We start from the raw sequence: 71,509 nt of genomic DNA on the forward strand, positions 1-71,509 counted from the left end.
TTGACCAATGCGCCAGCATTCTTCATGAACTTGATGAACAGTGTATTCATGGATTACCTTGATAATTTTGTGGTGGTATTCATTGATGACATTCTGGTTTATTCTCAAAGCGAAGAAGAGCACGCAAATCATTTGAGGATGGTATCGCAGAGATTGCGAGAGCACCAGTTGTATGCAAAGTTGAGCAAATGTGAATTTTGGATCAATGAAGTCCTATTCTTGGGTCACATAATCAACAAAGAAGGATTGGCTGTGGATCCGAAGAAAGTGGCAGACATTTTGAACTGGAAAGCGCCAACAGATGCTAGAGGAATCAAGAGCTTCATTGGAATGGCCAGATACTATCGGCGATTCATTGAAGGGTTTTCGAAGATTGCAAAACCAATGACAGCGTTGCTAGGCAACAAAGTTGAGTTCAAGTGGACCCAGAAATGCCAAGAGGCCTTTGAAGCGCTGAAAGAGAAGTTGACTACAGCGCCTGTCCTAGTCTTGCCTGATGTGCACAAGCCCTTCTCGGTGTATTGTGATGCTTGTTACACAGGTTTGGGATGCGTATTGATGCAAGAGGGAAGAGTTGTGGCTTACTCGTCCCGACAGTTGAAGGTTCATGAGAAAAATTACCCAATCCATGATCTAGAGTTGGCAGCAGTGGTTCACGCACTGAAGTCATGGAGGCACTATCTGTATGGACAGAAATGCGATGTTTACACAGACCACAAGAGTCTGAAGTACATATTCACTCAGTCAGAGTTGAACATGAGGCAACGAAGATGGTTAGAGTTGATCAAAGACTACGAGTTGGAGATTCATTACCATCCAGGCAAAGCAAACGTAGTGGCAGATGCTTTGAGCAGAAAGAGTCAAGTCAATCTGATGGTCGCTCGACCGATGCCTTATGAGTTGGCCAAGGAGTTTGACAAGTTGAGTCTCGGATTTCTGAACAATTCGCGAGGAGTCATAGTTGAGTTGGAACCTACCTTGGAGCGCGAAATCAAAGAAGCGCAGAAGAATGATGAGAAAATCAGTGAGATCCGGCGACTGATTCTAGAAGGCAAAGGCAAAGATTTTCGAAAGGATGCAGAAGGCGTGATATGGTTCAAAGACCGCTTGTGTGTTCCCAATGTCCAGTCCATTCGGGAGTTGATTCTCAAAGAAGCTCATGAGACAGCCTATTCGATTCACCCTGGTAGTGAGAAGATGTATCAGGATCTGAAGAAGAAATTCTGGTGGTACGGAATGAAGAAGGAAATCACAGAGCATGTGGCTATGTGCGATAGTTGCCGAAGAATTAAGGCAGAGCACCAGAGACCTGCTGGATTGTTGCAACCGTTGCAGATCCCTCAGTGGAAATGGGATGAAATTGGTATGGATTTCATAGTCGGATTGCCTCGCACTCGAGCCGGCTACGATTCCATCTGGGTAGTAGTGAACCGTTTGACCAAGTCAGCCCACTTCATACCTGTCAAGACCAACTATAGCAGTGCCGTATTGGCAGAGTTGTATATGTCTCGGATCGTTTGTCTTCATGGTGTGCCAAAGAAGATAGTGTCAGACAGAGGAACGCAGTTCACCTCTCATTTCTGGCAGCAGTTGCATGAAGCTTTGGACACGCATCTGAATTTCAGTTCAGCTTATCACCCGCAGACGGATGGCCAGACCGAAAGGACCAATCAAATTCTTGAAGATATGTTGAGAGCCTGTGCGTTGCAAGAACAGTCCGGATGGGATAAGAGATTACCTTATGCAGAGTTTTCCTATAACAACAGTTACCAGGCCAGTTTAAAGATGTCACCATTTCAGGCGCTTTATGGAAGGAGTTGCAGAACTCCGTTGCAATGGGATCAGCCTGGACAAAAGCAAGTGTTTGGGCCAGACATTTTGCTTGAAGCCGAAGAGAACATCAAGATGGTCCAAGAGAATCTGAAGATAGCGCAATCGAGGCAGCGAAGCTATGCAGACACAAGAAGAAGAGAGCTGAGTTTCGAAGTCGGAGACTTTGTCTATCTGAAAGTGTCACCGATCAGAGGAGTCAGAAGATTCGGAGTGAAAGGCAAGCTAGCACCCCGCTACATTGGTCCGTATCAGATTCTTGCAAGACGTGGAGAAGTGGCCTATCAGCTCAGTTTGCCCGAGAATTTGTCTGCTGTGCATGATGTCTTTCATGTGTCTCAGTTGAAGAAGTGCTTGCGTGTGCCAGAAGAGCAGTTGCCAGTGGAAGGTCTTGAAGTCCAAGAGGACTTGACCTACGTCGAGAAGCCAGTGCAGATCCTTGAGGTTGCAGACAGAGTCACCCGAAGGAAGACCATCAGAATGTGCAAAGTCAGATGGAATCACCACTCTGAGGAAGAAGCAACCTGGGAGCGTGAAGATGATCTGATGGCTAAATACCCTGAGCTCTTTGCTAGCCAACCCTGAATCTCGAGGGCGAGATTCTTTTAAGGGGGATAGGTTTGTAACGCCCTGAATTTGGGGGTAGAATTTTTTTTCTTCTTTTCTCTCACCAAATTCAAGCGTTACTCTTTTCTTTTCTCGTTCGCTCGCTAAACCTTGACCTTTTTCAAAGTTCTAGCGGGACTTGGTTTGGATTTCCCGTGTAAAGAAAAACCCTAAATTACTTTATGTTGTTTGATGCACCATGCCGAACCATGCATTCTTTGATTGCTTAGAAATGTAAGTGCATTCATCTAGGAAGATCGGATTTCGAAAAGGAGAAAAACCCTTTCCTTTCTTTTCTCTTTCTTTCTCTCTCCCCTCCCTTTTTCTCTCTCCCGCGCCGTGGGCCGCCCCTGGCCGGCCCAGCCGCCCCCCTCCCCCCGCGCGCCCCTTTGGGCCCATTGGCCCAGCCGCCCCCTCCTTTTCCCCCAATTTCCCCAAAATCCCTCTCCCTCTCCCTCATTCTCTCTTCCCCACCCCAACTGCCGCCCCCTGCCCTAGCGCCGCCCCCTGCCCTAGCGCCACCCCCGCCGCTCGGCCGCCCGTCCCCGTCCCCGGTGAGGTCCCCCTCCCCCTCTCCTCCCTCCCCCATCTCCCCTCCCCCTTTCCCCTCGCCGCTCGGCCGCCCGCCGCCCAGCTCGGCTGCCATGGCCGGCTCGGCCGCCCCCGCGCGCCCTGCCCCGTGCCCGCCCGGCTCGGCCGCCCCTGTGGTCGCCCGGCCTCGGCCGCCCCGGCCCCGGCTCAACCGCCCGCCGCCCCTGCGCGCCCTGCCCTGCCCCCGGCCGGCTCGGCCGCCCCTGCGCGCCAGCTCGGCCGCCCCCTGGCCGGCTCGGCCGCCCCCTGCCCCGCGCCCCCCGCCGGTTTGGCCGCCCTTGCCCAGCCGCCCCTGCGCGCCGCCGGCTCGGCCGCCCCCCGCCCCTGCCCCAGGCCGGTTCAACCGCCCCCCCCTTTTTTTTCTTTTTTTTTATTTTATTTTCTTTCATTACTGTTACTTATTTTATTTTAGGTAGGTTAATCATTGTTCATATTATTGAAATAGGAAACTTAATTTAGAATTTCGTTATGCTAGTTATTCATACAATTAATTGTTTATCCAGTCCAATGTTGATCAACTAAAAACGACTAGGTTTCCATTAGTGCATATAACTGAATTCTTTTGTTAGAACCAATTGTAACTAATCATTAGTGCATAAGCTTTAACCCCCCCCCCCCCCCCGCGAGACCTTTTCCCGTTTCTTTCTAACCATAATGAGTGCGATATCGAATGTCATACCTGATGCATATTCACCTTATTTGTTCCCTTGTATGATGTACTGTTTGTTTCCCAATTTGAATGGATGAATGTATGTATGCTTGCAATCGCATAGAGAACGATCCGGTCGAATAGCCCGAGGAGCTCGCAGGAGAAGCCCCTGAGCAGCAGTCGGTTGGTGGAGGCAAGTGTCCTTTGACCTATCTATGTCATATTCATTATTTAATTCACCTCCCGCTTTACACATTTATGCCTAAGGATTGACTAGCTTTTGTTATCCATGTCCTTGTTTACCTATCTGGGTTGGATTATTACTGTTTAGCTTTATGCTATTGCTTAAACTCTAATCAATGAACATGATGAGATTATCTATGATACGCTGTTTTCCCTTCTCTTATTATGATGTGGTACTTGTGGTCATCAAGGGGGCTCGAGCGGTTTCTCGAGTGCCTCTCCGTAAGGACCTGTTCTATGGATGACCGCCCGGGAAAACAGTGCAACCATGAGGGTAGAATGGGGTGCCCTTAGTTGAATAATTAGAGGATCCGGGGTGTAGTTCACTTAGCCGTCGTGCCGTCAATGGGGCTCGGTGTATGCGGCTCGCTCTGCCAAGTTTGGGTTCGCCCCTTGGGGAGGAGTGCGGTGCATTTAGGAAACCTAACGGGTGGCTACAGCCCCGGGGAATCTTTGTAAAGGCTACGTAGTGATGCCCTGCTGGGTCACCTTGGTAGTGATCAATGGAGAGTCATGATCTCCGGGCAGAATGGGAATCACGGCTTGTGGGTAAAGTGCACAACCTCTGCAGAGTGTTTGAAAACTGATATATCAGCCGTGCTCACGGTTATGAGCGGCCAAGGGAGCTCCAATGATTAGTGGTACTTGATCAGAGATACTTTGGTACAGGTGGTTATGAGATCGATGATTCTGGTTATGACTATGATGCTGGTAAGTGGTGCTCTTTCCGTTTGGAAAGGAGTACGTTTGGGTTAATAACTTGGGTTAATGCTAAAACTTGGCTTTCTACTAGTAAGTAATAATCTGACCAACTAAAAGCAACTGCTTGACTTATCCCCACATAAAGCTAGTCCACTACAGCCAAACAGGATACTTGCTGAGTATGTTGATGTGTACTCACCCTTGCTCTACACACCAAACCCCCCCATCCCCAGGTTGTCAGCATTGCAACCACTGCTCAGTCGAAGATGAAGCTGTGGAAGGAGACTTCCAGGAGTTCCAAGATTACGACGAGTTCTAGGTGTGGGTTAGCGGCAACCCCCAGTCGGCTGCCTGTGAAGGCCGCGGTTATCTACGTTTCTTTTCCGCACTTTGATTTATTGTAAGAACTATATGGACGTCTCAGACGTATGATGTAATCGACTATTTCCCTTCTTAATACTATTTTGAGCACTGTGTGATGATGTCCATGTTATGTAACTGCTGTGTACGTGAATAACTGATCCTGGCACGTACATGGTTCGCATTCGGTTTGCCTTCTAAAACCGGGTGTGACAGCACGCGAACAGGAGACACAACTTTTTTTTCCTAGACACAAGCACCGTACCATGGTAAGTGCCTAAGAGCATCTCCAACAATGCCTCAAACTAGTGCCTCAAATTGAAATATGGGGCTCTACACAGGAAAAACTACTCCAACAGTGCCCTATTTCATAAATTTTTATCAAAAAACTATAGGGCACCCTCTCAAGTGACTCAAATATACTACACTGTAGTGGGCTGCCCTATAATCTAGATTTGAGGCTTTACTGTTGGAGCGGAGTGTTTTGTTGATGCCCTAAATTCTATAAAATATACTTATTTTCAAATTATAGGGCATTTTTATAGGTCACGTTGTTGGAGATGCTCTAAGTGGTGACCATCAATGAGAGATTCTCGACAGGAAAAAGTCTACTTACGTCATCAATTAGGGATGATGGTCTATTTCACGTCCTCATTTATAATTTCAGTTATTTTACCAAAAGTTTGAAAACCATCTAAATTATCCTCTAAGACGACTTTTAAGGTGGTCTACTACAATAGACATGTTCTTTGCCGAATGATTCAAGCTTTGCTACTAGAGACATGTTCTTTGCTGGATTACAAGACCCTCTTAACTCTAAAATATTATATTATAGCCTGTAAAACATTTAATAATGTTCAAATGTACTTCTAAATAGTATGTTGAACCGGTAGGACACTATATCCCACCACACAAGCATAAGGCCCCGTTTGGTTTAGAGTCACTAAACTTTAATCATTTTTAGACCCTAAAAAACATGTGACCTCCAACTAAAGTTTAGTCCTCCAGTCACCAAAAATGGATATTTGCATTCCTTATCCTCTCTCTCTTTAATGCATGGTGGCATGGCGTGAGCACTTGGGACTGCATTAATTAAGGTTGCTACGGTCAATATGCACAATAATTAATGCTCTTTAATCAGGTTTAGTCATTGAAACCAAACAATATATTTTAGTAACTAAACTAAAGTTTAGTCAGATAACTAAAGGAACCAAACGAGACCTAAGCACATGTGTGTTGAACCACAAATTGAGCCGGCGGACGGTCCGGCCCTGAGGCCGGACGGTCCGCGGTCCGGACAGTCCGCGCCTGTGGGCCGGACGGTCCGCGCATGCGCAGAGCAGTTTAGGGTTCCGAGTTTTGTGCTATGTTTGTTGGCTAAATTTGCGGGATTAGCTCGGAATCCAGTCGTGTAAAGGGTCCAGCCCCCCTCCTCTATAAAAAGAGAGGTCTACGGCCGATTTGTAATCAACAATCGAATCAATACAACTTCTATTCGCATTTATTTCCAGTACAATTAGGAGTAGTTCTAGTCTAGTTCTAGTTTAGCCTCTCGATCCCCAAATTCTCCGCCTCTCCTCGACTCTACGTCGATTAGAGGAGTCTAGGTCGGCCGGCCCGAGCCTAGACAACCCCTAGGATCTCTCCTCCCCGACGGGGTCCCTCCCGGGAGCGAGATCCAGGCGCCGCCGACGATCTTCCGCCGCCCCTGCACACGCGCGGACCGTCCGGCCCCAGGGCGCGGATCGTCCGGACGTCAGGCAGGAAAACCTAGCCCCTGCGCCAGGTCGCGGACCGTCCGGCCCCAGGCCGCGGACCGTCCGCGCCTGACCAGAGAGCACCGCCGCCGGTTCTTCTTGAGTATTTGGCGCTCCGAAAAGGCGTCAACATACTTTTTGGCGACTCCGCTGGGGACAACATATCTAAGCTTATCAAATCGGCCCTCAATGGCCGGTTCAAGGGATAGCTCCGATATTTCTCCAAGCAACATCATAGAGCCGACTTGGGAAACCTTGCCGGTTGACGAGCAGCTCCAGTTTGAGGAGCACAAGGAGCGGATGATCCAGGAGGCGAAAGCAAAGTTCTTGGCCAACTTCAAAGTGGACAGGAACAACAAGGTCGTCTGACATCGGGCGACGGATCCGGCTTCGCTCCAACCCACGCCAGATATCCCCAATGTAAGTAATACCAACGATCTGCAATCTCTTAGAAATTATGTAGAAGATCAGCGTGAACAAATGCAGAACATCATAGGGGGTATGCAAAGCGATCTTAAGAGACTAGTACGTGCATTTGATAAATCTAGTACCGTAAATTTTCCTTCGCACGAGGTTGAGTTAGGAGATAACGCGTGTAACACATCGGCTACAGGTTGTCACGACCAGTCACAACCCCTTTATGGGATGCCGATGGACACATACCCTAATCAACCGCAAATCGGCAGCAAACCAGCCGATCTGCACATGCCCGGACCGTCCGCACGTGAGCGCGGACCATCCGGGCCAGCAACAGTCGGGCCTATTTTTAATGAGTTACCTAGATATGCGCCCGAGCCACCACATATGACACAGAACCCAAACTACCCAGTCGGACGGACCGCATACAATGACGGACGGTCCGCATATAACCACGGACGGTCCGGGTACATATCCGGACAACCCGCGCATGAGTCTTTTGAGGAGGATTATTACCTGAATCCTCGCCCGTCCCAGCAACACTTCCCATCGCACTATACAATGCATCAACCCATTAATTCAAGATCCAGAGCCCAGGAAAGCTTTCCGGCCCCACCCAGGAGGCCGGAAAGAAACGATCAAACCTATGACCCATATAGGGCAAATGAAAATGCACCACGTAACTCAAACCAATGGGGGGAAAGACAGCATGCTAATATCCAGCCAACCCCACCTATGTTTGACCAGAGAGCCGGTGGTCTCGCACCGGCTGCCATTGATATAGTAAGGGAAGAAATAGCCGGGGCGTTCCGAGATAAGCTCGGAGTAAGCATGGTCCCTGGGGGGCAATCATATCGGAAACCTTATGACAGCCGATTTGATCACCACCCATACCCACAGGAAACCAGGATACCCGAATTCGCAAAGTTTTCGGGTGATCAAGGAAAAAACACACGCGAACATATAGGCCAGTTCTTAGCACAATTGGAAGAATTGGCCGACACAGAGGCATTTCGCGTACGTTTATTTTCATTATCGCTAACAGGAACCGCGTTCGCATGGTATGCCACTTTACCTCCTAATTCCATTTCATCATGGGGGGATTTAGAACAAAAATTTCATGATCATTTTTTCTCCGGTGACTATGAGTTGGATTTGGTAGATTTAGTGTCGTTGCGACAAACAAAAGATGAATCGGTTAATGATTACATCCGGAGATTCCGAGATACAAGAAACCGATGCTTTCAAATTCATTTAGCAGAGAAACAGCTAGTAGGATTAGCCTTTAATGGTCTGCGATATTATTTAAAAGAAAGATTAGAAGGCATCCAATTCTTTACACTAGCACAATTACACCAGAGAGCTTTGGCTTGTGAAAGCCGAAGCAAAGAAACTGCTAAAACAATTCGTCACAACGTACATGTAGTAGAATGCGACCAAAGTAGCTCAGAAGACGAATCAGCAGAGGTGTATGCTGCTGAAATGGTTTGGCCAAAGCAGGCCAAATCTTCGGCTTGTGCCTCCTTACAGCCGGTTCAAAAGAAACGGCAAGAGGAGGTTAAGTTTACATTTAATGTTGGTAAGTGTGATAGAATATTTGATGAATTACTTAAAAATGGCAACATTAAAATAAATCACACTGTTCCATCCGCCGACGAGCTAAAACGTCGTGCATATTGCAAGTGGCATAACTCATTTTCTCATGCCACTAATGATTGTAATGTATTCCGTCGACAGATTCAATCGGCCATTAACGAAGGACGATTGAAATTTCAGGAAATGCAGGTGGATACAGAGCCCTTTCCGATGAACATGATTGACTTCGAGGGCAAGAAAGTCCTAGTTCGGCCAAACACAGCCGATAAAGACAAAGGCAAAGAGATAATCATCGGCAATGCTAAAGAGGCCGATGGGGATCGTAAAGTTTCTTGCAGAAAAGTGGTGGCCGAGAAGACTCCCGATGGAGGGGAGACCCTAAAGGTGACCATCACAGCCTCCAGTACTGGGGGGCAAGCGCAGACAGGGAGACAGATGCAGGAGCCCGTACTGCGTATCCCGGACGGTCCGACACGTAGGCGCGGACGGTCCGGGACCCCACCGGACGGTCCGGAGAGCTCCGGCGGACGGTCCGGCCGTACTCAGGATTCACAACGTCCACGTACTTTCAAACCACGACGACCAGAGATAGGTACGTGGAAAACAAATACATTCAAAGCAGCTGGTCAGTTGGTTAAAGCCGGCCCAACTTTTGATCAATTATTGTCTAAATACGTAAAAAAGAAGGCCGGCCCCAGTGACCGGCCAGCAAAGCGACCCCGCTCACCCATTCATGAGCAGCGTCAGGTCAGGCCGATTGGACCACCCCACCAATCGGAAGAAATGAAAGGTCATACTGTACAAGCGAGACCTAACGTACCTGCATGGACACCTCCACCTCCATATCCACCTATGCCATATCCATACACATATTTACCTCCGCCATATGACCCAAATCAAATGTGGAGCATGCCACCATATCCATTTGGGATGCCACAGTACCCCGCCTGGGGGGCACCCCAAACATCTGTTTTTGACAGGTTGACGCCACCAGTACAAGACCGATTGAGCACTGCTCAATCCGGTCACCAGGCACAAACCCAACAGGATTGCCGGACTACTCGGCCTTCCAGGCCGACCAATCCGGCAGGGGGGCATATGCCTGCAGCAACTCAAAAAACAACAAAAAAGGACATCATCAAAATAGGCACTGCAGATGTTGTCATACAAGAAGATAATAAAGGGCCGATGATTTTCGGCGAATCGGCCAACACAACCGAAAAGGATACGGCTACCATCAAAACAGCCGATCCAAAATACTCCAAGCCTCGATGGTGTCCAGCGGGATTGACACGATCCCAAAAGAGAAAATTACAGCGCCTAAGAGCAAAGGAGAGCCAGAAAAAGGAGGCGGAAAAGACATTTAATGACACACATCCACTATACCCGCCACCGCAAAAGAAATGGAGACCAAAGGCCGTCGAGAAAAAACAAACGGCCACGGAAATAGAAAGTCAACCCGCACCAGGCGCGGACCGTCCGGCCTCTGCGCGCGGACCGTCCGTCCCTCACCAGGAAGCGTCTGGACAATCTGCACCAGGCGCGGACCGTCCGGCCCCTGCGCACGGACCGTCCGGCTTTCACCAGGAAGCGTCTGGACAACCTGCACCAGGCGCGGACCGTCCGGCCTCCGTGCGCGGACCGTCCGCCGTTCACCAGGAGGCCTCCAACGACACGACAACATCAATGGAGGAGGACGACCTGCTGGGAGAAGACCTGGTCGACTACGAGGCTTCTCCAGAACGCCCAGGTATGGATGTAAATATTATTACATTTTCTGCCGATTGTACTATTATCGGCGACAATGAACCTTTTGTTGCCCAGTTTGATTTTGGTCCTAAAGAAGCCGCCTTTACTAAACCAAAAGAATCGGTAAATCATTTAAAGCCGCTCTTCGTGCGCGGCCACATTGATGGGATACCGATTGCTAAGATGTTGGTAGATGGAGGGGCGGCTGTAAATCTAATGCCTTATTCATTATACAGAAAATTAGGTAAACAAGATGATGAACTTGTCAAGACCAACATGACCCTCAGCGGTGTTGGAACTGATAGTTCGATCAAAGCCAGGGGAGTCACGTTCGTTGAATTAACCATCGGGACTAAGACCCTTGCTGCTGCATTCTTCGTCGCTGATGTAGAAGGAAATTACAGTTTAATCCTAGGCAGGGATTGGATTCACGCCAATCAATGTATACCTTCTACATTACATCAAATGCTGATACAATGGGTAGGCGATGACATAGAACAAGTACATGCTGATGTATCGGCCTGCATCGCTGTGGCCGATGCCCCTGTACTCTGGACTTATGAGACTGCTACATGTCTCACAGGAGTAGACTTTTCTGATTATCAATTCATAAGTATAGATAAGAAAGGTTTCATTCCTGTAATGCTAGAGCCGATGGAGAATCGGCTAAATCCTAAATAAAGCTAAATGATGAATACACACAAAGTTCATGAGTCTTTGGTCACGGACAGTTCGGCCGCCAAGGCCGGATGGTCTGGTCTTCCACAAAAGGGTTCGGATTTTGAGACCGAACATATATCACAGCAAAAGGACAGTATTACGGACAATCCGGTCCCCGAGACCGGAAATTCCGCCATCACACAAAGATCTTCTAATTCTTTTGTGGGGAACATGATAGAGGAATTTAGAGATCTTGATAAACTAGGACAGGGGTTTACATCGGTCGATCCTTTGGAGGAGATTGACATAGGGGATGGTAAAACTCCAAGGCCGACTTTTGTAAACAAGACCCTGGAGACCGATCCTAGAGATGAGATGATCGGTCTATTGAAGGAATATTCAGATTGCTTTGCTTGGAATTACACTGAGATGCCTGGATTGAGCCGAGAGATCGTAGAGCATCGGCTGCCTATTAAATCTGGTTTCAGACCTTTCAAGCAAAGAGCTAGAACATTTCGTCCAGATCTTCTCCCACGCATCAAGGACGAAATCCACCGGCTGCTAGAAGCTGATTTTATCAGACCTTGCAGATACGCAGAATGGGTCTCCAATATTGTGCCGGTGGAGAAGAAGGAGTCAGGTAAACTTAGAGTATGCATTGATTTTCGCAATTTAAATAGAGCAACTCCTAAAGACGAATATCCCATGCCCATAGCCGATACATTAATCAATAATGCATCAGGAAATAGAATTATTAGCTTCCTTGATGGTAATGCCGGATATAAATCAGATTTTCATGGCCAAAGAAGATGCGTCTAAAACGGCCTTTATATGTCCAGGCTTCATTGGTTTATTTGAGTGGGTTGTCATGACATTTGGTCTGAAAAATGCTGGTGCTACTTATCAGGGAGCTATGAATTTGATCTTCCATGAATTGTTAGGAAACACTGTGGAAGTTTACATTGATGATATTGTAGTCAAATCGGCTGAGTTTAGTTCTCATATAGCTGATTTGCGCAAAGCCTTTGATAAAATGCGTCAGTATGGTTTGAAAATGAACCCACGTAAATGTGCTTTTGGAGTGTCGGCTGGTAAGTTTTTAGGATTTGTCATACATGAACATGGTATAGAGATAGACCCTGACCGAATCAAGTCTATTCGGAATGTAGGACCTCCGACCTGCAAGGTCGAGGTACAGAGGTTTCTCGGCAAGGTGAATTATTTGCGAAGGTTTATTTCTAACCTAGCCGGGAAGATTGACGCGTTCACCCCTATTCTTCGGCTTAAGAATGATGCCGAATTCGCTTGGGGGGCAGAGCAGCAGGAAGCATTTGATCTCATCAAAAAATACTTATCTTCGGCTCCCGTATTAAAAGCACCACGAGCAGGAGTACCATTCCGATTATACATTGCAGCTGAGGATAAGGTCATTGGGGCTGTTCTGACACAAGAAACTGAAGGAAAGGAGCATGTGGTGACATATCTAAGCCGAAGGTTGGTGGATGCTGAGACAAGGTACACTTTTATTGAAAAGTTATGCTTATGCTTGTTTTTTGCATGCACCAAATGTAGATGTTATTTACTGTCTAGTCATTGCACTGTTTCTGGTCAAGCCGATGTGATCAAATACATGTTGCATAACCCAATTATGAGTGGTAGAATTGGTAAGTGGGCTTATGCACTCATAGAATATGACTTGGCCTATGAACCATTGAAATCTATGAAAGGCCAAGTCATAGCGGATTTCATTGTAGAACATCGGGTTAATGATATTCATGAACTAGACATGTCATACCTCACTATTACTCCTTGGACTTTATATTTTGATGGATCGGCTTGCAATGAAGGGCAAGGAATTGGCATTGTGCTTGTTTCACCAAGTAATGTCTCCTTTGACTTCTCTAGCCGATTGAAAACGTATTGCACTAATAATCAAGCTGAATATGAGGCCCTCCTATTCGGTTTAGAACTGTTAAATGGTATGGGAGTAAAACATGTGAAGGTATTTGGTGATTCTCAGCTGGTTGTCCAACAAGTGTTAGAAGAATATCAATGTCTTGATGGTACTCTAAATAGTTATCTTGAGAAATGTTGGAGCATAATCCATTCTTTTGATGAATTCAGTATTCAGCATATCTCTAGAGTTGAGAATCATAGAGCTAACAACTTGGCACAAGATGCATCGGGTTATCGGATAAAGAGAGGGAAATTTCACAAAACTGAAAATCTGATAACCAGTGCAGAGCCAAATTCCCAGGTCGCGGACCGTCCGCGTGTTGACGCCGGACCGTCCGAGGTTACCAGAAGGGTTCTCTTAATCGATTCGGCTGACAATGAAGCCGATACAAGTGATTGGAGGACACCTATACTTAATTATTTGCAAAATCCCAATATCAGGACAGATAAGAACATTCGGCGAACAGCTTTCAAGTATGTGTTGATGAGTGATGAACTTTACCGCCGAACGGTTAATGATATCCTGCTTAAGTGCTTGGGCCCAGATGATGCTATATTAGCCATGGCCGAAGTACATGAAGGAATTTGTGGTACCCATCAATCAGCTCCAAAGATGAAGTGGTTGTTGCGAAGGTCTGGTTTTTATTGGCCTAGTATGACAGCTGATTGTTTCAAGTACTACAAGGGGTGCCAAGTGTGTCAAAAATTTTGCGACCTACAGTTGGTCCCTGCAGCCGAATTACATCCTATCATCAAGCCTTGGCCATTCAGAGGATGGGGATTAGACTTTATTGGAGAAATTCATCCTTCATCATCAAAGGGGCATCGGTTTGTGTTAGTTGCCACTGACTATTTCACCAAATGGACTGAAGCCGTTGCTCTAAAGAACATGACGCACAAGGAGGTAATTGAGTTCATAACTGAGCATATTATTCATAGATTCGGCATTCCCCAGACCTTGACTACAGATCAAGGTACTTCTTTTATGTCAAAGGAGGTACGTGAATTTGCTGAATTATACAGAATTAAGCTGCTTAATTCGTCTCCATATTATGCTCAGGCCAATGGACAGGCCGAGTCTAGTAATAGGACATTGATTAATTTGATAAAAAAGAAGATATCTGATAATCCTAAACATTGGCATAAGATTTTGTCTGAAGCTTTATGGGCTCATAGGATATCTAAACATAGGGCTACTAAAGTGTCTCCTTTTGAGCTTGTCTATGGGCATGAAGCAGTGTTGTCTGTGGAAATAAGTTTGAATGCTGTCAGGTTCGCCAGACAAAATGATCTAACTGCTACTGATTATTATGATTCAATGATTGATAATATTGATGAGGTGACCGACAAGAGGATGATAGCTTTGGGAGCAATAGAAAAGGACAAGATCATGGTAGCCAGAGCCTACAACAAGAAGGTCAAAGCAAAATCATTTCAAGTAGGGGACCTGGTGTGGAAGACCATTTTGCCTCTAAGGAATAAAGACCGGAAGTTCGGGAAATGGTCACCAAGCTGGGAAGGTCCTTATAAAGTAAAACAGGTGATGTCTGGCAACACCTATTTACTACAAACATTACAAGGCAAGGACTTGCCTAAGGCTTTGAATGGGCGTTTCCTCAAACAGTACCATCCTAGTATGTGGCAAGATGCCTAAGAGAACCGATGTAATCACATCGAGTTAGTTGCTTTTGGTTTGCTCAGCTCCACCAAAAGGCAGGGGGGCATATGTTGAACCACAAATTGAGCCGGCGGACGGTCCGGCCCTGAGGCCGGACGGTCCGCGGTCCGGACAGTCCGCGCCTGTGGGCCGGACGGTCCGCGCATGCGCAGAGCAGTTTAGGGTTCCGAGTTTTGTGCTATGTTTGTTGGCTAAATTTGCGGGATTAGCTCGGAATCCAGTCGTGTAAAGGGTCCAACCCCCCTCCTCTATAAAAAGAGAGGTCTACGGCCGATTTGTAATCAACAATCGAATCAATACAACTTCTATTCGCATTTATTTCCAGTACAATTAGGAGTAGTTCTAGTCTAGTTCTAGTTTAGCCTCTCGATCCCCAAATTCTCCGCCTCTCCTCGACTCTACGTCGATTAGAGGAGTCTAGGTCGGCCGGCCCGAGCCTAGACAATCCCTAGGATCTCTCCTCCCCGACGGGGTCCCTCACGGGAGCGAGATCCAGGCGCCGCCGGCGATCTTCCGCCGCCCCTGCACACGCGCGGACCGTCCGGCCCCAGGGCGCGGATCGTCCGGACGTCAGGCAGGAAAACCTAGCCCCTGCGCCAGGTCGCGGACCGTCCGGCCCCAGGCCGCGGACCGTCCGCGCCTGACCAGAGAGCACCGCCGCCGGTTCTTCTTGAGTATTTGGCGCTCCGAAAAGGCGTCAACAATGTGCTTACACACAATCCTATCGACTACCCTTTTATCCCTACTATTTCTAGACTCGTGTTATCCTAACATGACTATCCATGATGTTATTCAAACATTATTAAATGTTTTAAGGGTTACAAAATATCATATTTTACATTATCCGAGTCTCTCCAATTGTCATAATTGTGACTAGTGATCATTAGCGTTTAGTGCCTTTGAAAGTCTAGAGAAAGTGTGATCCAGTGTTTTATTTGTTGCTTGGTTTTCTCTAGCAATAGCAACACTGAATTTGTTCCACATATCATGACAGCAATATTCCTATGGCCTTTGTAATTATTAATTAATGAATAATTATGTAGGCATTGCATTGCATCAATGTGATGAGTTTTTTTTAACAGAGGATGTGACTATAGTTCCATCTGACAACCACCATGGTATAGATGATGTTCTCTCTCGGAAAATCCCTTGCATTTTCATCTCAGCTACGCAATGATCGGTCGTTGCAGTTTGCATTGCCTGTTTGCGGGTTGCAGCAGCCGATTCCGATCAGTCCAGTATCGCTTTATCCAAACAATCTGGCAATCCAATGCAGTTAGCGCCATGATCACATTGCAGTCGAGCATTCAATTAAATTTGTTTTTTCCCGCTGAATCGCAACGAACACGAAAGATACACTCTGTTCACAATCCCACACGGTTTGTTACACTACACGGCGACTGCACTGCATCCAGCAGTTTTCGGTTTCAGAGAGCAAGCATGGCGTGGGCGACGCATCCTGCAACCGAGGCGACGAGGCCTGCCACGGCGAGTCCAGCACCAGCGCCGTTCCTGTCGGTGCCGGCGGCGGGAGGCGCGCCCTTGGCCGTGGAGTTCTTGGCGGCGGGGGCCTTAGGCGAGGACGGCGGCACCGGGGCGCCGCCACCCTTGGAGGGTACCGGCGCGGACGTCGACGGGGAGGAGGAAGAGCCGGAGCCCTGCCGGTCCGGGGCCGGCGCCGGCGCGCCCGCGCCGGCGACCATGACGATGAGCTTCTCGTTGGCGCGGCAGTTGGCCTCGACGCCGCTGATGAAGAAGAAGGCGCCGGCGCGGTCCAGCGCCACGGACGTGCTGCCGTCGTCGAACTGCTTGTCGTAGGAGGAGGTGTTGCAGGCGTTGTAGTCGGCCGGCTCCACCAGCAGCACCGAGTCCTTGTCCTTGGGGTACACGAACACTGCACGAAAAGGGTCAGGAGGAGGACGGAGCTGAGAGTGAGTGAGACCGGCCTGAGGAGAGGACGCGCGCGCAGCATGTAAATGCCCAGACGCGAATGCGGGTGAGTGAGTGAGTGAGTGACCCACAGAGGCTGTCGCCGATCTGGAAGCTGGTCTTCTCCGCCCAGGTGTTGAACGACTCGGCGGTGGCGTCCGGCACGGCCCAGCCATTGTCGCCGCCGACCTTGTACTGCGTGGCGCCGGCTGCCGCCGCCAGGAGCACGAAGCAGGCCAGACCCAGCAGTGCACAAGATGAGCTCGCCATGCCTGCACGAAGGCTGCTGCCACAACGGATATGTGATGTGATGTCTTGGGGCTGGAGCTTAAATATTTGTAGGCAAACGGCGCGTGTAGTCCTCTCTGCGACTGCACTGCACCTGCCTGTGCAGCTGTGCTGCCCCAAGATCGGGGTACCTTGCTTTGGGTGGTCGGTCAGGTGACAGGTCGCCACCTCGAACGATGCTCTGTACCACGTGCTGCAGCTTCAGCTTTCGCTGCGTGCGTGCGTGTGTCATCGTGTGCTAACCCCATGGAGTATTGCCGTTGGCGTTGCCATTGGAATTGATGCTTCCCCAAACGGCCAAACGGACAAAAAGGCGATGGCTTGTTTCGTCTGCGTGTGTATGTGATAGTGTTTAAATTTTTTAAACTATATTTAGAAACAATACTAAAGAAGGTGGTGAAGGAGGGAACTAGAAGACCGCAAAGGAGAACGACGGTGATTCAAGTAAGCCTTATGCAATCTTGCAAATAAGTCTTCTGTACTTGATCTAACAGTAAATGTAACCGTAATTTGTCAGTTTTTTTTATAAAGCTACGTGAGCTAATGGTAGCAGTTTAAATGTTAAATGTGATCTACAATTGGATCATGATATAAAATATTAGAAGGCTCACTTGCACGCTTACACATAAGACTTTTGTAAGAGGACACCAGTCATGAGTTAGTCGTCTCGCCTGGTGAGTAAAGGTCGACCTCGGCTCGTGTGTTGCTTGGAAATAGAGCAACAAGGCGGGGGAGAGAGAGAGGGCGCGCCGACAATGGCAACATGACAATCCTGTTGCGGCAACGGCGCTTCAGTGGCACCTGCCTCCCTTGGTCGTGGCCACGACGCTGCGACGACACAGCTACATCTTGCGGCAGTGACTTCACCAAAGGGCACAATGACAGAGATGACAATCTCATCTACACAACTCCACACATTTTTTACTCTCAAGCTCTAGCAAGTCCCTGTAATAAACCTAAAATAGCAAAAAAAACATGACCCTGCATATTTGAGCTTCTTATAGGTTAAGAAAATCTAAAGAACTCGTTGTTTATGGGCATAAACTAGTTGGAAAAATATTATTTTGCCCTAGATACATCCTTGTGGCCTTAATATCTAGTACTCGATAGTTCTAGAACCCCTAAAATACTTGATAGATGTGAGATATTACTCACCAAAAATGGTGTTAACGTGAGAATCGGTTCGAGAGCATGGGGCGTTAAAAATCTACACTAGAAAATAGACCCAAGAAAGCAACATATACCTCAGTGTCGAAACAAACAAAAGGCCTAGGAATAATAACCCCAAAATTACAAAAAAAAACAAATGACCGCAAGTATTTGAGCTTCTCATGGGTGTAGAAAATCCAAAAACCCGGTGTTTGTGAGCTAAAACTCATTAGAGAAATGTTATCTCACCCAAGATGCATCCTAGTGGGCTTAATAGTTATGTAAGAATTTTTAGACCTCAACAGATCTAAGACCCCCCAAACACCTAAAACAAGTGAGCTTTATTCGTGTTCCCAAACACGAAAATGGTGAAAACTTGCAAATCAATCTGACAGCACATGACATCAAAAAACTACACAACAAAATGGGCGCAAGAAAAACAACATGTGGTTGAATGCTAGAACAAACAAAATCCTATGAACAATAAACCCAAAATAGAAAAAAACAACTCATGACCCATATATTTGAGCTCCTCACATATTCAGAAATCCAAACAACTCATAGTTTGTGAATAGAAACTAGCTAGAAAAATATTATCGTGCCCTAGATACATCATAGTGGCCTTAGTAGTTGCCAGATGTGTATTATCACTTCATGTTATTGATCAGTTTCATGTAGCCAGATGTGTATTACTCATGTAGGTGCTACAATCAATGATGTGCACAACATATGCATATGGCAACTTGAGAGATTGTTATACATCTAGCCCCCTACTTTATATGTTGACCTCCCCAACGACCGTCGCACGGTTTCCCATGTTAACTGGTATGCACACATGTAGGCTCTCGCTTATGTGAATATTCAAGGGTGATAAGTTTTGGAATGATCAATGTCCCGAGAATCACTATGAGGAAGATCAAATGAAGTCGATACCATATGTTTGAGTTATTGGAAGCATTATATATGCTTAAATTTGTACTCGTCGTGACTTCGCATTTACAATTGGGATGCTTGTCAGATAATAAATTAATCGAGGCATATAGCACTAGAAAGTATTTAAGAAGGCTCTTAGATATTTGCAAGGAACAAAAGGCTTCCTGGTTACATATAGAAGATCTAGTTCCCTTAAGATAGTCGGGTATTCAGACGCCGACTAGGCGGGTTATGTTGATACATTGAAATCCACTTATGGATATATCTTCATACTTGTTGGGAGGCTATTTCTTGGAAGAGTTCCAAATAGATAATTGTTGCATCATCGATAATGCATGTTGAGTTTGTGGCAACATACGAGGCAACTGGATAGGCGATTTGGGTAAAGAGTGGTTGATAACATAGATAGACAAGTGAAAATATACTATGACAATGAGCCATTAGTATTTTACTCCTACAATAAGTCAAGTGGGGCTATCAAGTAAATTGACATCAAGTGTTATATTATTAAGGAAAAGATCTAGGATCAAACTATCAAAGGTGAGTATATTAGAATCCATCAGATATTAGCGAAATCTCCCACAAAAGACCTTCCACCCAGCACTGTTTAGACAACATAGACGGCATGGGATTCAAGAAAAACCTATGATTCTAGATCATAGGTCTATAAGAAACCATCTCGCAATACTGAGAGCGTTATCCTGCCTCGAGGCAGAGAGGCGTGTTATATTCAATGAGTTCGATGGCACATAATTGATCTCCTAATTCATTTGCTTGATGTGTCATTTTGTCAAAAGATGGAACATAGAAAGTTAATTAATAAGAAAGTCAGGAACAAAATGGAGAATGCTGTATATGTTCCCGGACTCGATCAAGGAACCGAGTCTGAAGCTAGATGGACCTCCTGGGCTCCTGGCCAGCATCCCCTGCCCAGGCACCAACCAAACGAGCCCATACTAAGTGTTAACCAACCGGATCTCAGGAATAACGAATGGTTGATTTCTTATTCATCCGGCGGAAAACGAATGCAAGATCTAGCAATAACATGCACAAATCGCATGTCTCAATTAAATTACACGTAAACACACACATATTTACTGGAGTCTTCCACGGCGGCCCACTTCACTTCAGAGAGCAAGCATGGCGTAGCCAAGGATGCAGGTTCCGAACGAGCTGGCCAAACCTGTGGCCACCGTGAAGGCGGCGCCGTTCTTGTCCTTGGAGGAGCCGGCGGGAGGCGACGACGGCGTGCCCGTGGAGTTATCCGTCGCCCCATGTGCGCTCGGAGCCGGAGAGCTTGCCGCGGGCGCCGGCGGGGCACCGGCCGGGGCAGATGGAGGCGGCGGGGTTGACGACGCCCTCGGAGCAGGGGGCGCCGCCGACGCGGCGGGCGGCGGCGTGGCCGGTGTCGTTGCGGGAGCAGAGGCCGAGGGCGGCGGAGGCGACGCCGCCGTGGTCGGGGGGGCGCCCTTAGGAGCGGGCGACGCCGGCGTGGGCGGCGCGGAGCTGGCGGGAGCCGGAGGCGGGGGCGCCGTGCTCGGAGCCGGCGCGCCGGTGCCGTTGCTGCGGGCGGCGAGGACCATGACGATGAGCTTCTCGTCGGCGCGGCAGTTGGCCTCGACGCCACTGATGAAGAAGAGCGGGCCGGCGCTGTCGAGCGCGACCACGGTGTCGCCGTCGTCGAACTTCCTCACGTACGACGACGTGTTGCACGCGTTGTAGCCCGCCGGCTCCACCAGCAGCACCGCGTCTTGGTCCTTGGGGTACACGAACACTACGGGCAGAGGCACGAGCAAACACTAAACCAGTACACCACCAATTGCATCACTAACGCAAGGCGCGTGCGTCGCGGTGTTTCGCGCGCGCGCACACGCATGTAAATTGTAAGCCAATTACCTAGGGCGTCTCCGATCTGAAACCTCGTCCTCTCCGCCCAAGCATTGAAGGGCTCCGCGCCGGCGGCGGGCACGCTCCAGCCATTGGCGCCGCCGACCGTGAACTGCGTTCCGCCGGCGACCGCAGCGGCGACGGCGGCGCAAGCAAGAAGCGCAAGACCGTAGCTACTTGGCTTCGCCATGGGTGGTGAGTACGTGAGAAGCTACGCGGGTCGTAGCTAAATTTAGGCTTTGGCGAGAGCTCTTGTACGTGCTGGAGTGGAGGAGGTTCAAGAAGCACGGGGCTTGCGATTGCTGCGTATTTGTAGGTGTGTCACAATGGGCTGGGACCTGTGGGGGGCTTTACAAGGTGTAGGGTTCCTTGCTTTCCATGGCCATGTTGCGCTGTGCTTCCAAAGCATATGGCACATTGGCACCTCGCTCGCCTTCCCGTCTTGGCCGAGGCGTAGCCGCCAATTGCATGCCGCTGGAATACGCATCCCTTGTGGCTTGTGGTTCGTGGATGTCCATGCATGCAAGGTTCTTCTGTCATTCTGTGCCGTCGTCCCTGCACTGCAGGCTGTATGGTGGCATGGCATGGCATAGGGTTCTTGGCCTTGGTGCTGAGGTTATGCTTCCCCCATCTTCAGGGGAAACACAAGTGCAGCTGCAGCATCACAGAGAATTAAGCATTTTTTCTGATGATTTTGTGACCAACTCTTCAGACCACCACCACTTGAGCCAAGTGTTGAAGACATGATGCAATGCATCACGCCATCACGGCATATCAATCATGTTTGTTTGTCGACGGCACGTCTGCCATGGCGTGCAAACACCGCTTCGTAGGGCCTGGCTGCTGGCTGGCCGCTGGCCTCTCATGCATGCGCACGGCTCAATCGATGGCGGTACTCAGAACATAGCCATAGCCATGTCAACTAGTAGTCCCTGACAGTTGTGTATCTCAACACAAAAGGGGGGAAAGAAGAAGAAATCCTGGAAGATGAAGAAGAAGAAGAAGAAGCTGTCTGTGCGTGGCTGCAAACGTGCTTCAAAAACAAATGCGAAGCTCTAGAGGGTCCTCATGATCTGGTCAGCCAGTCTACGGCTAATGAGACATTTAATAATCGGCGACAGACAGACAGACAAGCGCATTGTTGACATGAACTTGAGAGTCACTTCCCTTTGCATTAATCCAGCTATACCTTACTGCAAAGATTCTGAGAGAGAGATAGAGAGAGAGAGAGAGAGCAAAGAATCAAACAATTCCAAACCAAAGCTGCCTCCCTAAACGACCCAAAGCATGTACAGTGACATTTTGACAGGCATGGCGTGGCGATCGATCTGCATTCACGCACGCACGCATGGCTGTGTTTCTGTCCGTCCCGCCGCGCGGCGCGCCGGGCCGGTCAGGCGACCCGGAACCCTCTCCGGGACTCGCAGAAGGCGTCGTACGCCGTGGCAAACGAGGCTCTGGACCTCGAGGAAGACGACCTCGCGGACGAGGCCGGCGACGACGCCCTGTTCTTCTTCTTCGCCTTCGTCTTCCTCTTCTTCGCCTTCCTCGGCCCCCTCGGCATGCCGGGCCTGTCGTTGTCCTGGAAGATCTCGATGGGCACTAGCATGCTTCTTGGCTGCTCAAAGTCTGCGCGACGAATTGAAAATTTTAGTACATTCAGCTCGGGAAGGATCTGCGCGTAGTGGTCTGCCTGCCACTAATAATCATTATGAAATAGGACGAGAAGATTCAGCCCCCCCCCCCTAATCATAAGCGCAGACGATTACTCGTGCTGCCTGTATGATTATGAGCAGAGAGGTGAAAAGAATCACCTGCAGAGGCCCAAGAAGTCTGCCGTGACTGCGCAGCCGTGCTCCTCACAGAGCCTGCTGATGAATCATCTGTCCCCTTGAATTCAGCCGTCTAAATTTTTTTAAAAACACACACACACACATCGCCATCAGTTGAAGAACTGTATGAAAAACACACACACATTCTTACCCAGCTTGGGGATGTGTCACTGGTGCCCAGACCTATGTGTGCCACATGCTTCACATCCTTAGGGTACCCGATCTCCATCTCGTGCTCCTTGTGCACTGCAAAAGAGCAGGTGTCTGGTCAGGTACACTTGTGCTTTCGCCGAATGCTTTTGAGTTGGTTGGTGGCTTGGTGCTGCTTTTTTATGCATTTTACTTTTATAGTTTTTAGAATCTGGATGTAGACTGTAGTAGGCTAGTAGCCAATACACAGAAACTCAAGTCAGGTAATGGAAAAAAAATGCAGAAACAATCTAGATGGGAGTATTACCGAACATTTGAGAGATTATCTTCAGTCCTTTGAAGATCCCCTTCATCTTTTTCGCCATTACTGGTGAAACCCTTCGACAGGAAGAGAGAGAGCTCCTGCAAGAATGTAGAATAAGATCAAAATATTCTTGTAGTACAAAGAAGAGATTTTAGCTTTTATGCTACACAATATACACTAAAACATGGCAAGGAAGAAACACAAAAAAAAGAGAGACAACAGACAAGGATGCAATTTGCATGAATGACAAGGATACACATGTGTCCTGGATGTTCACGTTCCAGAATAGATTGTTAGAGGCCTATGCGTACAGTAGAATGAATGGATCACAAACGGGAAAAAAACAAACCAAAGCACAGCCGCCATCTTACCTCTGGAACTGTTCTCTCAGTTGTGCAGCTCCGACTAGCAGCTTTCGCTTCTGAATCTTTGGAGCAAAGTTCACTCTGAAGATGAAGAATAAAGCAGAAGCAGACGAGGAAAGCAGTTTGGTTCAGAGGGGTAGGGAGCAGAGGGAGCTAAATCTTCTAAGAAGGTAGTATAAAATCTCCTTAAATATGGCGACAAGTTAGTTGGGAACAACTCTTGTTGTCGTTGTTCTTTTCATTCTGTTCTGTACAATTGCAGCCAGGCTTTTTCTGAAAAATAGACGATACTTGTGATGTTCCTCTTGGTCGCTACCATTTTCTTTACATGTCAATAGGAACTCATTGGCACTATCATATGCTCAGTTATTAGTTGAACTTTTTTTTTTGCTATATAGTTTTCCGAAGAGACTGGGCACGACTTTTTTCTGAAGAAAGCTGGATTGTTCCCTCTGAAATTTTAGCTACCAATCGTCAAGTTCTTTTTTCATATAGAGAAAAAAAGAGTTATTTCCACGTTTTTTCTGATTTTCACAAGAAACTCGCATCGATGGCTCAGTTACACAAAGCCTGAAAGGTTGCAGGCCCAATATTTGCTCAAATCTGTCAGCTAAATCTCACATCTCTTCTAGTTAAAAGACGCTAGGGATTTAGCCCACGCCCGCGTTTCACGGACTCTCCGACACTGGTTTATCGACGCGTGGCCGTGCACTGCTCGCTCTGAAGATGCGGACCCAAAATTAATATGCAATCGAGCTCAGCCGACGTCCTCCAACCCGCGAGACTGCACCCTCACCCATCACCTCCCTTCGCAACATCGCATCCAGATTGAGGCCGCCGCGCTACCGCTACCTCCTCCCAGCCGAGCCACCACCATCACTCCTGGTCATCCTCCTCCCCGCCACCGTGCCCTCTCCACTGGCCGTCGCGTACGCCACCTCCAGCGAACACGCCTCCACGCATCCTCCACGGGCAGCTCGCTGTCGCGACACATCTTCTCTCTCTCTCTACGTGCGCCCTCGCCAGCCCGAGTCCTCTCTCTTCGCTCGCGCCGCCACCGGCACCGTGCCTGCGCTGCCTTGCATCTCCCGACCACCAGTTGTCCTTCCCTTCATCCTCCTCTCACCCAAACAGTCGTATGGGCCCTTCGCCGCCGACCACGTGCTCGGGTGCAGCTACCTCCAAATTTCCCAGACCGAGGCGGCACGACAGGCGTCCAGCGGCACCATTCGGCTTTTGAAGATGGAGCGGGTGCTGCTCGAGGAGGATGAAGAGGACCGGTTGTTGAGGTTTGCCCCCTGACCCACTGGGGTTTTAATTAGTTGCATTTATAGAATCATAGATCTCAGATTGTTAGAACTTAGTTCAGGGTAACAATCCAGGGATATCTTCTGGCCATGCATTATTGTGTATTCATGGGAGTTTTTAATCCCAAATATGTAATAAGTTTTGGATTTGTCATTTTGATTTTTCTAATTTTCTATTTAATATATCAGGAAGTTGGGAAACACTATAGACTAAACCTAAAGCTAGCAAGGGGCCTGGACATCAGACTTGAACTTCTAAAGTTTTACAAGAATTATTCAGCAAACCTTATACACTGTTTATGGAAAGGGTAAGTGCTGCAGTTTAGTACACTAGAGTAAATAAGCCTCTTTGTTGCTGATCAAATGATTTTGTAGAGAGCCTCGATTGCATTCAGGGCTTGGTCGAGCGTATATGTTTAGTGACATAAAAAACATTGATCAGAGATGCTTCAAATATGATATAAATAGTGAGGATGAATTGTGCATCTTGTTTGTTACTCTTCATTGGGGTGACACATTTGATGATCCAATGCACATGGCTAGCAGACCCTTTTGTAAAAAATGGTCGTCTTGGTCCTTTCAAATTACAAACATAAATATAGAGGAAAACATTGTCCCCTTTGTTTGGGAGCAAGTGGAATAGATTTTATCATATTGCTATAGGCAAGAGGGATGAATGAGTCGAATTGGGGTAAATAAAGGCAATGCAAGCCAGGAACGCCCAAGGCGTCCGCATCTCCAAGATGGTACGCTCCCTGAACCGATCCTCTTACTCATTTCAGTTCTATTTGCTTCTCTTCGATCTATTGATATTACACATGCTTGCTTGAAACCATAAATGATAATAAATTCAATGCATCAAGCCATCAAGATAGCATCCCCCTACTAGCCTCATCCTTGGTACTAATATGCATAGCAGCACATTTGCTCACAGTTCACCACAACTGACTTCATAAAGATGTAATGTCACCATATGTTTTAAAAAGTGTGTCGTCGAACATGTCCTTATATTTCTTAGGACAGCAAATGAACCAACTTCTGAAGTGGAAGATTCATAAACCTTGTATTCATCATGATGAGCATAATAAAATTAATTTCAACTGACGAAGAGGGAAAAATTGGAGTTGTTATCCCTCATTTTTCTGGTACCTAAAATAATGCTGGTCCCAATAGGGATTAGTGCATTTCAGATTTTAGGATGGCAGAATCCAAATATTTGCAACCTAAAACATCGATCCAGCCAAAATGTTAGTGGAAATAGGTAGCTGTTTAGAACAAATAATTTTGATAGCAAATTAGCAAGCTAAAAAAAGTTCCCATGAAACTGGTATCTGTTAAGAGGTAATGCAGAGCATGTACCATAAGCATTTTCTATTGTCTATAGTTTGTTGGATTCGTTCTTTGTGATTTGTAGCACCCAAACGTTTGGTAAGCATATAGTCCCCACTAGATGGTAAATAGAAGTAGGTGTAGCCATACAACATCTGGTCGATATCGAAAATTATACAATATTTCAAGTAACTTTTAAACCGTGTTGCGCTATTGCATACTTGTAGATACTTTATTTTGATGATAGTTTCCAAATTATCATAATTTTTTTCATCACTACTAATGTTATACAGTGTATAAAAACACAATAATTTTGGTTATATAAATAAAAAAGAGACGTTCATTGGAAGTTTGTTGCTGAACTAGGACCACCAGACTACCTTGTATTCTTTTTGCGTACATCTTTCCTGAATTAGGACCCTAGCACCATGTGCATTAACAACACAAATGAGTAAGGAAGTTTTTTGCTCGCTGTTATGGACAACAGGACATACATTAGGAATTATTTCTATTTAAATTGTGGGTATCTCATGCTTTTTTGTGTAGATTTCTAACATAACCAAGTTGTTCCTTCGTCATGGTTTCAGGTCTTAGCTCTATTTTGGACCAATCAGTCTGAAAACAGAAGGGTTATATCTACAAGCAATTGATCTTCTCAGCTTTGAACATTATTAATGTTTATACTATTGAATGATTGGCATACTGATAAAATTTGATGTTAAACTTGAAGGTCGATGATGAGGTATATGATGCTTTGGCCGAACACCTTCTTTCTATCTTGGAGGATATTGAAAATTTGATTCAAAGTAAGCCTTTCCTGTTGGTGCTGTTTCGGGACATTGTTCGTTGCATGGTCATGTTCTTATATTGTAGACTTGCAGTTATCAAAGCTGGGTTGGTTTTGAATGTCCTGCACTAGGACATGTTAATTCTTGAACATCGCCAATCAAGTTTGTGGTCTGGTTGCTTTCACTCTTGATTTTAATTTTAAAAAACATAGTTGGCTTGTATTGTCCAACCTTTTTTTTGGTCAAGCGTACTAAACTACTAATTTGCTTCCAAGAGAATCTGTAGCGATTGTTCAGTTATCTAGCTTGGGAATGGATAAATATATTTAAGAAAGTCTATATAGCCACCAGATGTCTATAAACTATAGAGATGAGACTGTTTAGGATATAGTTTTGAAGAAAACATCTTATCATTCATTTTTTCACAATGATAATGATAAAAAGATTACCGTTTGTTTTCATGTATATGCATGCTTTTCGCATCGTTGTACTGTATATTGTTACCTGTAAACAATATTTATTTAACATTTGTCCAAGTACCAAATTATCACAAGATTTTGTCTGGTTTATGCACAATAATAGTCGAGGATTAAAATTTGTATTACATAGAAATATTTAAAAAAAATCTTTGGAGAAGTATATCTTCCATGTCACTTACAGTAATGAGTGTTAAAAATGATCCTAAATGTTGATGCCTTAGTAACGCCAACAAAATTCCACTTTGTGATCCTGAATTGAGGACTAAGTAACCAGTTCAAGCAGTACCATTTTGTGTTATGAGTGGAGGATAATGACCTCAAACATGTCCCTTCTTTACACATATATAGAAATTTCTGAGGATGCTAGGATTCTTTCTGAAGAAATTTCTGAGTGGTGCCTCACTCCTATTTTTTCCTTTGCTTGATGGGTGCTTTCCTCGTGCTGGATAGGGCGCCCGAATGGGCGCCGCCTGATCTAGTGTGCTTCATGGTCATTGCTCTTCGAGCTAACATTGCACACTACTGTTCCATTGCTGGTAGCAGCAAAGCCTAGACTCAGGACCAGTAAGCTTTGTTGAAAAATCTCACCTCGGAATATCGCGGAACTCAATTCTTTTGTTCCTGATGGATAGTAGATGTGGATAAAAGTTGCATGTAACATGAGGAGATGAAATTCTTGCAGATCTGGGAGGTAGCACAACATTTTTTTCGTGAACGCGCAGGAGAGCTGCGCATCATTAAATTAAGAGAAGAAAACAGTCCAAAATGGATCAAAATACAATGTCACAATAGGCCAAACACAAGACCACCAATTCCTGCTACGCACAGAACTGCAGCCTCCTTCTGCGCATGAAAACAGCAGCACGCAAAAGGACAACAGCAAAGCAGGCCACACACCCACACAACTGCTCTTCACTAAGCCCCCAATAGAACCCTTGATCTGAAAATTGCAGCACCAGGACCCAAAGCCTCAAGATATCTAGCACCGGCAAGCCTCTAGCACTCAAACTCGTCTAGAAAAACTGATTTTATTCCATGAATGGAAGATCTGACGCCATCAAAAACCGCCTTATTACGATGAAGCCATAAACACCAAGCCCCCAAAATGATGATACTGTTAAAGCCTCTTCTTTTGGATTTGTGCACTTGCTTACACACCTTCTCCCACCAGTCAACAAAAGTGGACTCATTAGAGGTAGGGGAAAGATTAGCCAGTCCCAATAAAGAGAGAATGTAGTACCAAAATTGCCGCGCAAAAATGCAAGTGCAAAGGAGGTAGCACAACATCAAAGTAGACACTAGAGATGGGATTTGATTCTGTCTTGAAAATCACACGTCTGATGATATGGCCCAGCCGCATAGAGTTTATTTTAGGAAACACTGAGTTGATTGGCTGTGATTATTTGGTAGCAAATAGTCCCTTTTTGTAATGGTAGCATTAGTTACCTTATTGAGCATTACACGGCTCTATAGTTTCTATGTTTAGGAAAGAGATTGTGGGGAAATAAAAGGGAGAAAGGCAGAAGAGAAAAGGGACATTCTTGTTCCACAAATTCCAGTCTCAGGCGTTGCCGACGATAAACGGCCGGTGGTTCCGTCAACCGCTACCATAGGTCGCTGGCGAGCTATCCCGGTGCCGCCCCAGCCTACTCGATCTGGGCTGCGGCCTGGAACTCGTTCCTATCAACGGGAACACCCATATCAACTGGTATCGGATTCAGGCGGTTCTGGTGCATCCCTTCCCATGGCTTCCGCTGAGGATCGCGTGGGGCATCTGGAGGCATCGGTCGCGCAACTGGCGGTTGCTGTGCAGGACATCCAGTCCAACATAGCAGAGCTCGCCAAGGTTGTCGCCGACTCAGTGCAGCTGACGGGTGGCGAGGCGTCGGGGGTGGACGGCCGGCACCGTCCTCAACAGCAGGGACGCCGGGACGGACGAGACGCCGACGCGATGGGCGGTGAGCGTGGCGGTCGTCGCGGGTTTCCACACGCGCCCCGTTACGACTTGCCGCTGTTCGATGGGTCGGAGGACCCATTGTTGTGGCTGCGTCAGTGCGAGCGGTATGGGCGGCTGCATGACATTCCAAGGGAGGAGTGGGTGCAGATGGCCGGCATGCATCTGCGCGGCGAGGCTCAGGATGTTTTGGACAATTGGGAAACTGAGGATCAATTCATTTCTTGGCCGGAGTTCTATGACACCTTCTTGCAGCGCTTCACATGGCATTCAACCTCGGGACCGCTGGGAGATCTGGCCAATTTGAAACAGCACAACAGCCGAGCAGACGTATATGCAAGGGAGTTTCAGCGACTTCTTGCATGCACACCAAGGTTGTCTCGGCAGGATCAGATCGAGCTCTTTACCGCGGGGTTATCGTCCACCCTCGCGGCCGAGGTCCGTCGGGATCGCCCCCGGGACTTGGCTGACGCCATGGGTTTGGCTCGTGAAGCAGAACGGCGGGAAGATCTCTTTCTTGCCAAGGTGGCCCAGGCCACGCGGTCACGCGGGTCTCGTAGCACATCTTGGGCATCGGGCACCGATCCATCGGCAAGTAATCGGGCGACGGCGCCGTCATCCAGTGCCCTCCCGGTGGCGCCTGGGGGATCCAAGCTGGAAGGGGGTCGAGCATTGACGACGGCTTCACAGACTTCAGGGACTATTCCCACTGCTCCACCATATCGTCGTCGTCTCAGTCCTGCAGAAATGTCTGACCGAAGGGAGAAGGGTCTCTGTTATAACTGTGATGAGGTTTACTCGCGTGGACATCGTTGTCAGCGCCTGTTCCATTTGGAAGTGCTCAGCGAGGGTGAAGAGGATGATTCACTGGAGGAGGAACCAACCCTATCTGCTATAGCCATGAAGGGTCTGAAGGCCAGTCGCACTATGCAGGTCATTGTAGTCATGGGTGGACAACGTCTGGTGGGCTTAGTGGATAGTGGTAGCACCCATAACTTTATTAGTAGCCATGCTGCTTTTGTGGTGCAGATCACACAATCGTCAGGGACTGGACAGCAGGTGCAGGTAGCCAATGGCGCTCGGTTGCCATGTCTTGGGCGGTTGAAAGATGTCCAGTTCTGCATTCAAACTCACATCTTCTCAGACTCCTTTTTGGTGATTCCCTTGGAAGGTTTTGATGTTGTTTTGGGGGTGCAGTGGCTGCAGAAATTGGGTGATATCAACTGGAATTTTGATTCCCTCCAAATGGCCTTCTCTTTGGATGGGGGCCACGTGAGTTTGCAGGGCATCACACCTCATGGGCGGCCAGTACATCTGAAGAGTCTTGTAGTGGGTAGAGACCCTCGGTTGCAGGAGATCTTGACTGCATTTGATGATCTGTTTCAAGAACCGCAGGGCCTGCCACCCTCTCGTCAGTGTGATCATCGCATCTGTTTGAAGGAAGGGTCTGACCCAGTGGTGGTAAGGCCGTATCGCTATCCCCACCGCCAGAAGGATGAAATTGAGCGTCAGTGCACCGACATGTTGGCACAAGGTATTATTCGGCCCAGTCGTTCTCCATTCTCTTCACCTGTGCTTCTAGTTCGCAAGGCAGATGGTTCTTGGCGGTTTTGTGTGGATTATCGTGAACTGAATGCCACAACTATCAAAGACAAATTCCCAATTCCGGTAGTGGAAGAACTGCTTTGACGAGTTGCATGGGGCTATATTTTTCACCAAACTTGATTTAAGATCGGGCTATCATCAAGTCCGTATGCATGCTGCAGATGTGGAGAAGACGACATTCCGCACTCACCATGGGCATTTTGAATTTCTGGTTATGGCATTTGGCTTGTGTAATGCCCCTTCTACCTTTCAGGCCTTAATGAATGAGGTGCTCTCTAAGTTCCTTCGCAAATTCGTGTTGGTTTTCTTCGATGATATTCTTGTATACAACCCCTCCTGGGAGGATCATCTGCAACATCTTTCTTCAGTTTTGGCTCAACTCCGTCATCATCAATTATATCTGAAACAGTCCAAGTGTGCTTTTGCTCAAGCAACAGTGGGTTATCTGGGACATGTCATTTCAGCAAAAGGTGTGGAAGCTGACCCAAACAAGATTCAGGATGTGGAGCGATGGCCTATTCCCATGTCAGTGGCAGATATACGGAGTTTCTTGGGTTTAGTGGGGTATTACCGGCGCTTCATTCATCATTATGCATCGATCGCAGAACCTCTCACTACTCTTCTTCGCCGTCAACAATTCCACTGGTCTGATGAGGCGGCAGCAGCCTTCCAGCGCCTGAAGCATGCTCTCCAAACTGCTCCAGTCCTCCGTCTTCCAGACTTCAATATTCTTTTTGTGGTTGAATGTGACGCCTCTAGTACGGGGATTGGAGCAGTGCTACAACAAGAAGGGCATCCAGTGGCTTATTATAGCCGTAAACTAGCAGATCGACATGTGAAGCTTGCAGCTTATGAAAGGGAATTAATTGGGTTATCGAAGGCTATTCGTCATTGGCGGCCATATTTGTGGGGGCGCCCCTTTGTTGTTCGCACTGATCATGCAAGTCTGAAATTTTTACTTGATCAAGCTTTGGTGACTCCGCCGCAACAACACTGGCTCAGCAAGTTAATGGGGTTTGATTTCTCGGTGGAATACAAACCAGGACGAGCTAATGTGGTCACGGATGCGCTGTCTCGCATCCATGACCCACTGGGCACATGTGCCGCTATTTCATCCCCTACTGTGCTGTCAAGGGAGGTATGGGAATCAGAACTGAGGAAGGATCCGACCATTCAGCAGCGTGCTGCTCAACTTCTCACCACAGCCCGGGGTTGAAAGGGAAATGTGCCTTTGGGCCATTTCTAAGTATTTTGGTGATTGAGTGCCAACACAAGTGCTCAAATGTGAATCTATGCCCATGGATTAACAAAGTGCAAATCACAAGTAAATGTATGTTTCCAAGCCTTAGTACATTGGTTTTGTGTACTAATATACTTGTCTAAGTGTTAGAAACAGAGAGAAGAAGAAAAGGAGAATGTTGGCTGTGTACAGCCAACAGGCTGTTTCGGTCTGGGGCACCGGACTGTCCGGTGGTGCACCGGACTGTGTTCGGTACGCCAGGCTGCCTCGACCTGAAGACGCCGCTCTCGGGAATTTGCCGACGGCGTACGGCTAAAATTCACCGGACTGTCCGGTGTGCACCGGACTGTCCGGTGAGCCAACGGTCGACCGGGCCAACGGTCGGCCGCGCAATCTGCGCGAGACACGTGGCCGAGCCAACGGTCGGAAGGGGGCACCGGACTGTCCGGTGTGCACCGGACATGTCCGGTGCGCCATCGGCTCCCAGATCTCCAACGGTCTGCAACGGTCGACTGCGCTGTGTATGGAAATAAATCGGGCACCGGACAGTGTCCGGTGTGCACCGGACTGTCCGGTGCACCCGACGGCAGAAGGCAAGGATGGCCTTCCAGATTTGTTCTCAACGGCTCCCAGCTGCCTTGGGGCTATAAAAGGGACCCCTAGGCGCATGGAGGAGAACACCAAGCATTCCTACAACACTCCTAAGCACCAAGACATCGATCTCACGCATTTGTTTCATTGTGATAGCATATAGAGCTCTTGTGGAGTTGTGTACTCTTTGAGTTGAGTTGCGAGCTCTTGTTGCGACTTGTGTGCGTGTTGTTGCTCTGATTTTGAGTCTTGTGTGCGTTGCTAGTTCCCTCCTTACTCCATATTTATTTGTGAATCTCAAGTGTAAGGGCGAGAGGCTCCAAAGTTGTGGAGATTCCTCGCAAACGGGATATTGAGAAGAAAAGCATAACACTGTGGTATTCAAGTTGATCATTGGATCACTTGAGAGGAGTTGAGTGCAACTCTCGTCCGTTGGGACGCCACAACGTGGAGTAGGCAAGTTTTTGTACTTGGCCGAACCACGGGATAAATCACTGTGTCTTCTCTGTGTTGAACTTCTTGTGATTATCGTTGTGTGCAAGATCTTCACTCTAGCCACTTGGCATTAACTGTGCTAACAATTAACCAAGTTTTTGTGGCTATAAGTTTAAGTTCTACAGGATCACCTATTCACCCCCCCTCTAGGTGCTCTCAATTGGTATCAGAGCCGTTCTCTTCAAAAAAGGGACTAATCGCCCGAAGAGATGGATCCTAAGGGAAAGGGGATGGTGGTCGACAACAACGAGAAGGAGTCCATCTTCAATGAGCCGAAGAATGACAAGTCTACCGACTTGGGTTCAAGCCACAAGCGCAAAGATGGGAAGAAGAAGAAGACAAGGCGCATCAAGGAGATCGTCTACTACGACAGCGACGAATCCTCTTCTTCCCAAAAGGACGACGACCACAACGACTACGAGAAAAGGAAACCGGTTAATTCGAACTTTTCTTTTGACTACTCTCGTATTCCGCAAAGTTCAAATTCGCATTTGCTTCCCATTCCACTTGGCAAGCCCCCTCACTTTGATGGAGAGGACTACGGATTTTGGAGCCACAAAATGCGTACTCACTTGTTCTCTCTCCATCCTAGCATATGGGAGATTGTAGAGAGTGGAATGCAATTTGATAGCTCGGATAGCCCTATGTTTATCAATGAACAGATTCATAAAAATGCACAAGCTACTACTGTGTTGCTAGCATCTTTGTGCAGGGACGAGTACAATAAGGTGAGCGGCTTGGACAATGCCAAGCAGATATGGGACACCCTCAAGATCTCTCACGAGGGGAACGACATCACCATGCTCACTAAAATGGAGTTGGTGGAGGGCGAGCTTGGAAGATTTGCGATGATAAGGGGCAAGGAGCCAACCCAAACATACAACCGGCTCAAGACCCTTATCAACAAAATAAGGAGCTATGGAAGCACGCGATGGACGGACCATGACGTCGTCCGACTATTACTAAGGTCCTTTACCATTCTTGATCCTCATTTGGTGAATAATATTCGTGAGAATCCCAGGTACACCAAAATGTCGCCCGAGGAAGTCCTAGGAAAATTCGTCAGCGGGCGAATGATGATCAAGGAAGCAAGGTACGTGGACGACGCCTTAAATGGACCGATCAACGAGCCGCAACCGTTTGCTCTCAAAGCAACAAGAAGCAAGGAGGCGCTACCTAGCAAGGTGGCACAAATTGAGGCGGCCGGACTTAACGATGAAGAGATGGCTCTTATCATTAAACGCTTCAAGACAGTACTAAAGGGTCACAAGGGGCAGCCAAGCAAGACCAAGACAAAGGGGAAGCGCTCATGCTTCAAGTGCGGTAAGATTGGTCATTTTATCGCTAACTGCCCCGATAATGATAGTGACCAGGAACAGGGAAACAAGAGGGAAAAGAAGAAGAATTACAAGAAGGCAAAGGGCGAGGCGCATCTAGGCAAGGAGTGGGACTCGGACTGCTCCTCGTCCGACTCCGACAACGAAGGACTCGCCGCTACCGCCTTCAACAAGTCATCCCTCTTCCCAAACGAGCATCACACTTGCCTTATGGCAAGGGAAAAGAAGGTAATCACTCGTAACGCTAGTACTTATGATTCTTCTAGTGATGAGTCGAGTGATGATGATGACATAGACTATTCTAGCTTGTTCAAGGGATTGGATAGAAATAAAATTGATAAAATCAATGAATTGATTGATGCATTGAATGAGAAGGATAAACTCTTAGAGAAACAAGAGGATTTATTGTATGAAGAGCATGATAAATTTGTAGAAGCTCAACGATCTCATGCTCTAGAAGTTAAAAGAAATGAAATGCTTTCTTGTGAATTATCTTCGTGCCATGAGACAATTTCTAAATTAAAAAGCATTAATGATGATTTAAATGCTAAGTTAGAGATTGCTAGTAAATCTACCTCTTGTGTAGAAAATGTAGTAGCGTGCACTAGGTGTAAAGATATTAACATTGATGCTTACAGCGAACACCTAGCCTGCATTTCTAAATTAAATGAAGAAGTAGCTAGTCTTAATGCCCAACTTAGGACTAGCAAAAGTGATTTTGAGAAACTAAAATTTGCTAGGGATGCCTACACGGTTGGTAGACACCCCTCAATTAAGGATGGGCTTGGCTTCAAGAGGGAAGCCAAGAACTTAACAAGCCATAAGGCTACCATCTCCGCCAAGGAGAAAGGGAAGGCCCCTATGGCAAGTAGTGCTAAAAAGAACCATGCCTTTTTGTATCATGATAGGAGACAAACTAGAAATGCTTATAGGAGTTATAATGCATGTGATGATTTTAACTCTCATGCCATGTTTGCTTCTAGTTCTTCCTTTATGCATATGTCTAAGAAAAATGCTATGCCTAGAAAGAATATTATTCATGCTCCTAGGAAAGTAGTGAGTGAACCTTCTACAATTTATTGTGCTTCAAATACTTCCTTTGCTATTTGTAGAAAGGATAAGAAAATTGTTGCTAGGAAGTTAGGGGCAAAATGCAAGGGAGACAAAACTTGCATTTGGGTCCCTAAGGATATTTGCACTAACCTTGTAGGACCCAACATGAGTTGGGTACCTAAGACCCAAGCCTAAATTTGCCTTGCAGGTTTATGCATCCGGGGGTTCAAGCTGGATTATCGACAGCGGATGCACAAACCATATGACGGGGGAGAAGAAGATGTTCACCTCCTACGTCAAGAATAAGGATTCCCAAGATTCAATTGTATTCGGTGATGGGAATCAAGGCAAGGTAAAAGGGTTAGGTAAAATTGCAATTTCAAATGAGCACTCAATTTCTAATGTGTTTTTAGTTGAGTCTCTGGGATATAACTTACTATCTGTTAGTCAATTATGCAACATGGGGTATAACTGTCTATTTACAAATGTAGATGTGTCTGTCTTTAGAAGAAGTGATGGTTCACTAGCTTTTAAGGGTGTATTAGACGGCAAACTTTATTTAGTTGATTTTGCAAAAGAAGAGGCCGGTCTAGATGCATGCTTAATAGCTAAGACTAGCATGGGCTGGCTGTGGCATCGCCGCTTAGCACATGTGGGGATGAAGAACCTTCACAAGCTTCTAAAGGGAGAACACGTGATAGGTTTGACTAACGTACAATTCGAAAAGGATAGACCTTGTGCAGCTTGTCAAGCAGGTAAACAAGTGGGAGGAGCGCATCACAGCAAGAATGTGATGACCACCTCAAGACCCCTGGAGCTGCTGCATATGGACCTCTTCGGACCCGTCGCCTATCTGAGCATAGGAGGGAGTAAGTATGGTCTAGTTATTGTAGATGATTTTTCCCGCTTCACTTGGGTGTTCTTTTTGCAGGATAAGTCTGAAACCCAAGGGACCCTCAAGCGCTTCCTCAGGAGGGCTCAAAATGAGTTTGAGCTCAAGGTGAAGAAGATAAGGAGCGACAACGGGTCCGAATTCAAGAACCTTCAAGTGGAGGAATTCCTTGAGGAGGAAGGGATCAAGCACGAGTTCTCCGCTCCCTACACACCACAGCAAAATGGTGTGGTAGAGAGGAAGAACATGACGCTCATCGATATGGCGAGGACGATGCTAGGAGAGTTCAAGACCCCCGAGTGCTTTTGGACGGAAGCCGTGAACACGGCTTGCCATGCCATCAACAGGGTCTACCTTCACCGCCTCCTCAAGAAGACTTCGTATGAGCTGCTAACCGGTAACAAACCCAATGTATCTTACTTTCGTGTATTTGGGAGCAAGTGCTACATTCTAGTGAAGAAAGGTAGAAATTCTAAGTTTGCTCCCAAAGCAGTAGAAGGGTTTTTATTAGGTTATGACTCAAATACAAAGGCGTATAGAGTCTTCAACAAATCATCGGGTTTGGTTGAAGTCTCTAGCGACGTTGTATTTGATGAGACTAATGGCTCTCCAAGAGAGCAAGTTGTTGATCTTGATGATATAGATGAAGAAGATGTTCCAACGGCCGCTATGCGCACCATGGCGATTGGTGATGTGCGACCACAGGAACACTTGGAGCGAGATCAACCTTCTTCCTCAACCATGGTGCATCCCCCAACCCAAGATGACGAACAGGTACCTCAAGTGGAGGCGTGTGATCAAGGGGGAGCACAAGATGATCATGTGATGGAGGAAGAAGCGCAACCAGCACCTCCAACCCAAGTTCGAGCGATGATTCAAAAGGATCATCCCGTCGACCAAATACAGGGTGACATTAGCAAGGGAGTAACTACTCGATCTCGATTAGTTAATTTTTGTGAGCATTACTCCTTTGTCTCTTCTATTGAGCCTTTCAGGGTAGAGGAGGCCTTGCTAGATCCGGACTGGGTGTTGGCCATGCAGGAGGAGCTCAACAACTTCAAGAGGAATGAAGTTTGGACACTGGTGCCTCGTCCAAAGCAAAATGTTGTGGGAACCAAGTGGGTGTTCCGCAACAAACAGGACGAGCACGGGGTGGTGACGAGAAACAAGGCTCGACTTGTGGCAAAAGGTTATGCCCAAGTCGCAGGTTTGGATTTCGAGGAGACTTTTGCTCCTGTGGCTAGGCTAGAATCAATTCGTATCTTGCTAGCATATGCCGCTCATCATTCTTTCAGGTTGTACCAAATGGATGTGAAGAGCGCATTCCTCAACGGGCCAATCAAGGAGGAGGTGTACGTGGAGCAACCCCCTGGCTTCGAGGATGAACGGTACCCCGACCATGTGTGTAAGCTCTCTAAGGCGCTCTATGGACTTAAGCAAGCCCCAAGAGCATGGTATGAATGCCTTAGAGACTTTCTAATTGTTAATGCTTTCAAGGTTGGGAAAGCCGATCCAACTCTTTTTACAAAGACATGTGATGGTGATTTGTTTGTGTGCCAAATTTATGTCGATGACATAATATTTGGTTCTACTAACCAAAAGTCTTGTGAAGAGTTTAGCAGGGTGATGACGCAGAAATTCGAGATGTCGATGATGGGCGAGTTGAACTACTTCCTTGGGTTCCAAGTGAAGCAACTCAAGGACGGCACCTTCATCTCCCAAACGAAGTACACGCAAGATCTGCTAAAGCGGTTTGGGATGAAGGACGCCAAGCCCGCAAAGACTCCGATGGGAACTGACGGACACACCGACCTCAACAAAGGAGGTAAGTCCGTTGATCAAAAAGCATACCGGTCCATGATAGGTTCTTTGCTTTATTTATGTGCTAGTAGACCGGATATTATGCTTAGTGTATGCATGTGTGCTAGATTTCAATCCGATCCTAAGGAATGCCACTTAGTGGCGGTGAAGCGAATTCTTAGATATTTAGTTGCTACGCCTTGCTTCGGGCTCTGGTATCCAAAGGGGTCTACCTTTGACTTGGTTGGATACTCAGACTCCGACTATGCTGGATGTAAGGTTGATAGGAAGAGTACATCAGGGACGTGCCAATTCTTAGGAAGGTCCCTAGTGTCATGGAACTCTAAGAAACAAACTTCCGTTGCCCTATCCACCGCTGAGGCCGAATACGTTGCCGCAGGACAGTGTTGCGCGCAACTACTTTGGATGAGGCAAACCCTCCGGGACTTTGGCTACAATCTGAGCAAAGTCCCACTCCTATGTGACAATGAGAGTGCTATCCGCATGGCGGAAAATCCTGATGAGCACAGCCGCACAAAGCACATAGACATCCGGCATCACTTTTTGAGAGACCACCAGCAAAAGGGAGATATCGAAGTGTTTCATGTTAGCACCGAGAACCAGCTAGCCGATATCTTTACCAAGCCTCTAGATGAGAAGACCTTTTGCAGGCTGCGTAGTGAGCTAAATGTTTTAGATTCGCAGAACTTGGATTGAATTGTAGCATACATGTGTTTATGCTTTTGATCATGTTCATTCTGCATTTTGTTGCTTATTGTGGTGCTCAAGTTGTACAAACACTCCCTGGACCTCACAAGTCCGTTGCAAAGTGATGCACATGTTTAGGGGGAGATGTGTTACAACTTGACCCTTTGAGACTAACTATGTGGTTGAGTTTGCTTGATTTAGTCTCGAAGGAGATTTGAAAGGGAAAGGTGGACTTGGACCAATGAAAGACTTCCACTGCACTCCGATGAGAGGGTAACTTATTCCAAGTCCATCTCACGTACTCTTATTGCCTTTGTATTCTTATTGAAGATTTTGGTGAGGCAATGGGGTTAAAGGGCCAAAGTTGATCCCGTTTTGGTGCTTGATGCCAAAGGGGGAGAAAATAAAGGCCAAAGCAATAAATGGATCAGCTACCACTTGAGAAATTTTGAAAATAGTAGAATAGAGCTTTTTGTTTTGGCAAAACTCTCTTATTGTCTCTTTCGTCAAAAGTTGGTTTCTTGTGGGGAGAAGTATTGATTATGGGAAATAGGGGGAATTTTTGAAATCTTTGATCAATCTCTTTTTGAATGACTCTCTTTATGCTTCAACATATGTGTTTGACTTAGAGATAGAGATTTGAGTTTGATTTACAAAAACAAACCATGTGGTGGCAAAGAATGATCCATATATGCCAAAAATGAATTAAAATAGATTTGAGTTCTATTTGAAGTGTTTTTGCACTTGCTCTAGTTGCTTTATGTTGTGTTGGCATAAATCACCAAAAAGGGGGAGATTGAAAGGGAAATGTGCCTTTGGGCCATTTCTAAGTATTTTGGTGATTGAGTGCCAACACAAGTGCTCAAATGTGAATCTATGCCCATGGATTAACAAAGTGCAAATCACAAGTAAAGGTATGTTTCCAAGCCTTAGTACATTGGTTTTGTGTACTAATATACTTGTCTAAGTGTTAGAAACAGAGAGAAGAAGAAAAGGAGAATGTTGGCTGTGTACAGCCAACAGGCTGTTTCGGTCTGGGGCACCGGACTGTCCGGTGGTGCACCGGACAGTGTCCGGTGCGCCAGGCTGCCTCGACCTGAAGACGCCGCTCTCGGGAATTTGCCGACGGCGTACGGCTAAAATTCACCGGACTGTCCGGTGTGCACCGGACTGTCCGGTGAGCCAACGGTCGGCCGGGCCAACGGTCGGCCGCGCAATCTGCGCGAGACACGTGGCCGAGCCAACGGTCGGAAGGGGGCACCGGACTGTCCGGTGTGCACCGGACATGTCCGGTGCGCCATCGGCTCCCAGATCTCCAACGGTCTGCAACGGTCGACTGCGCTGTGTATGGAAATAAATCGGGCACCGGACAGTGTCCGGTGTGCACCGGACTGTCCGGTGCACCCGACGGCAGAAGGCAAGGATGGCCTTCCAGATTTATTCTCAACGGCTCCCAGCTGCCTTGGGGCTATAAAAGGGACCCCTAGGCGCATGGAGGAGAACACCAAGCATTCCTACAACACTCCTAAGCACCAAGACATCGATCTCACGCATTCGTTTCATTGTGATAGCATATAGAGCTCTTGTGGAGTTGTGTACTCTTTGAGTTGAGTTGCGAGCTCTTGTTGCGACTTGTGTGCGTGTTGTTGCTCTGATTTTGAGTCTTGTGTGCGTTGCTAGTTCCCTCCTTACTCCATATTTATTTGTGAATCTCAAGTGTAAGGGCGAGAGGCTCCAAAGTTGTGGAGATTCCTCGCAAACGGGATATTGAGAAGAAAAGCATAACACTGTGGTATTCAAGTTGATCATTGGATCACTTGAGAGGAGTTGAGTGCAACTCTCGTCCGTTGGGACGCCACAACGTGGAGTAGGCAAGTTTTTGTACTTGGCCGAACCACGGGATAAATCACTGTGTCTTCTCTGTGTTGAACTTCTTGTGATTATCGTTGTGTGCAAGATCTTCACTCTAGCCACTTGGCATTAACTGTGCTAACAATTAACCAAGTTTTTGTGGCTATAAGTTTAAGTTCTACAGGATCACCTATTCACCCCCCCTCTAGGTGCTCTCAGGGGTCTTGAGGGAGTGCCCAATGGTAGTCTCTGGTCAACCCATGGGGGTCTTGTCTTCCGCAAAGATCAGTTGTTTATTCCAGCAACATCACCTCTTCGGCCCCAAGTGGTGGTTGCTTATCATGATGTGACCCATGAGGGAGTGCATAAAACATTACATCGTATTAAGCAAAGTTTCTTTTGGGAGAATCTGCGTCGGTCTGTAGAAGAGTATGTCCAGGATTGTCTTGTTTGTCAGCAGCATAAAGCAAGCACTCTAGCGCCAGCTGGCCTTCTGCAACCCTTGCCAATACCTCATCATATTTGGGCTGATATCTCAATGGATTTTGTGGTTGGTCTCCCAAAGTCTCAGGGGAAGACGACTTTGTTGGTGGTGGTGGATCGATTATCAAAATATGGCCATTTTATTGCCTTCAAGCGGCCTGCTACAGCCTCGGTGGTTGCTGATATTTTCTTTGACCAGATTGTGAGACTACATGGGATGCCAGAGTCAATCGTCTCCGATCGGGATCCAGTGTTCACTAGTTCCTTTTGGCAGAATCTTTTCAAGCGTTGCGGCACACAGCTCCTCACTTCTTCCTCTTATCACCCTCAGACGGATGGCCAGACAGAGGTGGTTAATCGTATTATTGAGATGTATCTTCGTTGCCTAGCTGCCGAGAGGCCCTCCACTTGGGTCCACTGGTTACCATGGGCTGAATTTTGTTACAACTCCTCCTATCATTCTGCTCTCAGACTGACTCCCTTCGAATTGGTGTATGGCCGCAAACCCTCTCCAGTGGTTCCTTACAGCCAAGGATCTACCCTTGTGGATGCGGTTGATAGCCAACTGGTGGATCGTGATGCCTTATTGGATAGAGCTCGTCATCACTTGTTGACTGCCCAGAACAGGATGAAACAGCGTTATGATCTCCATCACCGTGAGGTCTCTTATGCTGTGGGTGATTGGGTGTGGTTAAAGCTCCAAAGTCATCGTCAACTCTCGGTTCGCCCGTATCACTATCACAAGTTGGCGCCCAGATTTTTTGGACCTTACCAGGTGGTCAGTCAAGTGGGCAACGTGGCATATCGTCTCGCCTTACCAGCAACAGCTAAAATACATGATGTATTTCACGTCTCCATGCTGAAACCTTTCAAAGGGCCTCCTCCATCCACCACACCAGACCTTCCTGAAGATGTATCCTACCCCTCTCCAGAATCTGCACAACCAACTCCTCACAAGATACTGGCTCAACGCTTTGTTCACGGGCACCGGCAGTTCTTGATTCAGTGGACTGGACAGGATCTTGAAGAAGCTACTTGGGAGGATGCTCTGGACTTCCGTCGGGCGCACCCAGATTTCAAGCTTGAGGACAAGCTTGCTGTCGAGGGGGGAGTATTGATATGGCCCAGCCGCATAGAGTTTATTTTAGGAAACACTGAGTTGATTGGCTGTGATTATTTGGTAGCAAATAGTCCCTTTTTGTAATGGTAGCATTAGTTACCTTATTGAGCATTACACGGCTCTATAGTTTCTATGTTTAGGAAAGAGATTGTGGGGAAATAAAAGGGAGAAAGGCAGAAGAGAAAAGGGACATTCTTGTTCCACAAATTCCAGTCTCAGGCGTTGCCGACGATAAACGGTCGGTGGTTCCGTCAACCGCTACCATAGGTCGCTGGCGAGCTATCCCGGTGCCGCCCCAGCCTACTCGATCTGGGCTGCGGCCTGGAACTCGTTCCTATCAACGGGAACACCCATATCATCTGACCTACCTGTTTGATGAATGGTGATCTGTCCCATTCCATCAGATCAACAAAGCTTTATATCATGAACAGTTCTATGTATTCCCCTATTCGCTTACCTTTAATTCGTACCGTCTTCTACTGCTTCTATAACATTTTTTGTCTCTATAGATTGCTGCTGCAGCCGTCTAAACAGTCGGCTTTAATCCGAAACGTTTACAGTATTCTATTAGAATTTCTAATTAAATGGCTGGAAGTGTGACAGATGATGCCATCAGCCTCAGACCAATTAAGCACACAAAAGAAAATAAAATAAAAAGGCTATCTCTATCTTCCTGCAAACCAGAATTCACCTGGTGTCCATCTCCAGACATACTTTTATAAACCTTTTTTATAAAAAATACAGGAGCCCAGTTCTGTGATGCATAAATAGTAGGTGACATCTATCTATCATGTGCTTTGAGACCTGATTGCTTGGTGGTGGCATCATGCAATGCCCAAAATAAACCCTTAGATTAGATTATCGTCAGATAGAAAACCTAGTTTTCTGAGCCTTAGGGTAAAAGCCCGCATTATGGAACTTTTTATGCATATGATGCAATATGTATTCTACAAAAATAAGAGTTCGCTGGACTGGAGCAAACTCATGACAAGAGAAATGAGCACTGCTAGCTACGCCTGTGAATTGTGCATTCCTGAACTTGCTGAGTGTTGCATGCCTGTAATCTAAGCTGTAGCAAAAAGGATGGTTGAATTACAACATAAACCCATTTATCACCCGTAATACGGAGTACAGTTCTTCATCTTTCACAAAAAATGATGGATTCTGCAAACAGAAGAACAGATCCACAAAATTTTAGTTAACAGCACAATTTCCCTTCACCCGAAAGCAAATGCAGATCGACAAAATCCAATTTGTCACCAAAATGTTTGATGGGCTAAGAATATTATCAGCACTGAACTTCTCTCTTGTATCCATTAGTATGATTAATTTTTTTTCTTGAACACACAAGAGAGTGGCGTATCATTACATTAAAAGGAAGAGAAAAAAGAGTACAAAATACAAAAAACAATCACAACACCCACACTCACATGCACAACCCAAACCACACACAAAGAAGATCTATGACAACAACTCAAAGATGGTCATGATTTGTAAGCAAGGGTAAACCCTTCGCTCCAGCCATGTTCTAACTCCATAGGTCTGGACCAAGTTACTACTGAACGAATGCAATCATATATCCATTGCTTGAGAGCTCGATGATGTGCCCTTCTTCCTCCTCCTTTTCTTGTTCTTGGAGTCCTTCCCCTGCTTCACGGCATCGTCCTTTGCAGCTGCAGGTGGCTGCGTTGCTAGCAGGTGCTGATGGATCGCAGCAAATGGGTCAAGCTGGAACTGCATCTTTCCCAGCACAGCCTTGAGATGAGCAGCCTCCCGTAATCTGGACAAGAAAATTGGGTTTACAGTCGAAAACTAAAGTTGAAAAACATGACGACCTGAATGAAGTAAGGGAGAAGTTGTGAAGAGAGGATTACACTAATGACTGTCTTGACTTGCAGTTCAGCTTTGCTTCAGGCTTCTGCTTTGGTGCACCTGGTTCTGGGAGGGACTCGGACAGTGCTGAGAGGTCATATGCTTTCAGTTTCTTCTGACGCCGACTCCGTGTATTTTTCTGCTGAACAAAAAAAAGAAATTGTAGAGCACTAGCATCATAATAAAAAGTGAAAGGAAATGCAACTTATACAAATATGTTGATAAATGATAAGTGTGTGTTTATATATGAGTAAGGTGTCGCCTCGCCTTATATCTTTCCGCTTAAAAGGTAAAAAAGTGGTTATCGCCTTAATAACTATAGTACGAGTGCAAAAAATCAAATATTAAAAAGAGTAAAAACTATTTGAACATTTGATGACACCAAAAATAAATTTAAAGACCCAGATGACACAACCATAAAAGTATAGATACCAGAATGTGTATGTTGAGAGTTTAGAGACCGGGATGATAAACTTCACAAGTTTAAAGACCTAGATGTGCATTTTGGGAGTCTAAGGACCGTGATACAATGCTACAAGTTTAGGGACCGGTAATGTATTTTACTCAATTAAAAATCAAGAGTTAGGACCCAAATGACACCATCGTACAAGTTTAAGGACTGCTTCTGAATTTTAATCTAAGATTTATTTTATATGGGCAAAAAACTAATGTTTAAACAATCTTTAATTGCTCAAATGAAATCGATCTAAACTCGTTTATCAGTCTCGGCCTCTAGATCTTGTGGAACCATCGAAACACATGTGTTTTTACGGTCTTTCTCCCTGTCTTAATACAGCCATCAAGAGGACCGAGGAGGAGAGGGACCTGTGGGTGTTACGAGGCACTACAAACTTAGATCTCCTAACAGCCCCAATCCCAGGTCTTTAGATCATAGTAGTTTCTGGTTCTTTTTATTTATGGATGTATTTTTGTTTCTTTGTTTTCGACCACCGTAATGTGGGTCTTCTTGTACTGATCCATTTTGGATCCTTTTTTCCTCCCTTTTTAATGAAATGATACGCATGTCTCTTGCGCGTTCGAGAAAAAAAACTGCAAAGTTTAACAGAAATGAAAACACTAGGAAAAATGACTTGTATATGCTAATCAAGAAGAGTTTGAAGTACCTTATTGATAGTCTTCTTAGCGTTTAAGGAAGTAATTGCATCTTTTACTTCTGGAATAACAAAACAACATTTAGAGCACAAATTGTGGTACATGAAATAGACCATGTTGTTATATAAGATAAAAGGAAGGTAAGGAAATGCAAATGGAATGCACTACAGACCCAACTTGAAAAAGGTCCTGTTATAACTTAAAAGTCGGATTCCATAAAGTATATGTCAATACAGTATACGAAACTACTGAAAATTTCTGTTATGTGTGGTTCCATTCTTCTATAGAGAATTGGAAGAGCTACTGGCCTTCCTCAAAAATATGTTCAAGAACAGCATAAAGTTGTTATGACAAAAGCCAATGCCTTTATCCTAAGGTAAGCACTTCACTTGGTTCTTCCATACAATCAAACTTTTAACCCTCAACACCATCCTACCTACATATGCCTGGCTTATAAATGCATCCAGTTAAACATGTAGTGAAAGACAGATGACAGGAACATCATGATGGAATCTATGAATCAGGAATTCAGGATCATATAGGAAAAATCATTAACTTAAGGGGGTGTTTGGTTTCTAGGGACTAATGTTTAGTCCTTAGATTTTATTCCATTTTAGTTCCAAAATTACCAAATATAGAAACTAAAACTTTATTTTAGTTTCTATATTTAGCGATTTATACACTAAAAAGGAATAAAATGAAGGGACTAAAAAGGAATTCATCCCCCACTTGTTTATCTTTAGATGGTGATATGTGCATGATATATGTGCAATTGTGGTAGAGGTTTTTTAAAGCTGCAATTGCCTTTTATGAAGGGGCTAATCTTGAACCAGAGAACCAAAAATATCTCAGCACCTAGTACTATTTCTTGTCCAAAGAACATGGCTTCCATTAGAGTGGATAGGGTCATGCTTTGATGCTCTACTCATTAATCCTTTCTTTTTTCCACTATTAAACAATAGGGATGCTGTTGAGGAGGGAATGAAGTCGCAAGCCAAACCTAACCAGTCTTCCACCGCAGCCAGGAGTCTTTTCGGCCCAAATTTGATGTGATGATGACGTGACAAATGATTGAGTGTTTTGCACCAGAATCCAAAACAGTTGCAACACAATTTGTATTTTAGGGAAAGTGTTAAACTGTAATTTGACAAATTGTGATGTTTTGCCACGTTTGATGATGTAGGTCTGGGGCTTCACGACCAGTAGGTTAAGCGCATAGGACAGATGCACTGTTTGGTGCTGGTTTAGCATATCTACTAATAGCGAAATATCTCTGCACCATGAGCTCTCGAACCTGGCCACTACACGTCGTTCCAAAATCAGGACCTTTGGATGGATCTTAAGCTTGATCTCAACCGTCATTTCTTTTGCCTTCCGCGCCGTCATTCCACAGGTCGCGAGCGCTCGCGTTTTTCCTTGAGCGTCGTTCTTGCTAATGCTAGCTCTCCATTTTTTTATTTTTATATTTAAATTAATTTTGTTTGTAAAAATATTGTATGAACTTTAAAATTTGTAGAAATATGGTCCTCGTCCTTTGAGAGGATGATTTTTTGTCTTTTTTATTGAACGAATTGCAACGGCTAGTAGCAGATACATGTGTACGTTCGCAGGAATGATGTGCTGCACAGGCAATGACGAGGCCTGGAACAACCCAAACTAGCAGAGGACCCGGTACACAACGTGCTCCTCCACGAAGATGTCGAAGACGAGTGGTTTCCTAGTCGGCCAATAGTCCCTGTCTTAAAAGCATAGGGACAAAAGGCCGTAGGGAGCACGCCGTTGCACGACGTTGTCGGTGTACGGGGTCTAGTGGACCTGGTCATCCTTCAGGTTTTTTGGCGACCTATAACACATGTTTTTCTGGCCGAACAACCATTTTTCATGACTCCGGTCTGGCATCCACGTTTTCGGACTCGGGAGCCGGTAAGGCTGTTTTTGGTCTCCCGTGACAATTAGCACACGTTTTTCTGGCCGAACAACCATTTTTCATGACTCCGGTCCGACACCCAAGTTTTTGGCCTTAGGAGACCGCAAGGCAATTTTTGGTCTCCGGTGACAGCACACGGTTTTCTGGCCGAGCAACCATATTTCATGACTCCGATCAGGCACCCACGTTTTCAGCCTCGGGAGCCGGTAAGGCAGTTTTTGGTCTCCCGTGACCTATAGCACACGTTTTCCTAGCCGAACAACCATTTTTCAAGATTTTAGTCTGGCACCCACGTTTTCGGCCTCGAGAGCCGGCAAGGCAGTTTTTGGTCTCTGGTGACCTATAGCACTCGGTTTTCTCGCCGAACAACCATTTTTCATGACTTCAGTCCGACACCCACATTTTCGGCCTCGGGAGCCAGTAAGGCAGTTTTTGGTCTCCCATGACCTATAGCACATGTTTTCTGGCCGAATAGCCATTTTCATGACTCCAGTCCAGTACCCACGTTATCGGCCTCAGGAGCCGGTAAGGCTTTTTGGTCTCCCGTGACCTATAACACACATTTTACTAACCGAAAAGGCATTTTTCATGACTCCGATCTAACACCCACGTTATCGGACTCGGGAGCCGGTAAGGATGTATTTGGTCTCCCGTGACCTATAACACATGTTTTTCTGGCCGAACAACCATTTTTTATGACTCCGGTTTGGCATCCAAGTTTTCGAACTCAGGAGCCGGTAAGGCTGTTTTTGGTCTCCCGTGACAATTAGCACACGTTTTTCTGGCCGAACAACCATTTTTCATGACTCCGGTCCGGCACCCACGTTTTCAGCCTAGGGAGTCGGCAAGGCTGTTTTTGGTTTACCGTGACCTATAGCACACGTTTTTCTGGCCGAACTTCCATTTTTCTTAACCCCGGTCTGGTACCCACGTTTTCGGCCTCTGGAGCCCGTAAGGCTGTTTTTGGTCTCCCGGTAGCAATAACACAAAATTTTCAGGCCGAACAACCATTTTTTATGACTCCGGTCCGGTACCCACGTTTTCGGCCTCGGGAGCTCGTAAGGCTGTTTTTGGTCTCCCGTGAACAGCACACGTTTTTTTGGCCGGACAACCATTTTTCATGACTCCGGTCCGACACCCACGTTTTTGGCCTCGGGAGGCGGTAAGACAGTTTTTGGTCTCCGGTGACATATAGCACACGGTTTTCTGGCCGAATAACCATTTTTCATGACTCCGGTCAGGCACACGGCCGAAGAAGGAAAATCTTCAGCATGCCTTCTTTCTCAAATGAAGGGCATGGGCCACACGGCCGAAGAAGGAAAAGAGATGGGCCACACGGCCGAAGAAGGAAAAGAGATGGGCCCAAATGAAGGTATGGGAGAACTGGCTGCGGGAGATGGGTCGAGAGGCCATGGTTTCGGCCCAGCACATGCCTTCTTTCTCTTTTCCTTTTTCCAATTTCTGTTTTCTATTTTCATTTCCCATTTCAATTCTAAGTTCCAATTTTAAATATGGTTTTGAAGTTCAATTCAAGTTTAATGCACAACCAAAAATCTTCATCATGAAATGCAAAGTATAATTTTATTTATTTATTTTTTAAGCAAATCTTATTTTTAAAATATGCTACTTATACACACGAAAATATTTATTTATTAAAAAAATAATTCCTAATACATATCATTTATGGATAGATACTTTATCTTAAATGTTACCAAATATATAATCATGCTAAAAGAGTAAGTTAGTTCATATAAGGATATTTTTCTTTTATTAGAAAACATATTTATTTTAGGAGATGTGACTTCAAAGGTAAGAAAATTATGATAAAAATATATATTTTAATGCAAAACCTTTTGGAGAAATTTCTTAAATCTTATAATAAGATTTTGAGGTGTAACATAAATACAGTTGATGAAAGCTGGCAGTCATTTATAGCTAGGTGTTAAGATGTTTGAATACTCACGCTCACTCCCTGGTTGTTGAAATGCCCAAGAGATTTTTTTCATTTGGCAAAAGGGGTGCTAATTTGATTGAAAACCAGTGAGAGGTTTAATAAACTGGTTAGTACTTTTTTAGCAGCTGATATACAACATGTGAATTTGGAATTGGATAGGTAAAGAATGCTGATCTGGGTTCTCTATACATGTATACTAGTAACGGGTGCGCGCCCTGCACGCGTAGAAAAAAAATCAGAATATTAATAATAACAATATTATATTATTGGCAAGATGTAAATATACATTTCATAATTTAAGTGATAATTTAGGAAGCTGTTCATATATATTACGAAAGCTAGAACAGTAATTGATTCTAAAGCACATAAGCCCATCTAAATTAGAGTTAAGTTAATTATGGCAAGAGCTAGTTCTTTCAGTTTTAACATCTAAAATTAGGCTGCTATATTTACATAAATTGTCTTCAAAAGGCTGAACACAATGCGGATTAAACTCGTTGATGCAACGGTTAAAGTGTTAATGGACAATATAGATAAGTTGGGTGGCCACTTAGGGACAGGCTTTTAGTATATATAGATACTAGGTGAGTGCCCGTGCGTTGCAACAGGAACATATAATACCACGATAAATTATGTATAAATGTGTATTATACTGTTATGAGATGGAGGACGGCGTCAGCGAGCCATTCGGGATGACGTCGAAGTGAAACTCGGGCCGTGGTCGAGTGCGCCGGCCCCGCGGCGTGAAGCCGCCCGTCTGCGAGGCGCACGAGGTGGAGGGCGGCGGGGGTAGTCTCGGGGAGGGAGCAGGACGAGGTGGAGTGGCGGCGCCGGCCTTGGCGGCGGTGACGGCGCGCGGTCGAGAAGGTGCGTTGGGAACCGACGGAGGGATGGCACAGCGGCCGGCAGAGCCGCGTCGGGACCGGCGCCCGGCGGGGGAGGAGGGAGAGGCAGGGGCGTCCATGCTTTGGCATTAACATCTCAAATAAAACACGTTGATTCCATAAAAAGATAGTGTATTATATAAGATTTAACAAGAAAATTTAATGACAATATCCAAAAATGATCTTTCATAGATCATCATAGTTTAGATATTCATATCAATAAGTATAAAATAAACATAAGCACAACTGTGTATTTAATCTAATTTTTCAATAATGCGGTATATTTTTAGGAATGTTAAATCAATATGTGTTCCTTCGTATGTCAACAGATCAATCAATAAGTTCTACGTAAAGTCGCACCATCCTGAAAAAATGTTATAAGCAATATTATTCTCAACTATGAAGTACACTTATGCTATTATTCTCACCATGCCATAATGTGCAGAACAAGGTGGCCAGTATTAAGATTGAAAAAAGTTACCAATTTTGTTATATTATGAAATTATAAACATATGCATCTATATATATGATATGATAATTTTAAGCTATTAATCTTTTGAATCGATTAGAGTATCATGTCGAATTAAATGTCGCTACATATAAATGTCATGTGACCATCTAGTGCGTTTGACACTATATGTGGCCTTATATTTCTTCTTCATTTATCGGGGCAAGCTTTAGCCGTCTCGCCAGAATCAAACTCGTTTGGGAGCTGAAAGCGGATGTGCAGATTGGATTGGCAGTGCGCGTGTGACGAGAGAAACGTGGACGACCTCACTGGGCAGCGGCCGGCGGCGGGCACACGAGGCAAGATGGAGCGCAGATGACCTCGTCGGGCTGGTGGTACGCGACGGCCACCGACGAGGATGCAGGAGCGGCAACACAGACACCGCCGACACCTCTACTCCATCAAACGTGCAGCGATGCAACCTCTGTGGTGGGCCATGGCTCACGTCTCGAAGGCCAAGGCGGCCTACCACCCCTCCGTGACTCTGTGTGCACCTGTGCGCGGAAACGAACAGTGGGAAAAGAGAGAGTAAAAAAAGCTAGGAGCTGAACCAGAAACGTGTGGGATGCAATATCAAACAAGCGTTGAATCCTTCAGTTGTGCACGTGTCGCACATCGTGAGCAGGTTGTACCAGAAGTTCTACAGCCGAGCTGCTCCAATTTTTTTCAGTTGTGTTATTGGCGTAGTGCAGTGGGGGATGGCTCTGAATTCAAATATAAAATATTCACTGATCACAAACATGGTTACACTCTCGTGACCAATACGTACTTGGATGATATTTGAAGTGTTAGAAAAAACTCCCCAATACACATCATAGTTAAAGGATAAAACTGAATCACTGCAGAATATCTGATACTTTTCACTCATCCCATTTAGTTTTTTTTTTCAAATTGCAATAAAATCTAGCAGGCAGTTTGCTGAGTAATCATACATGCTTATTGGCAAATCAAAATAACTGGGGGATAAAATTCACTTTTTATAACAAAACCAGTTTAATAAACTGAAACATGACAGAAATTACACCTAAGTAAAGACTTTATTAGCTGATAGCTGCTCGACGGGAAACCAAGAATCCACCATGTGTAGCAGTTGATGTTTCATCTTGTTTACAAAATAGTGGTACAACTGAACAAAGAAACCCACCGACCACTTGAAAAGTTGGAATATTTGTATTTTGTGTGACACCTTAAGAGCCGCATGCTATGACTTCGTAAGCGATTTTGGTTGTCCACTTGGCATGCTAGACCTGCAATAGAAACTTGGTTAGAGTGTAACAAAACAAAAGCAAATATTTGAAGACTATCAGAGGCTGCTAACAATTTGGCAAATCTTTAGTTAGGCTAAATAGACCTCTGTTTCCTGAGTATAACACTACACAACTCTAGTAAGACTTTCTTGATCTTGATTATGCAAAAATGCACCCTCCGATAGTTGGATTCCTGTTCTATGACTCATGTGAGTTCCAAAGAACTACTTAATAGTAGTGTTCCGAGCTTTGTTAGTGAGCATGCATTATGATCCAATGATAGCCAAACTTGTAGTATGGGGGGAGTTCATATGGTTATATCGATTTAAAACACATGTCTCATTCTACTGCTGCTGTCTAAGGAACCATAATTTCACCCATACAACAAACATAGAAGACAGGTGTAGATTCCATATAGTATAATCCTATCGGCACAAAAATACAACTGGACAACAACTCCCTGATGCATCTTATACAAGAATAACTCAAGACAGATGGAAAGTTATATGAAACCTAGCTTGGAAACTATGCCTATTTAGAAAGAAAAAACCGGAAAGGACAATGTAATGTGACTCCCAGATTAAGCAAGAAACATGAACTGTAATCCCAGATTAGGCAAGAAACATGCACATGCCCCATCTGACTATAACTCACAGCTAACGTACCAATTGAATTGAACAGAAAAAACATTCTACCTCACTGGATTAGAAATCAGAATTCCATAAAGATTGTGAGGTGACAGATAAAACGAAGGTGGCTGTGTTCACTCCATTTTGAACATGGCAAAAACAGAAAAAAAAACCTAGATGTAGTACTTCCAAAATAGATATACTAAGAAAAAAGGAGGTACTGTAAATCATGAAAACTCACATCTGAATAGCTGAACATATGTACAACATATGTACCACACGGCACAGGCTACAGAAGTTCAACTACTTATAAATAACCTTATCTAATAGTACAAAGATATCATAAACGAAACTAATATCACTTTGCATAGTTAAGAAAATGCAACTAATTTCAGGGTTGGCATAGCCATGGGCTTAGTAAAACCCTCGGATTCTTTTAGCGGGCCTAGCCCCACTCATTGTTATCGGGGCAGGGTGGGGAGCGGTGCTACCGGTGGCAGCGCAAGGAGGAAGAGGGCATGGTGGGGCCGACGCTATAGCGGCGACGACGTGGGGAGGAAGAGGGCGTGGCTGGTTTACAGTTACGGCACGCGAGACACCTTTGCACATTTAAGATGCCCACATTTTTTATAACAGTTTCCAACAGCTGAAATATAGAGATATCATCAGCAAGAAAATGCTAATATTTTGGCAATAGCTAAATATTATTAAAAATCATCGTAACAAAATTATGCACGTTCTATACCATATATGTATCCTGGGCCGCACAATACAAAACAACAAAAAAGTCTTTGACAGTTACCAATAACCTACCACACTTAAGACATAAAAGTAAATGACAAGTCGCAGACAAACTTACAGTTAGTGCAAGAAGTTGAACTTTTGGATTCTTGTGGCCAATCCGTTTCTTTAGTGCCTTGACGACATCTTTTGATTGCCTGTTACAAGCATGTATATGAACAATCAATAACCGATAACCGAATGATAGCAGGGCAAAGCAAATTAAATGGGCTTCTGTTCAGGGAAAACGAAATGAACATGACAACCTAGTGCAAGCTATATCATTTCAGTCCAGTAGAATGTTTGATATTCAGTCTGAATTCTTGGCCATGAACCAAATAAAAACAAAGTGTATCATTATTTTGAATCAATTGCCAGCAGGTTCAGATGCTCAAATATATTGTCATATGCTGAATCAAAACATTTGGACTAAAAATATGGAACTCAGCGTGGCGAGGCTGGAAGTCTAGCTGGAACTCAGCGAGCTCCGCTGCCCACTTGGTGATGTTGCCTGTGGCGTTAGAATTGTGGAGGATGGCCCTTAACGAAAAGGAGGTCACCACCACAACCCTGTGTGCCTGGAAATAGTGGTGTAGCTTCCTGGACGCAACAAGCACAGCATAGAGAAGTTTGTGCGTCTCAAGATACCTGGTTTTCGCCTCATGGAGGACCTCACTGACGTAGTAGACCGGCCTCTGAACGGTCCGGACCCCTGCAGCTGGTCCCGAGTCCTCAGGCTCCTGGCCTTCTGGTGTGGTCCTTTCGACGACCAGCACCATGCTCACCGCCTATGCGGCCGCCGCGATGTATAAATACAGCGGCTCCCCTATCTCCGGAGCTACCAGTATTGGCAGGGACACCAGGTGTTGCTTCAACTCCTGGAAGGCTCGTTCCACCTCTTCGGTCCAAGAGAAGGGCCCGAACTTCCGCAACAGCTTGAAGAAGGGCAGCGCCCTCTCAACCAACCTCGAAATGAAGCGGCTAAGGGCGGCTAACGACCCCGTAAGCTTCTGGACGTCCTTGATTCTAGCCGGAGGCCTCATCGCCTCAATCGCCTTGATCTTCTTCGGGTTTGCTTCAATGCCCTGGTACGAAACCAAGAATCCGAGCAACTTCCCTGCGGAGACGTCGAAGACGCACTTGTCTGGGTTCAGCTTCGTGCGGGTTGCCCGCAGCTTGTCGAAGACCAAGGTTAAGTCTTCCACTAGGGCCGACCTTCTCTTAGTCTTAACCACGATGTCATCGAGATAGACTTCCACTTTGTCTCTAATGAGGTCCCCAAAAGTCTTACTCATCGCCCGCACAAATGTCGGCAAGGCGTTTTTCAGACCGTAAGGCATTACAACATAGCAGTAAAACCCATCCACCGTTACAAAAACGGTATGCTTCCTATCTTCCCTAGACATCTGGATTTGATGAAAACCAGAGTAGCCATCTAAGAATGACAATAGATCGCACCCAGAGGTAGAATCCACGATTTGATCTATACGTGGAAGTGGATACGGGTCCTTAGGACAGGCCTTATTCAGGCTGGTTTAGTCGATGCACATCCGAAGCTTCCAATTCGCCTTGGGGACGATGACTGGATTGGCCAGCCACACCGGGTGATGAACCTCTTCAATGAAGCCGGCGTCTAGCAGCTTTCGGACCTCCATTCGGATGAAGTCCTGCCGCTCGATGGACTGTCTGTGAGGTTTATGACTCACCGGCCTAGCGTTCGGGTTGATCTTCAGATGGTGATCGATCACCTCCCTGGGGATCCCAGACATATGCGACGGCTCCCATGCGAACATGTCGGCATTTGCCTGGAGGAAGGTGACGAGCACGAGCTCCTATTTCTTGTCTAGATCACCCGCAATGCGAGTGGTCTGGGTGGAATCCGCGGTGAGCCGGATGGCTTTGACGGGGACGCCGTCTGCCCCAGACGGTTGCACCTTGAGCGCCTTGGGGAGCGCCTTGGTCCCAGAGGTCGAGGGGTTCCCCCCTCCATCGTCCGGACGAGCGGTCTCCGTCGCTAGGGCGTGCAGCTTCTCCACGGCTGTAAGTGCGGCGGCGCGGTCGTCCCGCACGGTGAGGACCCCGTCTAGGGACGGCATCTTGAGGACCAAATACCCGTAATGGGCAATGGCCATGAACCGGTATAGGGCCGGCCTGCCAATAATGGCGTTGAAGGGGAGGTTAACCTCCGCGACGTCAAACACGACGTTCTCTGTGTGGAAGTTCTCCTCCGTCCCGAATGTCACCGGGAGTGCGATGCTCCCAAGGGGATACACCGGTTGTGGGCCCACTCCGGAGAATGGGCGTGAGGGACCCAGACGGGACCCTGGGATCTGCAGCTGCTTGAACGCCGCATGACTGATGACGTTGAGGCCAGCCCCGCCGTCGATCAGAACATGGTGCAGCCACATATTGGTGATGACAGGGGCGGTGATGAGCGGTAGTATGCCGGCCCCTGCCATGTTCTCGGGGCAGTCGGATGCCCCGAAGGAGATTATGGTGCTCCTCCACCGCTGATGTGGAGCAGCCTTCGGGACCCCCGGGACTGCCGAAAGGACCTCGCGGCGCAGGGACTTGACGTTCCTGCGGGAGGTGAGCTCCTAGCTCCCGCCGTACATCACGTACAACTTCTTGCGGTAGTCATTGTCATCCCTGGAGTCAGAGTCTCTGGTGAAGACGTCCTTGAGGTCCCCCTCGGGCGACTAGTACCCGAGGTCGCGCTCTCCCGCGGCCACCTCGCCGCCGTCGGCCCTCTCCTTGCCAGGCCGGCGACAGGGTGGAGAGTCGTCCTTGCAGGACTGCTCGCGCCGCTCGCTGACACACTTCGCGAGCTTGATAATCTCGCGGCACTTCGAGGCGCTGTGGCGAGCGTTAGGGTGCACAGGGCACGAGCCGCTGCTGCCTCCCTGCGGCCGAGGGCGCTTGTTGCGCTCGCTCCGGCCCCCAGTCGCAGCTGTGACAATCGGGGCGGCAGACTGCGGCTTCTCGTGGCCGCAGTTCTTCTTTTTCTTCTTTTTGCCGTCCTGGGTGACAGCTCCTGGGCCACCCGTCTGGGCAACCCCGGTTTGTGGTGCTGAGTGCCATGCACGACCCTCGGTGGTTCTGGCACACTTGTCGGCCAGAGTGAAGAGTGTGGAGACAGTTTCCACGTCATGCGTGGCTAACTTCTCCAACATCTTCTCATCACGTACTCCCTGGCGGAAAGCAGTGATGATGGAAGCATAAAAAATACGAGGTATAGTGCCTCGTACCTTGGTGAAGCGGGAGATAAACGCCCGGAGAGTTTCCCCGGGCTCCTGCCTCACTGCGTGGAGGTGTGCCTCCACGCCATGCTGTTGGTAAGCGCTGGCGAAGTTCGCAGTGAACCGCGCGCAGAGCTCTTCCTAGGAGTAGATTGACCCTGGGGTAAGGTTCATGAGCCAAGTCCGGGCGGGCCCAGACAAGGCTACATGGAAATATGTAGCCATTACGACGGTGTCTCCACCTGCGGCCCTAATGGTGGTGACGTACACCTGCATGAATTCCGACGGGTTTGACGTACCGTCGTACTTCTCCGGCAGGTGTGGCCGGAACTTGGATGGCCAAGACGCCGCGCGGAGATGATCCGCCAGCGCGGCGTAGCCCACACCGGCCAAAGGGACACCCACTTGGATCCGGGCACCCTTTGGAGTCTGCGGCGCAACCGCAGCAAAGTCGTAGTCGAGGTTGCGACCCTCGACGTTCTGTCGGCGCTCACGCGCCCTCTCCAGAGAGATGCGGGCATACTCGTCCGCACGCCTGCGGTTGAGTTCTGCCCGTAGGTCATTAGACCTCTCCAGAGAGACTGGAGCGTCCTATCCCGCACGCTGGCGGTTGAGCTCCGCCTTGAGGTCCTCAGTCGGCGCGGCCCTCACCGAGGGCGAGCGCACAGACGTCGACGCCTCGTGTTGACGCCGGGATGACCGAGGCCTGGGCCTGGCTGAGCCAGAATGCGCCATGCCGAGTAGACGGTCGATGTCGTCGCACCACTGCTTCATGGCCCCCAGGGAGGCCGTGGAGCTAGGAGGGTGGCGCAGCAATTCTCTGGCCACAGACAGAGCCCCAGGCGCAGCCCTAGACGCTCTGGACGTCTGTGCAGGAGTGTGCTGCCGTGCAGAGTGCACAGCAGCGACACCAGGCGCAGGGATGTTGGTGGCCCGCGGTGTGGAGGACGCAGCTTCCTCCTCCACCAGGAAGTCCTCGGGCATGAAATCATGGTGCTCGACGATGTGGACCATGATGTCGAGCAGGAAAACAAACAAAAACCTAAAGCCAAGCCCCCTACCTAGCGTGCCAAATGTCGGAGAGGAAATTCCCCGGCCGGGTGGCGGAATGCACCCGCCCTAAATCCTAAGATGAGGAGGGGGCCTAAGCGTTTTGCCTGCTAGATGGATTCGGGATGAACACTCCAAGACACAAGGATTTAGAGTGGTTCGGGCCGCCAGAGCGTAATACCCTACTCCACTGTGGGTTGGATTACTATGAGAGCTTGAGAGTTGAGAGTTTGAGTGTGCTTGAGCCTAAGAGAGCTTGTGTTGTAACGTTGCGTGCCCTCCCTTTTATAGCTCAAGGGGGCACGTACAAGGATGCTGAGCCCCGACATGTTGGCCTAGGGGCAAAACGGAAGGAAGTAACTAATGCCTGTTCACGCTAGGGTGATCTCAGAGCGCCATAAAGTCCATAGTGCATATAGTATTGATATCCCGCGTTGCTTCCTCGGTAACGCGCGAGTGATGATGAGCATAGTGTACACTGCAGCACGGGCGTACTTCCTGCCAACGAAATGGACAGGCACGTCGCCTGTGGGATGGCCTAGTCGCCGCCTGCCAGCGGAGTGGACAGGGCACATTAAATGCCGAGGCGGCACATCCCTGCCAATGGAATGGACAGGGCTCATTAAATGCTGAGGCGGCACATTGCGTGTCATCGGGATGGACAGGCGGCACGCCTTATCTGCAATAAATGCAGGGGTTGCGTATCCCGGAGGCCTTATGTCAGGCTCTGCCCGTTGGCTCACGTCACGCGTGGTAGGCCACGTGGCAGCACCGGGTCTCCGCCTGGGCGGGGAACAGCAGCGCAGGTCCGCACCAGGCTGGGTCTGGACACGTGTCGATACCGGACCCCCGCCTGGGTCCTGTTCAAGGCCCGTGCATGTCTAGTCCTAGGACCTTGCTGTGAGCGGTCCGGACCTCACACAGAGGGGTCCGAATCCCATTCCATTTCTAATTAATCTTTTTAAATTCAGCAGAGAACTTAGTAAATTCATATCTTGAGAAATATTCCACCAAATTTAGTCAAACCAATTTTGTTGGATTCAAAATATTATGGACTATCAATTAAAAATGCTGAACCCTATGGTTTCTGTATTGATTTTTAGAGTTTAGAATTAAATAAGGAACTGCCCAAACCTTGTTAAAATAAAAGAAAAATAGTTATGCTTCTGTGCTGAACTTAAGAAAATTTGTAGAAGTATAAATCCCACTTAGGCACTGTTTAAAAATAGTGAGCACCCCAGTATTAAAAATTTAGACAAGGTTACTTATTAAAAACCATATTTTCCCAAATCTTAGGAAAATGAGAAAGGTACTGGAAAATAATGAACAGTGGATGCAAGTATTTTTCCTAGTCCCCTTAAGTAATAAAGAACCTAGGAAAAATAAAGGGAACCCTAGTTCAGAACAAATTCAAGGTAAAATGTTTTATTAGGCACTAATCATGCTAGAAAGACAATTATTAGAATTATGAAAACAATTTCAAAATTGTTAAGAAAAATTCAGTGGACCTAGGAAAAATAAAGGGAACTCTAGTCCAGAACAAATTCAAAGTAAAATATTTTATTAGGCACTAATCAAACTAGAAAGACAATTATTAGAATTATGAAAACAATTTCAAAATTGTTAAGAAAAATTTAGTGGACTTATAACCACTAGGACACCACTACAAAAATGATAAACACCTCAGCCCATCATTTTAAGTAGGATGAACAAATAGAACTTGATATTGAGCCATATTCAAATTAAACCATGAGCAAACCAAAAAGTATGCATTAGTGGACAAATAAATTTTTACCAGATTAATAATGAAGTAGGCCACCAGAGAAAAATGCAAAACCAAGTTGAAAGCTGCAAAATAATGCCAATTGCCCCTACTTCATGAAAAGGCCATTTAATTCAAGAAATTCCTACCACCCTTCCCTTAAGCAAAAGGTTACCAAAATTTAGAATGATTGCTCTTGCACAAAGAAGAAGATAGGAAAAATCAGAAATCTGTTGTTTGATATTTTTCAAATATAGTGGTAGTAGAAAGCATCCCTTTGACTAGAAACTTTAGAAAATCATAGTAAAATAACTAATAAGTATTAGTGGCTAAAAATTTGTACAAAATCATGTTATAGCATTTGAATGCCAACAAAAATAAGTCGTAGAGAATAACTCACTGTAAAAGGGAGTTATAGTTCAAAACCCCCCTCTGCCCTAATATTTGATAATTTTATATAGAGAGAACCACTCACTTTTTAAGCCCCAAATTTTGAGACAGAGACTTATACACCAGTAAGAAGCCACTGTAATTTTGCAGAATTTTTGGAAATTTATTAAGCTATCTTGTAGTTCAAAACCACCTTAAAAGCATAATAGAAGGGAGAGAGGGAATGATAAATCTCACTATAATGAATATAGCTAGGAATCTTAGTAAACTCTCACTAAGACCTTGAAGAGAAATCAGTGGAATACCAAAATAAACTTACCAATTAGCTTAACCAAACTTGACCCTAATTTGCTAAGTGTACCACAAAAATCTTTAGTAGCTATCCACGAGGAAGACCAGGAGCAAGCTCCCGAGACTTCCATCGAGGATCTCCCCGCAGCCCCGACAATTGAAGGCAAGCCCCAGTTTTATGCATAACCATTTATATATGCTATTTTACTACACATAATGTTTGTAGGCTTGTACCATGCACTTAAGTGTAGGAGTTGCTTGAAACCTCTAGTTGCATGAACTCAGGATTCCTTTTTGAGATGGATACTAGTATGATAGGTCGAATAGCTGTTATGCTAATTAGGATCTCGGTAGAAGTTGAGTGATTTTTCTAGCACTCGCGTGAGGTCAGGAATTGATTGTATTCATCTTGATAACGGGATCTATGATGGTCCATGGACTTGGATCCAGGGAGGATGCCTTGTCCATGAGACGGGAAAAGGAATTAAGGATTAATGTGTGGATACCTGAGTCAAGCGTTTGAATGTACTAAACACATGTCGGGAAATATGGTAACCGGTAAACCTAGTACCTGAGTGAAGCCGGGCACTGACTTTACCCCTCACGCGACCTGAGACTGGGTCTCTCATGCTAGCTATGGTGAATACAAGTGCGGTCACTGCACGGCGGCAGCTGGGGCCAGTGGAGCATTGTATGCCAAGGCGGTGAGGCCTGGCCACGAACGGGGAATCGATGAGGACGATTGATATGTGTGGGGACGGAGTTCCCCTACATGTCGTGTGTTTAGGTTTACCTTGCAAGGTTTAAAACTCGATTTGAATCGTCTGCTTCTCGCAGCTAATGAGACTGCTTGACCCCTTGTACTACATTGAGTAAGAAGTGAAATGAGGTTTTACATGAGATAACTTGTTGATTGTATTAAATGATTGTTACCATGTATGCTTAGAAGGAGCAACTTAGCTAAATAATGATACAAGAAATGGAAAAGGTAAAAATGGACCTTAGATACAGCTAGTGCTTTTGGCAAACCAAACCCCTCAGCCAAACAGCTGCATGGTCTAGAGGTAGAGGAGTAGATTCCTCACACCGGGTAAGTCTAGCTGAGTATTAGTATACTCAGCCTTGCTTGTGGCATAATTTTTGCAGGTACGCTTCAGGATATGGTTGATGGTGTGACTTGGACTACCACCCTTCCACCGGGTTGGACGGTCGAGTGGGATGCTGCTCCGGCAGGAGAGGAGGAGGAGTAGTGGGCTAGGCCTTACCCGATTCATCGTTTTTGACGTTATCGATTATCCGCTGCAATTTATTTTGTGAACTTATGTCACCTACCTAAAAAACTCCGATTTATGTAATAACTCCAGTACTTAAATTTGAGGTTTCCTATTTTATTGTATTTCTTCTGTGACTCACCTTTGAGTGGGTTTGTGGTATTTGATCCTGGTTAAGTGGCTTTATCAGACTAGATCTGAGGGACTAACGGGTTATTCCGATTTAAGTGTGTTACGACCCCTGAGGCGTGACTTAGGCACTTAAGCTAGAATAATTTCGGTGGTTCTGCCACACTGTCGGCGCCGTTCTCCCCCCCGCGCCCTCTCTCTCTCTGTTCCGCTGTCCCCACCTGTCAGCCATCCCTAACCTCTCGCTCACGATCTCCTCGCCGTGGACGTGCCCACGACCGCGCGGTCTCCGGCCACCTCCGCACGTCCTCGCCCATTTTGAGGCCCGCGCCCCGCTCACCCACTTCCCCTCGCTCATTTGCGCCCTCTGCAAAACCCCCTCGCCCTCTCTCTCGCTCTGCCCACGCGTAGAGAGAGCTCCGCCACCGTCCGTCGTCGACTGATGCCCGTTCTGCGGTCACCGTCGCGTTTGTGCCCCGTCCCGTGCCACGGTGAGTTCCGCCTCGCTGTCAGCTGCTCGGGACACCCTTCGGTGTGCCCTTCCCCTCTCTGGTTCGTCCGGTCCACGCTCAACAGAGCGATTTTTGCGCAGCCGGAGCCCCGCCGCCGTCGCCTCGTCGTATCCTTGTGCCTCCGCCGTTGCCCCGTGACTCCGGCGCTTCCCCTCAAGGTGAGCAACCCGCCCACACTCTTAATTTGGTCATTACTGCTCTGTTGCTCGCGCGATTGCTCGTCGGAGCTGTCCCGCGTCGCTGTTAGCCCGCCTCGCCATGTGCAGCGCCCTCTGGTGCTCCCGCGCCGGCGTGAGGGCCATGGCCAAGTCTGCCAGACCGCCCTAAACGCGCCCGAGCTAGCCCCCAAGCCTCTGGAGCCCCGATGTGGCCAGCCTCCTCGTCTCCGACAAGCTGTCACACCCGGTTTTGGAAGGTAAACGGAATGCGAACCATGTACGTGCCAGGATCAGACATCACGTACACAACGATTACATAATTGGACATCATCACGCAATGCTTGAATTAAATAGCGGAAAGGTACTTAGTTACATCAAGATGTCTGAGACATCCATAGAGTCTATTACATAAATATAGTGTTTAACAGTAACATCAAAGTGCGGAGTAACAAAACGTAGAATGTAAGCCTACATAGGCAGCTGACTGGGGGTTTGCCACTAAAGTAAACTATAACTCGTCGTATTCCTAAAACTCCTCAATGTCCTCCATGTTGCCAGCTTCACCTCCTGAGCACTGAGAACAGTGGGGACAACCTGGGGTGGGGTGGTTTGTAAAGCAAGGGTGAGTACACTTCAACGTACTCAGCAAATGTCCCGTTTGGCTAAAGTGGACTAGCTGTATGTGAAGTTTAAGGTTAAGCAGATGCTTTTAGTTAGTCAAGTTTTATTACTATAAGTAGAGCCAAGTTTTAGTAATAACCAGTTATTACGCAGAGGCACTCCCTCCACTAGGAAATACCAGAGATCAAAAATATAATCACCATTGTTAATCATCATAAAAGTAATCATTGTTCTTCTAATCGAAGAGGATCCCAAGGCTGCTAATAACCACGAGCACGGCTGATATACCAGTTTCTAACACTTTGCTCATAAGCCTTGATTCCCATTTTGCCTGGGGTTCTAGCCTCCCCATTGATCACTACCAAGGTGACCTAGCAGGGTCTCACTATGTAGCCTTTACAAAGATTTCTCAGAGGACATAGCCGCCTGTTAGGTTTCTCCAGTTTGATAAACACAATACATATCTGAGAGCACCTAGAGGGGGGGGGGGGGGTGAATAGGTGATCCTGTAAAAACTTAAACTTATAGCCACAAAACTTTGATTAAGCGTTAGCACAGTTTATGCCAAGTGGCTAGAGAGGAGTCAAAACACAATAACCACAAGAATTCAATCCCAGAGATGACACAGTGGTTATCCCGTGGTTCGACCAAGTACAAAACTTGCCTACTCCACGTTGTGGCGTCCCAACGGACGAGAGTTGCACTCAACTCCTCTCAAGTGATCCAATGATCAACTTGAATACCACGGTGTTCTTGCTTTTCTTTTCTCAATCCCGTTTGCGAGGAATCTCCACAACTTGGAGCCTCTCGCCCTTACAAAAGAGGTTCACAGAGAATCATAGAGCAAGGGAGGGATTAACAACTCACACACGACACAAAGATCACAACGAATACGCACACACAAGACCCAGACTTGAGCTCAAGAGACTAGCACACTAGAACAGAGCTCAAATCACTAGAATGTCAAACAAGTGCGCAAGATTGATGTGTGAGTGATCAAGAGTGCTCAAGGAATGCTTGGTTTTCTCCTCCATGCGCCTAGGGGTCCCTTTTATAGCCCCAAGGCAGCTAGGAGCCGTTGAGAACAAATCTGGAAGGCCATCCTTGCCTTCTGTCGTCGGGCGCACCGGACAGTCCGGTGCACACCGGACACTGTCCGGTGCCCGATTTCTTTCCTTAACAGGCGCAGCCGACCGTTGCCGACCGTTGCAGATCTGGCGCACCGGACAGTCCGGTGCACACCGGACAGTCCGGTGCCTCCTTCCGACCGTTGGCCAGTCCACGTGTCGCGCGCAGATTCCGCGGCCGACCGTTGGCTCGGCCGACCGTTGGCTCACCGGACAGTCCGGTGCACACCGGACAGTCCGGTGAATTTTAGCCGTACGCCGTCGGCAAATTCCCGAGAGCGGCGTCTTCAGGTCGAGGCAGCCTGGCGCACCGGACACTGTCCGGTGCACCACCGGACAGTCCGGTGCCCCAGACCGAAACAGCCTGTTGGCTGTACACAGCCAACATTCTCCTTTTCTTCTTCTCTCTGTTTCTAACACTTAGACAAATATATTAGTACACAAAACCAATGTACTAAGGCTTAGAAACATACCTTTACTTGTGATTTGCACTTTGTTCATCCATGGGCATAGATTCACATTTAAGCACTTGTGTTGGCACTTAATCACCAAAATACTTAGAAATGGCCCAAAGGCACATTTCCCTTTCAATCTCCCCCTTTTTGGTGATTTATGCCAACACAACATAAAGCAACTAGAACAAGTGCAAAATCACTTCAAATAGAATAAATTTGAGTTCTATTCAATTTTGGCATATATGGATCATCCTTTGCCACCACTTGGTTTGTTTTTGCAAATCAAACTCAAATCTCTATCTTTAAGTCAAACACACATGTTGAAGCATAAAGAGAGTCATTCCAAAAGAGATTGATCAAAGATTTCAAAAACTCCCCCTATTTCCCATAATCATTACTTTTCCCCACAAGAAACCAACTTTTGACAAGAGAGACAACAAGAGAGTTGTGACAAAACAAAAAGCTCTATTTTACTATTTTCAAAATTTCTCAAGTGGTAGCTGATCCATTTATTGCTTTGGCCTTTATTTTCTCCCCCTTTGGCATCAAGCACCAAAACGGAATCAACTTTGGCCCCAGAACCCCATTGCCTCACAAAAATCTTCAATTAAGAGCAAATGGCAATAAGAGTTCATGAGATGAACTTGTAATAAGTTACCCTCTCATCAGAGTGCAGTGGAAGTCTTTCATGGTCCAAGTCCACCTTTTCCCTTTCAATTCTCCTTCGAGACTAAATCAAGCATAACTCAAGCATATGGTTAGTCTCAAAGGGTCAAGTTGTAACACATCTCCCCCTAAACATGTGCATCACTTTGCAACGGACTTGTGAGGTCCAGGGAGTGTTTGTACAACTTGAGCACCACAATAGAGCAACAAAATGCAGAATGAACATGATCAAAGGCATAAACACATGTATGCTACAACTCAATCCAAGTTCCGCGAATCTAAGACATTTAGCTCACTACGCAGCCTGCAAAAGGTCTTCTCATCTAGAGGCTTGGTAAAGATATCGGCTAGCTGGTTCTCGGTGCTAACATGAAACACTTCGATATCCCCCTTTTGCTGGTGGTCTCTCAAAAAGTGATGCCGGATGTCTATGTGCTTTGTGCGGCTGTGCTCAACACGATTTTCCGCCATGCGGATAGCACTCTCATTATCACATAGGAGTGGGACTTTGCTCAGATTGTAGCCAAAGTCCCTGAGGGTTTGCCTCATCCAAAGTAGTTGCGCGCAACACTGTCCTGCGGCAACATACTCGGCCTCAGCGGTGGATAGGGCAACAGAGGTTTGTTTCTTAGAGTTCCATGACACCAGGGACCTTCCTAAGAATTGGCACGTCCCCGATGTGCTCTTCCTATCGACCTTACATCCAGCATAGTCGGAATCTGAGTATCCAACCAAGTCAAAGGTAGACCCCTTTGGATACCACAGCCCGAAGCAAGGCGTAGCAACTAAATATCTCAGAATTCGCTTCACCGCCACTAAGTGACACTCCTTAGGATCGGATTGAAATCTAGCACACATGCATACGCTAAGCATAATATCCGGTCTACTAGCACACAAATAAAGTAATGACCCTATCATTGACCGGTATGCTTTTTGATCAACGGACTTACCTCCTTTGTTGAGGTCGGTGTGCCCGTCGGTTCCCATCGGAGTCTTTGCGGGTTTGGCGTCCTTCATTCCAAACCGCTTTAGCAGATCTTGCGTGTACTTCGTTTGGGAGATGAAGGTGCCGTCCTTGAGTTGCTTCACTTGGAACCCAAGGAAGTAGTTCAACTCGCCCATCATCGACATCTCAAATTTCTGCGTCATCACCCTGCTAAACTCTTCACAAGACTTTTGGTTAGTGGAACCAAATATTATGTCATCGACATAAATTTGGCACACAAACAAATCACCATCACATGTCTTTGTAAAAAGAGTTGGATCGGCTTTCCCAACCTTGAAAGCATTAACAATTAGAAAGTCTCTAAGGCATTCATACCATGCTCTTGGGGCTTGCTTAAGTCCATAGAGCGCCTTAGAGAGCTTACACACATGGTCGGGGTACCGTTCATCCTCGAAGCCAGGGGGTTGCTCTACGTACACCTCCTCCTTGATTGGCCCATTGAGGAAAGCGCTCTTCACATCCATTTGGTACAACCTGAAAGAGTGATGAGCGGCATATGCTAGCAAGATACGAATTGATTCTAGCCTAGCCACAGGAGCAAAAGTCTCCTCGAAATCCAAACCTGCGACTTGGGCATAACCTTTTGCCACAAGTCGAGCCTTGTTTCTCGTCACCACCCCGTGCTCGTCCTGTTTGTTGCGGAACACCCACTTGGTTCCCACAACATTTTGCTTCGGACGAGGCACCAGTGTCCAAACTTCATTCCTCTTGAAGTTGTTGAGCTCCTCTTGCATGGCCAACACCCAGTCCGGATCTAGCAAGGCCTCTTCTACCCTGAAAGGCTCAATAGAAGAGACAAAGGAGTAATGTTCACAAAAATTAACTAATCGAGACCGAGTAGTTACTCCCTTGCTAATGTCACCCAGAATTTGGTCGACGGGATGATCCCTTTGAATCACCGCTCGAACTTGGGTTGGAGGTGCCGGTTGCGCTTCTTCCTCCATCACATGATCATCTTGTGCTCCCCCCTTGATCACACGCCTCCTGTCGATGAACCTGTTCATCGTCTTGAGTTGGGGGATGCACCATTGTTGAGGAAGAAGGTTGATCTTGTTCATCTTGTTCCTGTGGCCGAACTTCTCCAATCGCCATGGTTCGTATAGCGGCCATCGGAACATCTTCTTCATCTACATCATCACAATCAACAACTTGCTCTCTTGGAGAGCCATTAGTCTCATCAAATACAACGTCGCTAGAGACTTCAACCAAACCTGATGATTTGTTGAAGACTCTATACGCCTTTGTATTTGAGTCATAACCTAACAAAAACCCTTCTACGGCTTTGGGAGCAAACTTAGAATTTCTACCCTTCTTCACTAGAATGTAGCACTTGCTCCCAAATACACGAAAGTAAGATACATTGGGTTTGTTACCGGTTAGTAGCTCATACGACGTCTTCTTGAGGAGACGATGAAGGTAGACCCTGTTGATGGCGTGGCAAGCCGTGTTCACGGCTTCCGTCCAAAAGTACTCGGGGGTCTTGTACTCTCCTAGCATCGTCCTCGCCATATCGATGAGCGTCCTGTTCTTCCTTTCTACCACACCATTTTGTTGTGGTGTGTAGGGAGCGGAGAACTCGTGCTTGATCCCTTCCTCTTCAAGGAACTCCTCCACTTGAAGGTTCTTGAACTCGGACCCGTTGTCGCTTCTTATCTTCTTCACCTTGAGCTCAAACTCATTTTGAGCTCTCCTGAGGAAGCGCTTGAGGGTCCCTTGGGTTTCAGACTTATCCTGCAAAAAGAACACCCAAGTGAAGCGGGAAAAGTCATCAACAATAACTAGACCATACTTACTTCCTCCTATGCTCAGATAGGCGACGGGTCCGAAGAGATCCATATGCAGCAGCTCCAGGGGTCTTGAAGTGGTCATCACATTCTTGCTGTGATGCGCTCCTCCCACCTGTTTACCTGCTTGACAAGCTGCACAAGGTCTATCTTTTTCGAATTGAACGTTAGTCAAACCTATCACGTGTTCTCCCTTTAGAAGCTTGTGAAGGTTCTTCATCCCTACATGTGCTAAGCGGCGATGCCACAGCCAGCCCATGCTAGTCTTAGCTATTAAGCATGCATCCAGACCGGCTTCTTCTTTTGCAAAATCAACTAAATAAAGTTTGCCGTCTAATACACCCTTAAAAGCTAGTGAACCATCACTTCTTCTAAAGACAGACACATCTATATTTGTAAATAGACAGTTATACCCCATGTTGCACAGTTGACTAACAGATAGCAAATTATAACCAAGAGACTCTACTAGAAACACATTAGAAATTGAGTGCTCATTTGAAATTGCAATTTTACCTAACCCTTTTACCTTGCCTTGATTCCCATCACCGAATACAATTGAATCTTGGGAATCCTTATTTTTGACGTAGGAGGTGAACATCTTCTTCTCCCCCGTCATATGGTTTGTGCATCCGCTGTCGATAATCCAGCTTGAACCCCCGGATGCATAAACCTGCAAGGCAAATTTAGGCTTGGGACTTAGGTACCCAACTCATGTTGGGTCCTACAAGGTTAGTGCAAATATCCTTAGGGACCCAAATGCAAGCTTTGTCTCCCTTGCATTTTGCCCCTAACTTCCTAGCAACAATTTTCCTATCCTTTCTACAAATAGCAAAAGAAGCATTCAAAGCACAGTAAATTGTAGAAGGACCATTCATAACTTTTCTAGGAACATTAACAATATTCTTCCTAGGTATATTTCTATTATGCACATAAGAAGAACTAGAAGCAACCATGACATGAGCATCAAAATCATCATAAGCATTATAACCCCTATAAGTGCTTCTAGTTTGTCTTCTATCATGATACAAAAAAGCATGGTTCTTTTTAGTGCTACTAGCCATAGAAGCCTTCCCTTTCTCCTTGGCGGAGATAGGAGCTTTATGACTTGTCAAGTTCTTGACTTCTCTCTTGAAGCCAAGCCCATCCTTAATTGAGGGGTGTCTACCAACCGTGTAGGCATCCCTAGCAAATTTTAGTTTATCAAAATTACTCTTGCTAGCCTTAAGTTGAGCATTAAGACTAGCTAATTCATCATTTAATTTTGAAATAGAAACTAAGTGTTCGCTACAAGCATTAATATCAATATCCTTACACCTAGTGCAAATTTCAACATGTTCAACACAAGAGTTGGATTTATTTGCTTCTACTAGTTTAGCATTTAAGTCATCATTAATGCTCTTTAAGTTAGAAATAGAATCATGACATGTTGATACTTCACAAGCAAGCATTTCATTCCTCTTAATTTCTAATGCAAGGGATTTTTGAGCCTCTACAAACTTATCATGTTCTTCATACAACAAATCCTCTTGCTTTTCTAAAAGTATATTCTTTTCATTCAAGGCATCTTCATTAATTTTGTCTATCTTAGATCTATCTAAGCCCTTGAACAAACATGAATAATCTACTTCATCCTCATCGCTAGATTCGTCCTCACTTGAAGAAGCATAGGTAGAGTTGCGAGTACATACCTTCTTCTCCCTTGCCATAAGGCATGTGTGACGCTCGTTGGGGAAGAGAGATGACTTGTTGAAGGCAGTGGCGGCGAGTCCTTCATTATCGGAGTCGGAGGAGGAGCAGTCCGAGTCCCACTCTTTGCCTAGATGCGCCTCGCCCTTGGCCTTCTTGTAATGCTTCTTCTTTTCCCTCTTGTCCCCTTTTTCCTGGTCACTTTCATTATCGGGACAGTTAGCAATGAAATGACCGATCTTACCACATTTGAAGCATGAGCGCTTCTCCTTTGTCTTGGTCTTGCTTGGCTGTCCCTTGCGACCTTTAAGTGCCGTCTTGAAGCGCTTAATGATGAGGGCCATCTCCTCATTATTTAGCCCGACCGCCTCAACTTGCGCCACCTTGCTTGGTAGCGCCTCCTTGCTCCTTGTTGCCTTGAGAGCAATGGGTTGAGGCTCATGGATAGGACCGTTCAACGCGTCGTCCACGTATCTTGCCTCCTTGATCATCATTCGCCCGCTTACGAACTTCCCAAGAACTTCTTCGGGCGACATTTTGGTGTACCTGGGATTCTCACGAATATTATTCACCAAATGAGGATCAAGAACGGTAAAGGACCTTAGCATTAGGCGGACGACGTCGTGGTCCGTCCATCGCGTGCTTCCATAGCTTCTTATCTTGTTGACAAGGGTTTTGAGCCGGTTGTATGTTTGGGTTGGCTCCTCCCCCCTTATCATAGCGAATCTCCCAAGTTCGCCCTCCACCAACTCCATCTTGGTGAGCATGGTGACGTCGTTGCCCTCGTGAGAGATCTTGAGGGTGTCCCATATCTGCTTGGCATTGTCCAAGCCGCTCACCTTATTGTATTCTTCCCTGCACAAAGATGCTAAGAGAACAGTAGTAGCTTGTGCATTTCTATGGATTTGTTCATTTATAAGCATAGGACTATCCGAGCTATCAAATTTCATTCCATTCTCTACAATCTCCCATATGCTTGGATGGAGAGAGAATAAGTGACTACACATTTTGTGACTCCAAAATCCGTAGTCCTCCCCATCGAAGTGTGGAGGTTTGCCAAGAGGAATGGAAAGCAAATGCGAATTCGAATTATGTGGAATACGAGAATAGTCAAATGAAAAGTTCGAATTGACCGTCTTCCTGTAGTCGTTGTCGTCGTCCTTTTGGGAAGAAGAAGATTCGTCGCTGTCGTAGTAGACAATCTCCTTGATGCGCCTTGTCTTCTTCTTCTTCCCATCTTTTCGTCTATGGCCTGAGCCCGAGTCGTTGGACTTGTCATCCTTTGGCTCGTTGACGAAGGACTCCTTCTCCTTGTCGTTGATCACGATTCCCTTCCCCTTAGGATCCATCTCTTCGGGCGGTTAGTCCCTTTCTTGAAGAGAACGGCTCTGATACCAATTGAGAGCACCTAGAGGGGGGGGTGAATAGGTGATCCTGTAAAAACTTAAACTTATAGCCACAAAACTTTGATTAAGCGTTAGCACAGTTTATGCCAAGTGGCTAGAGAGGAGTCAAAACACAATAACCACAAGAATTCAATCCCAGAGATGACACAGTGGTTATCCCGTGGTTCGGCCAAGTACAAAACTTGCCTACTCCACGTTGTGGCGTCCCAACGGACGAGAGTTGCACTCAACTCCTCTCAAGTGATCCAATGATCAACTTGAATACCACGGTGTTCTTGCTTTTCTTTTCTCAATCCCGTTTGCGAGGAATCTCCACAACTTGGAGCCTCTCGCCCTTACAAAAGAGGTTCACAGAGAATCACAGAGCAAGGGAGGGATT

The 71,509-nt window shown here is 46.5% G+C and overlaps 4 protein-coding genes across 4 annotated transcripts; 1 reads left to right on the forward strand and 3 right to left on the reverse strand.

Annotated features, from left to right (window-relative positions):
• Window positions 1-16,070: 16,070 nt before the first annotated feature.
• LOC103654897 (early nodulin-like protein 1) lies at window positions 16,071-17,236 on the reverse strand. The gene is made up of 2 exons (XM_008681712.4): window positions 16,816-17,236; window positions 16,071-16,688 (listed from the first exon to the last, which is right to left on the reverse strand). Exons 1-2 carry the CDS (start codon window positions 16,991-16,993, stop codon window positions 16,222-16,224), a joined length of 645 nt encoding a protein of 214 aa, XP_008679934.1. The 5' UTR covers window positions 16,994-17,236; the 3' UTR covers window positions 16,071-16,221.
• Window positions 17,237-19,888: 2,652 nt separating this feature from the next.
• Window positions 19,889-21,237, reverse strand: LOC100384589 (early nodulin-like protein 9). The gene is made up of 2 exons (NM_001177094.1): window positions 20,990-21,237; window positions 19,889-20,867 (listed from the first exon to the last, which is right to left on the reverse strand). Exons 1-2 carry the CDS (start codon window positions 21,168-21,170, stop codon window positions 20,221-20,223), a joined length of 828 nt encoding a protein of 275 aa, NP_001170565.1. The 5' UTR covers window positions 21,171-21,237; the 3' UTR covers window positions 19,889-20,220.
• A 701-nt stretch (window positions 21,238-21,938) lies between these two features.
• Window positions 21,939-23,219, reverse strand: LOC103654898 (CRIB domain-containing protein RIC10). The gene is made up of 3 exons (XM_020551964.1): window positions 22,964-23,219; window positions 22,795-22,885; window positions 21,939-22,609 (listed from the first exon to the last, which is right to left on the reverse strand). The coding sequence occupies exons 1-3, from the start codon at window positions 23,039-23,041 to the stop codon at window positions 22,374-22,376; spliced, it is 405 nt and encodes a 134-aa protein (XP_020407553.1). The 5' UTR covers window positions 23,042-23,219; the 3' UTR covers window positions 21,939-22,373.
• A 1,087-nt stretch (window positions 23,220-24,306) lies between these two features.
• Window positions 24,307-32,096, forward strand: LOC103654899 (uncharacterized). Its single transcript, XM_020552929.3, has 2 exons — window positions 24,307-24,920; window positions 25,128-32,096. Exon 2 carries the CDS (start codon window positions 29,279-29,281, stop codon window positions 31,175-31,177), a length of 1,899 nt encoding a protein of 632 aa, XP_020408518.1. The 5' UTR covers window positions 24,307-24,920; window positions 25,128-29,278; the 3' UTR covers window positions 31,178-32,096.
• The last annotated feature ends 39,413 nt before the right edge of the window (window positions 32,097-71,509 follow it).

This window comes from Zea mays, chromosome 4 (genome assembly GCF_902167145.1).
Source record: "Zea mays cultivar B73 chromosome 4, Zm-B73-REFERENCE-NAM-5.0, whole genome shotgun sequence".
Taxonomy (NCBI): domain Eukaryota; kingdom Viridiplantae; phylum Streptophyta; class Magnoliopsida; order Poales; family Poaceae; genus Zea; species Zea mays.

Bases quoted from the DNA above. Each gene is read 5' to 3' on its own strand.
- LOC103654897 (XM_008681712.4), bottom strand. From the start codon at position 16,993: ATGGCGAGCTCATCTTGTGCACTGCTGGGTCTGGCCTGCTTCGTGCTC. The intron at 16,689-16,815 runs GTGGGTCACTCA...CTTTTCGTGCAG, and splicing joins CCAGATCGGCGACAGCCTCT to TGTTCGTGTACCCCAAGGAC.
- LOC100384589 (NM_001177094.1), bottom strand. From the start codon at position 21,170: ATGGCGAAGCCAAGTAGCTACGGTCTTGCGCTTCTTGCTTGCGCCGCC. The intron at 20,868-20,989 runs GTAATTGGCTTA...CTCTGCCCGTAG, and splicing joins TCAGATCGGAGACGCCCTAG to TGTTCGTGTACCCCAAGGAC.
- LOC103654898 (XM_020551964.1), bottom strand. From the start codon at position 23,041: ATGGAGATCGGGTACCCTAAGGATGTGAAGCATGTGGCACACATAGGT. The intron at 22,886-22,963 runs GTAAGAATGTGT...AAAAAAATTTAG, and splicing joins GTGACACATCCCCAAGCTGG to ACGGCTGAATTCAAGGGGAC. The intron at 22,610-22,794 runs GTGATTCTTTTC...TTCGTCGCGCAG, and splicing joins GACTTCTTGGGCCTCTGCAG to ACTTTGAGCAGCCAAGAAGC.
- LOC103654899 (XM_020552929.3), top strand. From the start codon at position 29,279: ATGGCTTCCGCTGAGGATCGCGTGGGGCATCTGGAGGCATCGGTCGCG.